Source organism: Panthera pardus, unplaced genomic scaffold, assembly GCF_024362965.1.
Source record: "Panthera pardus isolate Hobbes unplaced genomic scaffold, ASM2436296v1 HiC_scaffold_22, whole genome shotgun sequence".
Taxonomy (NCBI): Eukaryota; Metazoa; Chordata; class Mammalia; order Carnivora; family Felidae; genus Panthera; species Panthera pardus.
Genome location: NW_026526788.1, coordinates 22,728,527 through 22,800,615, shown reverse-complemented (window position 1 = coordinate 22,800,615; position 72,089 = coordinate 22,728,527). Strand labels below are relative to the sequence as shown.

Genomic DNA, 72,089 nt, shown 5'->3' with positions numbered 1-72,089 from the left:
TCATATGATTGGATGTATAAATATTACTGCATAATACACATGTTCATTTGTTACTGTACGCTGATCTTAAATTTAAAATTCCCAACTTTAGGAAACAGATCTTATTATGAAAAACTCTTTTGGTTAAACCAGGGATCATATGCTGCTACCCTCCATGCCTACTCTTTGGCAAACATATCAAACCTACCAACAAGGCACTTTCCCACAGAGCTTGTGAAGAACTTTGGGATTCTTCTAATGTCTCCTACTCCTGGCAGACACTATCAGTGGACCTGAGTAGGCACACAAGTTGATACCTTGCTGTCATCTCTGAATTAGTTACAAATCCAGCAATTCTGCAGCCCAGCCTGCTCTGTCAAAGGAATGTGTAGATTACTGTTAATTTATGTAATGCAATATGGATCTGTGGATGAGATGGAGAATATATATCCAATCTCAGTGACTGCATTTAGCAATAAGAATCATAACTTCTTCATCTGCTTTGCAGCAAGCACAACCCCCACCATCTTTAACCTTTGTGGTCAGAAATGCAGACAGGTCAGCTGTCATCTGCAAATTTCATTGCAAATGGGAGTTGTCTTTGTAGAAGAGAGTTGTTTGAAAGGGAACAAGAAATCGGATTGTGTGCCAAGAGAAGAAAATAAGCTAAATTATCCACATTCCTCACCACCTTTTTCTCACCCTCCTCCCCCATTATAGGTACAACTAGTCCTTCTGGGGATGTTTTCTCAATTCTTCTTCAGATTTCATAGAAGAAACCTGAGGTCTGTGATTAAAGTAAGCAGAAGGTTTTATGTTTCTTTTGTCACTGAGTCGTAGAGAAGAAACAAAACAAAACATGTTCAGCTCAATCTCAACCGAACCAATCACATAGCTTTATTAAACATAGCATCAACAGAAAGAAAATATGAAGTCCTTGCCCAGGAAGGATGGATGCCAAGAACAGAGTAATTTTCTGGCTTTGTCCTTGATATCTATAAATTTTATTCTTTGTGCAAGTCACTACGTTCCTATATAGCTGTTGATATTAAACATTGGGGGAAACTTACAAATGGACAGTGAAATGCATTAGGGATTACCAGATGTTAGCTAGCCACACTCCATGAGAACCCTATTCACATCTGTTTTTGACCTCCAAAGTACATAAAGCACTTTCTTTTCTCTTCTATTATTCGATCTCCTTATTTTTGTGGCCAAATATATATTGGATGCAAAAACTTTTTCAGACCAAAACTTGGCATGTGAACTCTTGATTTGGCTGCAGTTGGGTTACCACCAATTTGCAAAATAAAGTATAAATAATAATCCAAGCTGTAAGAGTGCAAAGTAAAATAAATCTTTACTTTACCATCTTATCAGAGAATATAAATCAATCTGGCACATACGTCAACCTTAATTTCTGTGTAAAGGTTCCAGATGTAGTTATGATTCTATTTTATAAATATAACCAACATGTTATATATAATGAGAATTAAAGACCCCATGGATCTCATGAATGGCCCTTTCCTTATAAACACAATCTAAACCCAGAGCCATGGAATTCTATTGAGCTCACTTGACAGTGTTGCCTCCACACAGGTTTTCCTCATCTCTATTCCTGCCACTTCCTCAATTCAACTTCTTTCCCCTCTCCTTATTTCCTACTGTGTCTATGCCTCCTCCCTACCTGTGGACAAGAGATTAGCCCTTTGGAAAACAATCAGGGACACAAAGGGAATTGTTTTTAGAACACATATCTACAGAAATGATCTATGATGTTGGCCTCTCCCATGTTTTGTATCTCAAAACAGCCTTCAATATTAAACTCTTGCTTACTGGTTTGGAAACCAGAGCCCTTAGTTATACCAGAACCTGCCACTGCTACTCTCCCTGCCTGGCACCAGGGCAGCAGCATGGGGCTCTCTGCCCACTGGGGCTTTCTGCCCACTGTGTGCAGGCCTTGCATACACAGGCCAGGCCACCAGGACGCTCAGCCACACTCAAAGTTGAGAAAAAACCCACTGGCTCCCACCTAGTATGTATCTCCCACTTACTGTGGTACAAGCGCTTGGCCTTCTTTAGGGCCACAATAGCCTTTGAGAGCAAAGCTCTTATAAGTGAGGACAGGGAGGCTTAGAGAGTTAATGTACTTGCTTGTAGTTAACAGAGGTAGGTTGGCCTGATCCCAAAGCCCATGCCTTCAACATGAACTGATTCCCTCCTGGCCACATTAGAAGCAATCCCTTCTAGCCATTCTTCCCATTTCTGTAATCCTTGGTCACTAGGCAGAAGGCATCTCCACCTATCTCCTCTTCTTGCTACATTTCCATCCCTTACTGCCTTGCCATTCTGCACCCCCGACAGCACCAATACCCAGGATGCATTCTCCTGGCACCCCACTGAGTTCTTACCCTCAAGTATTATTGAAGTCAGTGTCACCTGGGTTGAACGGCCTCTGCCTCTCTCAACTCTCTGGGCATCTCATTTTATTTACTCAGAAGCTTCATACATTGATTGGTCTTATTTTCTACTAAATTTTCTTTTAAGAGATTTCTTTTTACTTGCCCTTATCCCTAGAGAGACATCAAATGTCTTGCTACCTCAATTTTCTTTTAGTCCATTGGCTTCTTCAATATCCCTTTTTGCCCTGCCGATTCTGGACTTTACAGCTGATGACTGAACAACTGATACCAGCCATTCTTGGCTCCTTTATATCCCTATAGTCTGCACATCCTGCCTGGGAGTACTGAACCCAAGATCCACTTCCTCTGTACCTTCTCTACACTTGGACAGCTGAACGCTGCCAAAGGAAATTGCTTATTCCCCTGTTTGTGTTCAGACCAGCTCAGAATTGTTCACTAGCCCTTTATTTACCTTTTCTTACATTTGACTTTTCCTTCAGCCACAGTCCAAATCTTTATCACTCTCCCCAAGTTGCCCACTCAATTCAGCACACGGTCTCAGATCCTACTTCACTGTGATGACTGGTGTCCTCAAGGCTGATCTCGGCTGACTTCCCATTGCCCTTCAACCCCTGCTTTATCTAAACTCACACGCTTCCTTCCTTCCTTGCAATCTCAGAGGACAAATTACTTCTGCCTGGTATCCCTACCTCCTTTCTCTCCATCTGGCTAACTCCTCAATTATCTTCTAAGGCATCTAGGGTGGTCATTCTTCCATGAAGGATTCCTTAAAATTGGTCCTGTAGTTGGGCTAGGTGCCTCTCCTTGGAGCTTTCTCGGCACCTATGTCTGCCCCTGTGCTTGTCAGGTTCTAGGGTAAAGCCACTTGGGTGTTTGCTTCCTAGACCAGGATATGAAGTCCTCAAGGTTAGAGACTGGGTCTGATCCCCTTTAAATCCTCAATGCTTCCTGCAGACCTGTCACATAAAAGGGGACACAGTTTTACTTACTTGTTTTTGTTCTCAAACTTCCTTCTTTAACTTAGCTGGATGTGTTTCCTTAAGAGTTTTAAGACTCTTAAGGAAACAACAACAACAACACCCCCACCAGATCAACAGACTCACTAAGGAGACTATCTTATGCTTTTACATTTTATTTCTATTAAAAAGAAAGATTATATACATAATTCACTATATGATATATATTATGTATGTACATATTTATACACAAACACATATATATATTCATATTTCTTAGTACTTTACATGCAATAAAAAAATATTTTCTTTCACATTCTTACCACCACGAAAAACTAAATGAGTTGTGATTTTGGACAAGTCACCTGCCCATTCTGGGCCTCAGTTTGCAAAGTGAGAAGAATGATAAGCTCTGTGGTCTCCTCAGCACTGAGATAATTTTGTCGATGACAATGATAATAAAGCAGAGATTCTAGTTATGGGAGATGACAAACAAATAATTGACTCTGCTATTCTGAAAGTATTCTCACATTATCACATAATTCCTTTATCTGATATTTTTAAAGTGAGAATTTGAATTTTTAAGCTACTTTGAAATAAAATGAAATAACCAAATAAAATATTATAAGCATTTTAAAATAAACTTTTTAATATTGTAATAGTTTTAGATTACATAAAATTTTCAGGGATAATTCAAAGACTTCCCATATACCCCTCATCCAGTTTCTTTCTTCCTAACAACTTATGTTACCATGTTACATTAGTCACAACTACAGAACCCACATTGATATATTACTAGCAATCAGACTGTAGACCTTATTTGGATTTCACTAGTTTTTCCAGCAATATGCTTTTTGTCCCCATCCAAGGAACTGCATTACATTTAGTTATCTTGTCTGCTTCCTCTGGTCTGTGAGAGTTTCTTAGTCTTTTGCTTATTCTTCATGACCTTGACAATTTTGAGAAATACTGGTAGGGTATCCAACAGAATGTCCCTCATTTTGAGTTTGTCTCATGGTTGGACTAGGAGTATGGGCTTTGGGGAGGAAGACCTCAGAGATAAGGTGCCATTCTCATCACATCACATCAAGGGCACATACTATCATCATGACTTGGCATTGTAATGCTAACCTTGACCCCAATGTATTTTCACAGAGCATCTTCATGTTCATTTCCTCATGTGATTCTTTTCAGGATCATGGAGTGTGCAAGGCTGGCCCTTTCAGCTTGATTTTACAAAGAAAGACCCCAAGGCAGGGCTAGAACTAAGGCATTAGGACTGCCACCTCATCAATCTCTTCACGGCACCCTACCCACCTTCTAAATCATATCTAGAAGAAGCATTTATAGGAAGTAACACATTACAATGCTTTTCAGTGTAAATTCATGTTAGTGTTCCTATGGTTAATAATTTCCATGATTAACGTGACCCAGTAATTCCACTTCTTGGTATTGACCAAAGAAAACAAAAACACTAAACCAAGAAGAGACGCGTCCCTCTGTGTTTATAGAGCAGCATTATTTACAGTAGCCAAAGTATGGAAGCATCCTAAGTGTCTATTGATAGATAAATGAATAAAGAAGATGTAGTATATATTCACAAATATTACTCAGCCATAAAAAATGAAATCTTGCCATTTATAACAACATGGATGGATCTGCAGGATATTATGCTAAGTGAAATAAGTCAGATGAAAAAAAAATTATCATACGATTTCACTTATATGTAGAACCTAAAAAACATACCAAGTGAACAAACACAAAAAAGTAGAAACAGACTCACAAATACAAAGAGCAAATTACTGGCTGCCAGAGGGAGGTGCATAGGGGTATGGGTGAAATAGATGAAGTGGAAAATAAGGAACAAAATTCCAGTTATAAAATAAATAAAATAAAAAGAGAGAGATGGAAACAAACCATAAGAGATTCTTAAATACAGAGAAGAAACTGAGGGTTGCTAGAGGGGTGTTGAGCAGGGGGATAGACTAAATGGGTGATGGGCATTTAAGGAGGGCATTTGTTGGGATTAGCACTGGGTGTTATACGTAAGTGATGAATCACTAAATTCTGTTCCTGAAATAATTATTACACTATGTTAACTAACTTATATTTAAATGAAATTAAAAATAAAATAAAATAAAATAAACAAGTCATTGGAATAGCAAATATAGCATAGGGAATGTAGACAATAATATTGTAATAACTTTGTATGATGACAGATGGTAACTACAATGACCAGGGTGAGCACCAAATAATGTATATAATTGTTGAATCACTGTGTTGTACACCTGAAACTAATATAATATTGTATGTCAACTACACATCAATAAAAAAAACTTAAAATAAGTTTTCATGATTAAATACTATAGAGTATATTCAAATCATAGCTGTAACCGTAGGCTTGTTTGAAAAAATTTAAAATGGGTCAAAATGCCCACTTAAATGAATCAAGTACATGAACTACATAAACTAAATATCATGATATAAATTCATGTTTTGAATAAACTTTCTTTTTCAAGCTGATTATATTGTGTTTGATAGTCATACTTTACTTTTGTAAATATTCAGGCTTTCTTACCAAACCCCAAAAATCATTCAAAAGAAGGTTGTTTTCTCATCCATAAAATAAGCTTGTGATTACAAAAGGATGTGACATTTTGTTTCAGAACAAAAGTGTGAATCACTTTTCAATCAGATGGGGAGGGAACCTGATAACTGTCTCTCTGAAGACACTAATAACAGCAATAATAAAGATCACTTTTTATAATTATAGCAATAATAATAATAATAATAATAGCTAACATATTTAGCTCTGCCTGTGAGGCAGGCTTTGTGCTAAATGTCAATCTCATTTCATCCTCAAAATCTATGGATTAAGTCCTACTAATATCCTCATTCTGCCAATGAGGAAACTGAGGCTCAGAGAGAGAAACCTACCCACCCACGTTTACAGATATCACATGCTTGAAGTGTTTAGTTTGCTCAGGCTACTGTAACAAAACAGCACAGATGGGGTGGTCTAAAGAGTAGACATTTACTTTCTCACAGTCTGGATCGCAAAAAGTCTGAGATTGGCAGGTTGGGTTTCTTCTGAAGCCTCTGTCCTTGGCTTGCAGATGACTGCCGTCTTGTTATGTCTTCACATGGTCTTTATTCTGTGCTTGTGCATCCCTGGTGTTTCCGTGTGCCCAAATTTCCTCCCTTTAGAAGGACACTAGTCAAATTGGATTAGGACCCACCTTAATGGCTGCGATTTTATTCGATCACCTCTAAAGATATTATCTTGAAATCTGGTTACATTTTGAGGCACTAGAGGTTAGGATTTAATATGCAGACTGGGGTGGGGGGCATAATTCAGTTCATAATAGGAGCTGTGATTCAAACCCAAGACCTATGACTCCAGAGTCAAAATCTTAATTACTCAGCAATCCTGGCAGATGAGTCTCACACTATTCCAGGCAGTAAAAAACACCAGCATTGTCAGACTTGCTGTTATCTTCACAACCAACCATGCAGTGACTCCACTTATCTGTCATCTCCTTCAGGAATGAGGCCTTGAACTCATACCAATGACATTTACCAGCTTTATTACTTACCGTATCATTTACAAGCAGCTAGCCCTAGAAGAAGACCCAGCTATGGTATCTACCAGCTGGGCAGTCACACAACTCTGTTTTAAGGTGTTGTTTATTCAACCCTCATGCATATCTTCATTTATTTATTCAACAATTATTTACTGAGTGCCTGCTATATTTCAGGCATTTTTATAGGCACTATTGAAATATCAACCAATTTAATCCTTACAATAAATACAAAGGTACTATCATTATTCTTATTTTATAGAGAAGAAACCAAGGCTCAAGGAGATTAAGTAATTTGCCTACAACTGCATCACTTAGGAGGTGAAGCCAGAGCCTGAAGAAAGCAGTTTGAAGAAGGCAACCTTCCTCCAAGTCCTTCACCTACACTTTAGATTTATCTTCCTTGCTAGCTTTTGAAGTGTTTGAAAAATGGGGGGCCTGGGTGGCTCAGTTGGTTGAGGGTCATGATCTCACTGTGATCTGTGAGTTCTGTGAGTTCTAGCCCTGTGTCGGGCTCTATGACGACAGCTCAGAGCCTGGAGCCTGTTTCGGATTCTGTGTCTCCCTCTCTCTGACCCTCCCCCGTTCATGCTCTGTCTCTCTCTGTCTCAAAAAAATAAATAAAGGTTAAAAAAAATTTGAAGTGTCTGAAAATTGATAATTACCACTGAAATTTACTTAATTTTTTAAAGAAGAGTAATCATTACTATTACTGCTAACTTAATAGAACTCTCCTTTTGCTCCACTATTATACATAATGTGAAACAGTTGCTGTTCTATTTAATCCACGTATTTCAGAACAGCCAAGAAATCTGAGTTTTTGGATTCAAATTTTGATCTAGAAACTAAGATTTCACCTTTGAAATGGTAGAATTAATTTTTAAAAACAAAGAGGACACAATAAAAACAGTACTGGAAAAGTGTGAGGGGGTGGACCAGGACTTTTGAGGACTTTCAGGAAGATAGAATTGGACAGGCAGGATTGGTGTCAGTGGAGAAACCAGAAGGGAAGAAAATAGCCTGAGCTAAGCAGAAGTGAGCACAGGCTTTCTGTGAGAGCCCCATAGAAGCTGAAGTCATACCAGCAAGAGCAAACAGAAGTTATTCTCAAGGGATTTACACATTAACTCTACTCAGGACAGTGGAAATGGTTGAGGATCTTCTCTGCTTCCTTACTCAGAGTCATTGATGATGTCAAGCTAAAATCTGAGAGCTGTACTTTTGAGAAAGATGGGAGTGGGGTGAGACTCCTAGTAAAAGTATAAAGAAAATCAGAGCATTCATGAGGAGTGGATATGGATATTCACAGTAGCCAGGGCTGGGGAATGACATAGAGAAGATAAATCAAGGATGCTCTATCAAGGACTGAATGAATACCCTAAGCACCAGCTCTCAGAGGAACTCTCCTTACCTTGACACCACAGTCTGCTTCTCCTCACTGAATCCCACAGGGAAGCTGATCTGACAAATGTATCCTGCCCTAGTCCTTAGGTCCATAACCGACTCTCTCATTCAGTAGACAGCAACTCAGAACACCTCTACCAAATTTGTCTCCTGGCCAGCCTAGTTCATTGTTTGCAAATATAAATGGACAACAAAGAATCATCCTATTTTTTGAAGATCACCAGATTATAAAACCCTGAAAGTGAAAGAAGGAATGAATAAAAACTGAGCAATCAATGAAGTGAAAGCAGAAATGATCATCAGGAAAGATAAAATTATGAGTAATAGTAAAGGAATTTTAAAAGCTATTGCATCCATCAAATGATAACAAGCTGCTATGAAAAAAATGGGATATCAATTAATTAATCAGTTAATAAGAAAGGCTTGTTACAAAATAAATTGGCCAAAAGAAACACTGATAGAGTTGAACAATAAGATAAAATCATCCGAAGATTAAGTCAGACATCGGGAAGAGAAAGTTAGGAAGCTCTATCAGAACATAGATCAAAAAGACAAAAATGGAACATATAAAGCATTCCAGAAGGAGAAAACAGAAACAATAGGGAAGAAATTATCAAAGAAATAACAGAAGATCGACTTTCCTAAATAAAGAAACAAGACTAATCTGTAGGGTAGTGTAAATGGAAAAAGTCCAATATCTATTTACACACATTCAAATGATAAACATTCCTGGGATTTGAAAAAATCCTAATAATTCCAGAGATTAAAAAATACTTATCTACAAAGAGAAGACAATGAGATGTACATGAAACTTCCTATCAGTAATACTGGATTCTGAAAAATAATAGATGTTCTCAAAGTTCTGAGGAAAACATACATTGCATATGAAAATTACATTGAATACTAACTACATATTTTAAATATTTTGTGTTGATTTTCAGTTTTTAAGACCAATGCAATATATTTAATTATATCTAGGGAGCAGTATGTTGTTTCCCTAGACAACATCATCTCTAACAAAACTTGGGAAGTAGAGGTGGATTGAAGAAGAAAGAAAATATTGTGGGAGTATCAGACTCCCCAGCTTTCAAATTTTGTGAGTTGGCAAATTAAGAAACAGAGAAATATAAGGTATACTTTAAAATATATAATTGTAACTGCCAAGAAAAATGCAAATGGAAGGTGTTAATTGTGAACAATTTCTCTGGGGAGTGGAAGTGTACTTTCCTACAGTGTATGATTTTTACCATGCAACATGTCATATACATACATACATACATACATACATATGTATGTATGTGTGTGTATGTATATGAGTGATGTCTAAATACCAAAATGGAGCCAAGGGAGGAATGAACATTAATTGGAAGCTGTGGCTTTTGAGACCCAACTGCAGCTTTGGTGGCTTCTGGAGGCAGATGTGATTTTGGATTGTATTGCTGTTTGGAGGCCATAATTGTGCCTACAATGTTTAAATAGTATCAGGGTCATCTCTAACACTGTAGAAATAGGATGTGTACATATCAGCCAAAGGACGGATGGTCCTAGATGCATCAGTCAATATGCCTGCTGTGGCCCTTCCTCCTCTGCTCAAACTGTCCTACCCAGAACCCCATGGTGAAGGATGATGAAAGCAGCATCAACACTGGGCTTTGCATTGGAATGGCCAATGATTGAATTACAGTCCATCAATAGCCTACTCACTGGTCCAATGTGTGGCCTGGTAACTAGAATTGAAAAAATTCAGTGAATTCCTTTTCTCAGGAGTTTGAACTCAGAATGTGGAGAGATTGCTTGTAAGTGGACAGTGGCAGAGAGTTGCTGTGAAAAGGTCTATAAACTGCAACTAGGAAATCCCAGAGCCCCTCCAGTCCACAGCTATCCTACAATTCCAGTTTGCTCAAGCCTCTATTGTACTTCTGTGCTTGATTTCCAAGGGGTTTCATCTCCTTGTTAGACCTTATTAGACCTTCCAGTAACTACTCCTTTTACTTGAGTTAGCATGAAAGAGACTCTTCCATACAAGCAAAATCACTCTAATTGACAGAGAAGCCTGACAATGGTTTCACTTTGCATTCAGAGGGCAAGAGAAGTGTGGCGACTGCTGTCCCCTGGGACAATAGGGTGAGCTGGTTCCACTACATGCAACCCAACCCTATATCACAAGAACTGGGTGTATGAGGCTAAGATTGCTTTTTCAAGAAGAGACATTTTGGGCGTGCTGGGTGGCTCAGTCGGTTAAGCGTCCAACTTCGGCTCAGGTCATGATCTCACAGTTTGTGGATTTCAGTCCCACGCTGGGCTCTGTGCTAATAGCTCAGAGCCTGGAGCCTGCTTCGGATTCTGTGTCTCCTTATCTCTCTGCCCCTCCCCTGCTGGCACTCTGTCTCTTTCTCAAAAAGAAATAAAAACCTTAAAACAATTTTTTTAAAAAAGCATCACTTTTGACTTCTGCTTAGGTCCTGATCTCATGTTTTGTGGGATCGAACCCCTCATCGGGCTCTGTGCTGACAGTGTTGAGCCTGCTTGGGATTTTCTCTCTCTTCTCTCTCTGCCTCTCCCCTACTCATGCTCTTTCTCTCTCAAATAAATAAGTACACTTTTTTTTTATAAAAAGAAAGAAGAGTAGGATTTTTTTTAATTGCTTGTTTTCTTTTTAAAAGATGTGTGATCTATTTGGATTGGAGATCTCAAGATAGTTCTCAAAGCCTCCAGTCTTCTAAAATGAGCCTAGGAACAATATTTTTTAAAATAATCTTAAAGTTATATTTAATGACAATTTTGTTTTTCAGACCCCCAGGTAATGGAACTTAGACTGAATCTAAACCTTCAAATCAAGAAGCAATATAGATGTTTGGAAGCTAGCAGAGCAACTCCCTTCCTTGGTAAACCCTTCTCCTGGAGCCCTTCCCAGGAGGCTTGAGAAAGAGGAGAGAGGCAGCCAGGCCCTTCCATCCTCCCGTGAAGACAAAAATTTCACAGAACATGAACATCAAGCAGGGCCACTCTGTGAGGCTGATGGAGTGAGACAGAAGTAGGATTACTGGGCAATTTTGTCTGAACTCAGACAAAATATGAACATTGCCCAAACCATGGAACTGACCTAACTGACCCCTAACTAAATAAGCTTTATTAAGACACCCCATCATAGAATTAACCCCACTTCCTGGGAGCATCCAATTAGAGTAGCACCCCACTTTCTTAGCTGTCCTCAAATCACTGAACAGAAGTTCAAGCGCTTCTTAGTGAGTCCTTTCTAATGCCTTCTTCCTGAGATGCCCTCAGTTCTCCCCAGACTGTGCTCTCTTTCCTTCAAAGAGCAGTAAACCTCACTTGTTCAGCAACAGATGTGTTCCTGGTGGCATTCTGCCAGGATTTGACAGGCCTTGCAAGGGTCACATTCATTGCTCCACTCTGAGTATTAATTGTCTCAGATCGTCAAAGACCAACTCCCAGAACTAACTTTCTTGGTCCAGGCAAGAATCATCAGTGATTACCAAGCACTTCTTAGCTGCCAGGTTCTTTATATGGATTGACTCATTTGATCCCCACAATGGCCCTATGAATTGATGAGTTTAGTACCCCATATACAGATGAGGAAACTGAGGTACAAAGTTTATAGCACTACGAAGTGACCGAGCCAGGAGTCTAAGACAGCCTGCTGGCCTGGCTGTAGGGCACCGGGGTCCACACCACCCTGCCCCCCACTGCCCTAGTGCACAGTGCTCTTGTGTGCCACTGAAGAGTGTGAGGTCACTGGTCACTGTGCTATCTGCCTACAATGAAAAGCACTATAATAAGCGATCCCAGAGATTTCACTGCTGGGTTCCCTGGAAGATATGGAAGAATGCACATCCACAGGGTGAAGAAAATCTTCCTAATAACAGTTATCAGAAATAACTGAGCTTCTAAGCAACTGGATTTTTTTTTTCACCTAATGAACACATGAATCATAGAATTCAGAATTTGCAAACAAATTTTAAGAAAGGTATGGGATGATTCTAAGCTGAATAAACCTAACCAAGAAAAATGTTCCTTTTGTGTTTTTCTCTCAATTTTACTAATGCAGTTGAGAGAACATTCCTGCTTGGTAGTAACATGACTACCATTTATTTTTCTCCCCAGAAAGAGGGGTGCTGAGGTACAAGAGCCTTAGAAGGCAGTACTTAATACTTAGTGAGATTCCAATAACTTAGTTTCATTTTATTTTAATTTTGTAATTACCTTCCATCTATGGCCTACTATACTGTTTTTTTTTCCATTTATGAGTGATATAAAGTTTCATTTAAAATTATTTCAGTATAAATTTGAGTTCATTTAAATAAAAATGTAAAATAAATAGTGATACAGGTGGTAGGAAACCAAACAGGAAAACAAAAATCATGGGGCACCTGGGTGGCTCAATCCCTTAAGCATCCGACTCTTGATTTCTGCTCAGGTCATGTTTCCTGGGATCCAGCCCTGTGTTGGGCTCTGCGCGGCAGTGTGGGGCCTGCGTGGGATTCTCTGTCTCTGTCTCTGTCTTTCCCTCTGCCCCTCCCCTGCTCACACTGTCTGTTTTTCTCAAAATAAGTAAATAAATAAATAAACTAACTAACAAACTTAAAAACCTTTTTTTTTTTTTTTTTTTTTAAATCATGAAGGTGTTTTGGGAAACCCTGACTTCAGTGTCCTCTTCGCCTTGGATGCTGGAACACCAGAGTTTAATTCATTGGTCATTGATCCCCAGGGCGCAGTTCCCAGCTGCATGAATTTCTCCCTCCAGTCCAACTCTTGTCTTTATCTTCTACCTCCTCCCTCACTTTCCCCTCTGTCTTCCTGTCTTACTACCCTCCCTCTTTCAGATGAAATTAGTGGAGGCGGGCGTGAGAGTAGGGACGACTTAATAAAGAACATCCCTTTGCTTTGGTAACACCGTGCCCAAAGACTGCAAGTGACCTGGACCACCTGCCCCCTAAATGCGGTGCGGGGAGCTCTCAGAAAGCCCCGGCGGATTCCCTCCCGTCCCGTGAAGTTTTCATTCTCCAAGCGGCGCAGGAACAGCGTTTCTAAAACTGCTTGGACAGCGGATTCTTTGGCCCTCCTGGGTTCCATCTCAGAGTCACTGTGAGAGCGTGTTCCTGTAAGAAGAGTGAGTGAATTAAACCACTTCGGCAGAAGAGCCAGGGAGCAGATGCCGCAGATGTGGCCCCCTTCCCTTTCCAGACTCCGTAGCACCTGGACCTTCACTCCCCTCCAGCCCTCGGAGAGTTTGGGGGAAGCCCCTGCGGGTGGGATGGGCTTGAGGGCCGGGATGGAGCCTGACTCCCGGGATTGGGAGGGCAGTGGGCAGCGCTGGGGAATAACGCCCCGGACCCGGAGCCCCGGCGGCACAGCCCCAGACTTCCCGGAAAGCCCAACAGTCTAGACGTGCTGGGTTTAGATTCTCCCCTCTCCGAGAGTTCTCAGGAAGTTTGGGGGAGGGGCGAGCCGCTGTCTCCCCTTCGGGCGCGGGAGGCTGAGCCGGGACTGCGGCAGCGGCGGGTCTCCAGCTGTCACGTCCCCGCCCACGGGCGGGCTCCGGGGCTCCCGAGGGGGGCGGCCGGGCGCGGGCGGGGGGCAGCGGCGGGCAGAGCGCGCGGGCCGGCATGGAGGGACTGGTCCTGCTCAACGCCTTGGCCACCCGGCTGCTGTTCCTGCTGCACTCGCTGGTTGGGGTCTGGCGAGTGACCGAGGTGAAGAAGGAGCCGCTGTACTGGCTGCTCGCGCTGCTCAACCTCTTGCTCTTTCTGGAGACTGGGCTCACCCTCAAGTTCAAGCGCGGCAGAGGCTACAAATGGTGAGCGCACCCCGGGAAAGGGCGGGCGCGCGAAGTCCCTGGGCGCTGTGCCCTACAGCTCGCGGGCAGCCCAAGAACCCATCTCCCCGCAGCCCGCCGATTCCTTACTCGGGTACGGACCCTCTTTGTCCTCGCCCGGAGCTTCCAAGGAGCGCGAGACCTTGCGCATCTCTGGGACCCGCCGGAGTACCTCGCGGTCCCAGGGCTACACAGGGAAGGCTCAGTTGCTGCCCGGTGTCACCCGGTCCCAGGTTTGGTAACTTGGGAGATATGAAAAAAGAAAGGAGGCGCTTGCCTGCTCTACAGAAGGTGCTCCAGAGAGGGGGAGTCGTGCGGCAAGGGGGTGTTCATATGCCCTGCTCCCTGGGGTGTGCGAGTGTGCATTCGCATGCAGGTGTGGGGATGGCTCCAGAGAGGGGGAGGTGTGGGGCAAGAGGGTGTCCATGGGCCCTGCTCCCTGGGCTGTGTGCGTGTTCATTGGGGAGTCGTGGGGCAAGGGGGTGTCCATGGGCCCTGCTCCCTGGGGTGTGTGCGTGTGCATTCGCATGCAGGTGTGGGGATACGTTTCGCTGGGCACCAGCGACTTTTGTGAGAGCTTGTGTGCATAGAACAATCTCCCAGGGTGAGAAGTCCCTCGAAGCACTTCTGTGCCTCTTCGCTTCCTTTAGCCGGGGGCCCTGGCATGGCACCCGCTTCAGGTGTCCTGGTTCCTTCGGAGCTTGGTTAATGGTAAGTTCATCTTGTCAAAGAAGGGTTGCCACGCAACCTCAACCTGCAAGAACTGCCTGACGTTTTATTTGCTCTCTGAAGATTTGAATGGCAATAGAAGAATTGAGAAAAAGATTATTTTGCCATTTACAAAGAGTTTCCACCTCCATCCCTCCACTCCCAGGAGGTTTTCATCCCAAAGTTCTCCAAGTTAGGCCTCTTCCTATATTAATTTTTAAAAACTAAAATTATGGTCACATAAAAATTCAGTAAAATGTATGCTATATACATTAGTAAAAACAAAACAAAAACAAAACAAAACAACAAAAACCACCAGTAAGTCTGTGTTTTCATATGTCGATACTTTTAAAAATACCTAATCTACAAGAAAATATTATTAGTCAATTCAAATGTTACATACACGATGGCATTATAGTTAGCCACCAAATTAAGGGGGAAGAAAACCCCTCTCTATAGTTTTATAGATTAAGCTGCAAAAGGCTGTGTATTTCGTGACAGTTCAAGGATGAGATCCTGTTGTCTCTTAAGATGATGTGAATCTTGCTTAAATTTTCCACTGTTGAAAAATTTCTGGAATTATCAATGAGAAAATTATTCAAGTAGAATCCTAATATAACAAAATAAGGATTGGAATGTTACTACCCCTCCCTCTCACTATGAACAGCTTGTTAAGCAGGAGAGATTTGAGGTACTTTCCAATGTACCTTTTAAGAACCTCAAAAAAAAATGGCATTAGCTTCCCCCAATAAGCCTTAGGGTTAAAGAAACAGAAGCGGAGAAAAGTGTTCACGCAGCAGGTCATGTGAGATTTATTTAGTTTTTTACTGATCAGTTTTAAGATGCTAGTGTAGAAAATACCTTCTGTAACAGGAGCATGAGGTCTGAGGCTGAAAGTGTTCCATGAAAGATAATCTTGTCACCAACTATCACAGCTTCTGGGAGAAATGTCAACCTTAGAGGAAGGACCAACTCAACCAGCCCTAAAATATCCTCCCTCAACATACTCCCTCCAAATATACTCCCTCCAAGAGTAAACCAGAGGCCTTAGCTCATGTTAAGTCAAAATTCCTCTTCAGTTGTATAGAAATACTGTAGCCAGTTGAAACTTTACCCCCATGTCTATACCATCATTGGCAGCTGATTCAGACTGGTATGTAACTTACCACTAAGAGAGGAAAGAGATTGGGGCAAAAATGGGTGATCAATGTGTAGAGTTAAATAGGGAACTGGGGACGTAGTCATGTATGGTCTCAAGATCAGAAGAAAAATGGAGTAATCTGGGCTTTCCCACTTACTTGCTTTGAGGTGTTGAGCAAGTTACTTAACTTCTCTCACCCTTAGTTTCCTCATCTATAAATACATATAGGTTGTTATAAATCAAATGAAATGATATATTTGATAGTCAATGAATAAAAAAGGAGTGTTTTTTTCTAGATCCTAGGGTTTTTCTTCTTTTTCTTCTTATTATTAAAAAACACTTTGTGTCAACTGGACACATTTTCTGTCTGTACAAGTCCAACAACTTTACTTGAGGGACTGGCCAATAAACCATTGATTCAGAATCAAAAAGTAAAAAAAAATACTCTCACCTTTATTTCAGAACAGTCCAATGATGTATACTGTGTATTATAGCACTAATTCAGAAAAATTGTGCTGGCTCCATATCTAGACTAACATTTTAAAATAAGCAAAGAAAACAGTAGATTTGGCTTATAAAATTTCAGGAACAAGTGAGTCCTTATAAATAATGTAAATAGAAATGTGATTGATAATGCTTTGTTCTACTGATCTTACCAAATGCTTTTTTCTATGAGTCTGCAAATGTGGTCATTTTTTGTGGTGGACAAAGTTCACACACTATTCTGTCAAAAGGAAAAAAGTCAGAAGATGGGATGCTTAAAAAATATAGAAAAATATAGAAAATTATCCCTGATATAATATGGTAACAATGAAAAAGGATTTGATTTGGGACATATTTCTTTTCTGGGCTGAAGTTTTCTGAGTAAGGCAAGGCATAGTTTTTGTTATATTTGATTGTTAAAAAACAGTTTCAATCAGAAAATCAAGACTGATGAAATAAAAAAAGAGATAAGTACATGTTATGACAGTGTCTATATCTGTATACAGGAAAATGCAGATCTATCCATCTATCCGTCTATCTACATGCAGATCTATATGTTATATGCTTTTTGATTCATTGGCCTTACATTTTAGAACCTACCCTATAGATCCAAAAGTACTCATATGTAAAGGCATATGTACAAAATATTAATTTCCATTTTGTACGTAGAAAATAAAGCTAAAAACAACCTGATTATCTATCATGACTGTTTGAAAAATTGTAATATACTCACACTATATATAGTTTACTGGTATTAAAAATAATGAGCTAGAGTTTAGCTATTGACCTAGATGGATGTCTATGGTATGTTGTCAGGAGAATAAAGTTACAGAATTATGTGTATTATAGGCTAAATTTTTAAAAAACTTGTTAAAGAATTATCCTTTGTATCAATTGAATAATTATCCATTTATAAGTCAAGAAGAAGAATAAGAAGATGAATCCTTCCCATACTTAAACTCAATCAACCAATAAAATAATGCCTGAATGGTAGATTAAGGTCTGTATACACAAGAGGTGAATGATTCTTTTCTGGAACATCGGATCCATGAACTCCATTAGACTACTCAGAGCTAGTTTGAACATTGTTCTTTTTACTAAAATCTGCACGTGGCCCCAAGTAAATCAAACTCACAGAAATCATGGAATGATACATTGAGCTATAGAGGAAAATGTGAACAAAGTTTCCTAAAACATAGCAAACATATTACACTTGTCCAAAGAATGTTTCTTTAGCTATCCTTTGGAAAGGAAACATGGAACTAGCACTGCTGAGCTCAGCTGTCGGGGGACAGCAACATTACATCAACACTAATAACTTACAGTTGGACAAGTTTAATGTGTTGGAATCCTATAGAATAGAGAGGGCAAGCCAACGGACACATCCCCTGTTAAGCTCAATAAATGTGTGCTAGTAGAATTCGCTCCTTTTCACCTGGTATTTATTGATTTCATGTGCATATTCACTTATATTTCTTTAAGATGGAGACTAGTATCACTTGCTGTATTGTTTCTTGATTTTATTCTCTATGGTCCAGTTAACAATTCAATAGATCCATGAATTACCATTTAGGTAAAGTCAAGCACAAGACGATGTTTCTGTTGATTTTTTGCCAATACCGATCAGGTATTTTTCAAGGGTTAGAGAAATGACCAAGACTGTGACAAGTTTGAAGCCTGTTCACATGAAAGCAGGAGGTATCTAAGAATAAATAGAAATCTAAGTTTAATTTATTGGTAAAAGTACAGAATTTTAAGCACCGAGCTTTCTTCCTCAGAATCCTAAGCATATAAGGTAAATATAATTGAGTTAATAAAATACTTCACTTATTTGGTCACCTTTCTTCATTATCTCTCTTTCCTTTTTCCTTTATTGAGTTTAATCAGATGTCTGTTTGTTGAATCACCTAATAAGTACATGCAATACTATGCTAGACACTGTGTGAATAGGCAAAAGAAACTGAAAACAAACACACTTGAGATTTTAAAATAAAGGGTAGTATTTTGATTAAGTGCTCAAATGTGTGGGAATAAGAATAATTATGAATATTTAGCATTTGTTGACGTGCAGGCTCTTTTAAGTGTCTTACACAGATTAGCCCACATGACCCTCATAGCAACTACAACGATTTTCTGTTTCTCTGTTTTCCCCATTTTTAGATGAGGAGACTGAGGCACAGAGCTGTGAAATCAACTGAAGGAGGAGAGGTATTAAGAGTCCAACAGTTTAGAGGAGAAAAGATGTGACGAAGTGTACTGGGGATGGGGTGGGTAGAGACAAGCGATGTCATGGCATTTGAGCTGGATCAGGAAAAATGGGTAAGAGACAGGAGTGCAAAGGCTGTGTAGGTAAAGGACATCCTGAGGGAGGTGAATGTAGGGAGACTTGAGCAGATTTCTCCGGAGGAAGCACACAGCCTTATCATTCTCGATTCAACAAAAATATCTGAAACAGCCAATATGTGTTAGACATTGAGTGTCAGGAATATGGAAGTGAATAAAACAGGTGAAATCCTGCCCGGAGGGAACTCACATTTGGTCAGGGGACTCAGAAAATAAGTAAATAATAAACAAGTGAGCTAGTAAGTAACAAATGAGTGATCAGAACTCTGGAGGCTTGAGTGGCAGGAGTTCCAGATGGATGAAGCAGCAGGGGAAGATTCCAGTGGGTGGTCAGAGTCTCACTGGGGAGTCAGCATCTGAGCTGAGTCTGTTAGGAGGAAAAGCCAGTGTGGGAAGAGCCAGGGAAACACAAAAGAGAGAGGGAAGAGTTAAGTGTGCCCTGGGACATTTCTGACACACCCCCAGAAGACAAATAAAACCTGCTTTCTTTTCTACTCTTCCTTATCTCTACTCTTCCCCATGTCCTTTGCCAACACAGAAAAATTCCCTCTGGATTTTATACTGTTACCATATCTTATCTGAAGCATCATGTGTTAGCAAATATCTGGGTACCTCCAAACTCAAAATAGGAAAGACGAATTAAGAATCAGAAGGGATTCTATCCTAAACTGATTTCAAATTCAAACCAATTTTGTAAAAAACAAAAACAAAAAACAAAAAAACAAAAGCTCAATGAAATCTGTTTTGAATACTCAATTGTATTTGGAAGGTTCAACAGCAGAGATGGAAACCTAGACTTGACAGATGCCATATGAAGCCTGATCTTGAAGGAGTCTTGGGTAGTGTAGGAGAAATTCTTTGTCTGATGTAATTCCGTAGTGTTCGACAAATTGTTCATCAAAATTGTTTACAAAAATGCCAGCGAGAAAGTTGAGAAATAAAAGCATTCTTCTCCTGCTCATCTTTTTGGCTATCAGAGAGGATGAAATAAAAGGGTTTAGAAGCAGACCCTGTGATTTCCATATGGCCAACTTGCACACTGGAAATTCTCCCTGCAGATAGACTATTTCTTTTATTGTTTGCACTTGCTGTCCCGATTTCCTGAAACCTCTCTTTAGCTTTTTAGTTATTCTAGTAACACTTCCGACAGTGCACTGGGTTTATCAGCCCTGTCCGCAGTGTGTGTACAGTTTTACAATACTTGTTGTCTTCACATGTGTTTGTGTGTGTGTGTGTGTGTTTTATATCCTGAACCTTGAGCCCAATGCATGAGGATGACTTAAATTTGCATGTTTTTGGAGGCACACATTGAATGTTAGCAGCAAATGACTTTGTTTTTAGTGATCTGAGTCATAGGTTAAGAAGAGTCTTACCCTCACTTGAATTAGCCGTGCTTCACTCCCAAGAAAAAGGCGTATTTTCTTCTTTTATTTCACAGTGGACTTGGGACGAAAGCAATAATTGTGTCTGCATAATTAATAATAATTCTAAAAGAATGGGACCCCCAGGAAACTGAACCATTAAGTAATGCCCATGCTTTTTCCATGAGTATGTTCAACTGAGACATTTAGAACTGAAAATTATGGTTATAATATTTTGTAACTTCTTGTACTTGACAGGAAGAGAAGCAAAGTGCAAATTGGTGTGGGCAGCTGTCGTGAGTCAGTATAAATATATCTTTACTTCTAAATTCCATGCACTTCCCTTTCTCATGGTAGTGCCATTATTTGCATTCAGCATCAGGACAAATCTGAATAGTTTAACTTCTTTTCCAACAGTGGAACATTCACTTTTCCATCAAGGTTTATCCGCCTCACGTGCACATCCCTCACTACTCCAGAAGGTCCTCTGAAGGACTGTTATCAGAAGAGTTAGATCTAGGGTGTCTACATTATTCTGTTAAAAAAAATCAGTGTTTTGTTTTGAAATAAAATAGGGTTTTTATATGCAAGTATCAAAAAGTGTTCTTTGAAAGTCACATGGAAATAATATTAAGGACATACAGATTGTTGGTATAAAATGCTAGTGTGGGGACTGATTTTATAAATTTTTTTAAATGTTTATTTATTTTTGAGAGACAGAGAATGAGCGGGAGAGGGGCAGAAAGAGAGAGGGGGACACAAAATCCCAAGCAGGCTCCCGGCTCTGAGCTGTCAGCACAGAGCCTCATACGAGGCTCGAACTCATGGACTGTGAGATAATGACCTGAGCTGAAATCTGATGCATAACGGACAAGAGCCACTCAGGCGCCGCCTGATTTTGTTTCTTTTCTCTGAGTATGAATCCACAGTAGTTGTTTAGGAAGGGGTATTATATTTTATCCTCTATTTGTCTGACCTCACAGAGCCAGCTGGCATACAGTTAACAATGTTGTGCACTTATCAGAATAACAATTAATATTCCTTAGGGGGGAAAAAGTCCTCTCTACCATCAGTGCAGCTGCCAGCCCTTGTTGGGTCCTTCAGTATTCCTTTGCTTTCTTATTTCCCTGAATTAGCCTCCTATCTCACACACCTGTTTTAATCCACCTCGAATAGCTTCCTGATAAATTGGCTGTGCCATTTTCTGACAGTGCGTTAACAGTAGTGATGAGTATGATGATGAAGGGGACGGTGATGGTGGTAATGGGGGTGGAAACAGTTATCAATTACTGAGTACTAACAATACTGCAAGCCTGCTTTACATCCATTATCTCCGGGAATCCTCGCAATAACCCTATGAGTTAGTTTTTATCTTTTTTTTAAAGTTTCTTAAGGTTTATTTATTTTTGAGAGGTAGAGAGCACAAGTGGGACAGAGGCAGAGGGAGGGGGGACAGAGGATCCAAACCGGGCTCTGTGCTGACAGCAGCGAGCCCGATCCGGGTCTTGAACTTATAAACTGTGACATCATGACCTGAGTTGAGGCCCCTCACCATCTGAGCCATCCAGGTGCCCCATGAGTTAGTTTTAATCTTCATTCCCATTTTATGATGAGGATATTGCTGCACAGCAAGACTCCATCACTTATCTAAGGTCGCAACTAGTTATAAAAAAATCAAAAAACAATTCTAGCATCCACTGAGTCCTCACATTTACTGAGCCAAGAATTCACATTGTCCACATTACCTGATTTGGTCCTCACCATAACCCCAGAGGTATTATTCTTGCTTCTCCTGGCAAAGGAGGAAGCAAAACCTCAGAGAAGGAGTCTCCATCCCAGCACTGAACTCCATCAGCCTATTTCTTGTGCTCTGCATTCAACATCAGATTGGGTTTTCTCTGTGGAAAATACAACTACATAGACTTTTAGGATCAAGGATTCCCGATAGCAAATAAAGGGTCAAAGTATTTTTCTATTTTTCAAACTTGGGTTGGTAAAATTCTGGGGGACCTGAAAATGAGCACTGGGATGATTTTGCCTAGTGCAGACTTTGGGAAAGTCCAGACTACACACGGACGTGGCTCAGAGACATACTTGCACAGCAGACATACTTGTAAAATCAAAATAGGATGTAAAACAAAACAGAAGAGGAGGAAAAATCTCAAGTGCCTTTATTTTGGGTCCCAAAGTAAAGAAACAATCTCTTCTACAGACCAGAAATAAATACCACTGTCTTTTATAGAATGAAATAAGCTAAAGCATTACATAAATACCATCCATCATGCATTTTATCCTCTCAGAGACCATTACAATTCCTGTAGTCATTAACATTTAAGTTCACTTAATCATTAAACAATCATTTATTGTACTAAGTGCTATAATGATGTTTTTGAAGGAATATAAAATAGAGGCAGTTATATGGGAACAGGAGAAAACAACACTCTGAGAACAAAATAATTTTCCACGAATTAAGCCCAAGACTGCAGAATGTCTGCAGAATAAAGATATGATCAGTACAGTAGGCTTGTTAGACAAGGAAAATTTCTCAGGTAAGTGATTTATGTACGAGCTTCTGTAGTAGCTGGGGGTTTTACAAGAGTGTAGAGAAGAGAGAAGGGCTTTTCAGGTGGAGGCAATATCATGATGGCAGGGTTTTAGTTGGAACCAATTCATTTAAGAAGATGCCATGATTTTCTTTGCCTCGGAAATTTTCCACGAGAAAAATAATACATAGATCCTAAAATTGATGCAGATTTTGTTTAGTCGTCCTAAAGCACACTGCTGAGTTTTGAACGTGAGCGACTTCAATTTTAATAAAGCTTGTTCTTGCTTTAGGTAACCTTTTGGAAAATTTTAAGTGAAGTATATAGTACTAATTTTGCTGCCAGCTTATATCATAATTTGGGAATATGACTTTATTTAAAAAAAACAACCAGCAGCAGCAATCAATGAAAATTACAATTAAGAGCCCTAATATTCACCTTTGGAAGTATTCTCTTTGCAAAGTCTAAAAGTGGGCATTTTTTAAAGGGCTTTTGAGGTATGAAGAATGGTTCCACTGCAGGGGGTATTTCCAGCCCTTATGAAATTCCTCCCAGGCTCTCTGTTCTTGTGCTTAGTCCGCTCTCTCATAAGATCAGACAGACAAACCCATCATCTGATTTTGGCACCTATTAAAACACGCACACTCCTTGTTAAATTTTTCCTTTTAGGGGCAGGTCTCATGAGTAAATGCCCAGTTAGTTTTGGCCTCCTCCCCTCCCTAGTGGGCGGGCACAGGCAAAGGGCTCTGGGAAGGAGGTGATTGTGAGGTTATGGTAAGCTAGTTAAGAAGGCCACCAAAAGGGTGGGGGCTGGAATTGAACTAGTGACTTCCCAAGTGTTCAGAGGTTCAGTGGTCTGCAAGAGCATTGGGCACATTTGGAGGTTTATGCTGAGGCTGTCATATTGGCCACTCTTTCCTGCTCTGTATTGACACAAAGCCCTTGATGAGCAGCCCAGAGGGAAATCGTGGATGTTAAGGCCCACTTGGAGAAAGCAGTCTGCGTGAAAGAGGGCAGACAATCCTTAAACTGTGAGATACCCTTTGGGGGCTTGTGAAAGGGTATCTTGACCCAGTTTCTTGCTTTCCATGAAATTAGGCCTATTATTATAAAATGCCCTGGAAATTTTATTGAGGATACTCAAGGCAGTTGAACGTGAGATTGTGAAACTAGTATCCTTACAACTCCAATCCACCTTTCTAGAGTAGGGAATACTGAAGAATGAGATACAAGTAAAATCATGATCCACATTGAAGTAATCTTGGAGCATTATTTTGCTTCACTTAAATATTATCTATTTTCTGATTCATGCGTATGATTAGAAGACTAGAATCCTCATTGTTTGCAGAGAGGAAAGCTAAACAGGGTCGTGGGCAATAGGATAGTTAATTTTTCTATTTGCTTATTTATATTGTGATATGCTTCTGAGATGAATGAAACTTTCTCAATAAGGAAGCACTAACTCATTTTTAGAAAAAATAAAATGGAATCCTGATTTTAGACTAATGGTGAACTAAGGTAAATAAGATCCCTTTGTAGGGCCAAATTATTAAATGTCATGAAATAATCATTTTGTGAAAAATACTGTAATTTGTTGAAATGACAACTTTTTATGATAAATAATATTTTTGGATGAAACGAACTGAAAAAAAGCTTCCCTGACCTTTAACAGCTCAGGGAAGTGTCTAGCATGTAGGAAATAAACATCTCTACTTGGTAAACAAATGAGCACATAAACAAATAGAGGGAAAAAAAAAACCTTCAAGATAGGTGATACTCCTGCCATGTACTTTAATGAGAACTGATAGGGTGGATAAACCCTGAAGTTTCAAAACCAAAACTAAAATACCAAACTTCTGTGGAGAGAAATAATATATTTAGGAAGATATTAATTTAAAAAGTAGCTAATTCAAATAATTTGTCACTAAAGTATTAATGTTGCACACATTCGGTATTCTGACAGAGTAGTAGGAATTGGTATTATAGTAAAGCTGAGTCTCTAAGGGCAGATAGTGGATTAGTAATGGGGTAGTACACATTTTATAAAAATTTCCCGCTTGGACATATCTTCTGAATTTGATCATAAGTTTATCAGTTTTTGTTAGCTTGTGAATAAATAGTGTATCTTATATTTAAAAACAAGTATCCAGAAACCTGACTTAAGTTATTTCTGGGTTGGCTAGATCCTTCTATGGTATTAGACTTCGTACAAAATACTTGGCATTGACTTACTTCTGATGCCATTAAGACATAAAGACTGGAGTAAAATTATTTGGTAGCTCCTAAGAAAAGGCACACAATTTGATTAATTACATAGAAAAAGGTGGGGTCAGGTCTAGTTTTTAATTTTTAGAGTTCAGATTCTCCTTGGTTCCAAAAGTGAATTGCACTGACAATGCATGATCAAGAATATAGCAAACCTTCTAACTAATAAGTAGTGGCTAGAGTGTCACCTTGAAATATTAAATCTTTCATAGTAGCAAAACAATATTATATTCATATAAGAACAGAATAATTAGGGGCACCTGGGTGGCGCAGTCGGTTAAGCGTCCGACTTCAGCCAGGTCACGATCTCGCAGTCCGTGAGTTTGAGCCCCGCGTCAGGCTCTGGGCTGATGGCTCAGAGCCTGGAGGCTGTTTCCGATTATGTGTCTCCCTCTCTCTCTGCCCCTCCCCTGTTCATGCTCTGTCTCTCTCTGTCCCAAAAATAAATAAACGTTGAAAAAAAAAATTTAAAAAAAAAGAACAGAATAATTAATTTCTTCAGTAAAACTTCTGATAAGATTCCATTTATGATGATATTTTAAGATGAAATTTCTAGCTAAACCAGCAACAGATTGTCAAGAAAATAGAAAACAGAAAAATCAACCAAGGCCTTATCAAATCAATAAATATTTATGGGTAACCCACCTCGGGCCAGGTACTGTGGGAGGACCTGAGGGTATAATGATGCACTCACACTTTTTGTGCTTATACTACCTACAACTGCCAGGAGACAACTGATGGGAAACATGCACATATACATGCACACACATACAGTCATAAATTTTGAGGACTTATAAGGAAAAAGTGAAGAGTGCTATAGACAAGCATGACAAGGAAATCTAATTGAGACTGGAGGGACAAGGAAAGTTTTTCTGTAGAGTTCCATATACCTGACATGAGCTATGAAATGGAGATACACGGGTGAAAAGTGGGAGTAAAGAGATATTTCAAGGGAGAGAAATACATGTGTGAAGACCTGAGTTAGGAAGACACATAGGTTTTTTCCAGAAATGAATGAAAAGCAATGTTATAGGAGCACAGTGAGGAAAAATGGCAAACAACAAAGCCCAAGAGTTAGGCCAGGCCCCGACCGTGCAACATTCTGTAGGTCATCATGGGCAAATGGCCATGCTTGTATACCACAACTGTATAACAGTAATTGCCTTAACATCGAATGTGGAGTTTGTCCTCAGCAGCGCAAACAATTTCCTTTGATTCAAGATGTCTTAAATAGCTTTAGTTTGGGGAATTATAGTTTGAAAATAGGATTGATTGTGAGTTGGTTGAAGAAACAGTCTTCTGAACTGGTGCCCTCTGGGTAGGTACCAGTTATGTAGCTGTGAGTTTACTTGTAGAACGGAGGCTAGACAAGGGAGTAGCTCACATGTATTAAGCATGTACGCCATCAGGCCTGTGGCACACACTGCCTCATTTAATCCTCACACCCATCCTAGGAGGTGGGTGTTATGGTCTCCATTTTATAGATGAGGACACTGAGTCGCAGGGAAGGTAGTGAATTCCACTACCCTGGAAGAGACAAGATTCAAATTTGGGTCTCCTAGGTTTGTGAAATTTCTACTGCAGTGTAATAATTCCTCAAGGGACACACTCCGGGAGCATACTAGATCTCATGGAATGGGAATAAAAGTCAGGTAGATGCTAGTACCCTTCATTCCCTCCATTTGCTTAGTCCTCCCATTATTCATAAATTCACAGATTAAACATTTAAGGATGTGCTTAGTAAGCATTTATTAAAGACTTAGTAAGACACCTGATACCACTGAGAAGAGGAAAAGATGAATGAGAAGTAAGAGGGAAAGGACATAAATATATAGAAGACTCAAAATCTCCCTTCAAGGAGACTTTATTAGGAAAGCTAAGGCTTATATACACATAACCATGAAATAGGGGAGAATATGTTGGGTCACGGGAGAAATATAAGCTAAGATTAATTCCTGCTATGCTTCTGAAATACAGGTAAGATGTTGATGGGTAGAGATGTAAGAGGACAGCATTCCATAGCAGGCAGTCATAATTTGGGAGGACATTTGCTCTAAAACCATTTCAGAACCTCTCTTCTCAGATTAATCAAGCTAACGGAGCATGGAACACTTTGTTCTATATATGGCTAAAATGTAATCCTCATATCCAAAATACAATATATTTAGACACATTTTAACACTTCCCTAGATAATTGAGACTTCTATTTTCTCCATAAGTTTTGCTGTTGTTTTAATTTAATTTCAGTTGTACAATGACCACTGCCTGCTGCAGGGAATTAGAAGGAGAGGAAGGAGAGAAGGGACCTCCTGATGCTGCTTTGCTATTATTTACCTTGGGGTGCTGTGCATTTCATCAATAACTCTACCTGGAAGCTTCCTGAAATTCCAGCAAATCCTCTCAGGTGTAGGGTTAAGAGGATGGGACATGTGAGGAGAAAGGCTATGGACTGAGTTGAATAGGATAAATTCTTGGGCTTTCGGTGCGATTGCTTCTTTCTACCTCCTTTTCACTTATGTCAAAAAAGTCTGTGAAGATGAACTGAAGTGAGGGGAACTTTAGAGAAAACATTTTATTTTGTTTTGGGGCTATGACACAGGAAGAGAAAAGGGAAGTGGAAAGACTAGAATATCGAGGCTTTGAATATCAGATTACAGAATTTAGATTTTCTGTGGCAGGCAACATAGAAAATCTTGGATCTTGAAGTTTTTAGTTTTGGTGTTTTGATATAACCAGATTCCTAATTAGAGGAAGTATCTTGAAATGGGATAGTATTTTATTTTTCAATTATAGAAATAAGCCTCATGCATAGATGTTAAGAGTTGTTGTTATCTGTTTAACCTTGTTTAAGAGCTATCATATGTTCAGTCCAGAATTTCCTTAGATATTATTGTAATGGCATTGTTAGGGGAGTCAATCTCAAAATTAATCCCAAGAGAGTCAAGAAAACTGCAGTCCAGTGGACATTTGACATAGCAGAACAAACATTTACATATCCCAAATGTCCTTGCGACTGGAAATCATTTCCTTTCTTAGTCACACAAAGGAAATACTCTCTCCTGATGTTTCCCTTGATATGTAAGGTCAAGGAATTAATTCCCCCCCCCCTTTTTTAGGCGGATGTTCAACCATGGGGCTTTTGCTATCTCTCCATCGCCCAGCCATCTGCCAAGATTTCAATAATATCATGACCTATAGCCTTTGTTTCAAAATTGGTTCTTTGCAGGAAATCAAAGATGGAGGAATTTCTATATTAAATACTGATTTTTAAAGAATTCACTTTCTTTTGTCCTTTCTTTCTTCTCCCCAGAAGTTAAAAGGCAATATTAGTGAAAGGGTTAAGAGCCTTTCTTCAAAAAGTCCATTCTAGATGTTTTCTTCCACTTAGGTCTGGTCACTTTTCTCTCCTGGGTTACAATAATATGGTTTTAATACCAATTCATCTTGAATAATTATATTTATTGAGGAATTAGCATTTCTAATTTTTATGTCATTTTAAACCACCACATGCATATACTATAAGTATTTTAATAAAATTACATTAGCTTACAATTTTGACTTTGAGATGGTCTATAAAGCAATAGTCCAATCTAAAATGAAGTGCAATTTGAAGAAATAAATTTGGAAAGTATGCTATTTTTCTCTTATTTCAAAGTTCTAAGGACACATTTTCATTGTATAATGTCTTATAAAAATATTAATAGTAGTTACCTGTTATGGTGTGCCTACCTCTGCTAGGCATTCTTTACAGAAAGTATAATAAAGACCTCTATGGGATAAATGTGACCACTATGGACTGAATTCTGTTTCCCATAAATTCATGTATTGAAACCCTAACCCCCAATGTGACTCTATTTTGAGATAGAGGTTTTAGGAAATGAGGTCATAAGGGTAAGATCTTAAGCCAATAAGATTGATAGACTTTTAAGAGGAGAAGAGAGATCTCTCTTTCTCTCCTTGTGAAGTACATGTGCCCCGAGGAAAGGCCGTGTGAAGACACAGCAAGAAGGTGTCTTCTAAAAACCAGGAAGAAAGACATCACCAAACCCCAATCATCTTTGAACCCCAATCTTAGACTACCAACCTCCAGAACTGTGAGAAAATAAGTTTCTGTTGTTTAAACTACCCAATCTGTGGTATGTTGGTATGGCAGTCCAAGATGACTAATACAGTGACTGTCCCCATTTTGTGAATTAGGAAGCAAACTGAGAGTCACTGGCAAAACTGATATTTGAAACTGATTATTTTTTATTATAAAGGCCCACTATTTGAACTGCCCTCGGAATTTTGAGCCAGAAATAATGAATGTAGATAGCTTTAAAAAAAATACCAAGCACTTCATGTGTTGTTGTTTGTTTGCATTTTTATTTTCACTAGGCCTAGCAGATACAGTCAGTAGATTTTGCTCATTCCTATTCATTATCATCTGATTTTTGTGTTCTAGCAGGATGTTACTATTTGAGCTTTCAGAATTCTAGGTTAATATTAAAAAATGCAGCCAATTTTCCTGAAATTGCAATGCTGAGAAATCCAATAAGATTTACTGTTGCTGTATTTGCTATCTGTAAAACATATTAAACACCAAATATCCAGTTTGTGCCTGCAACTAGTTGGCAGTGTCCCATTAAACCATATTAAAATTAACTTCTATTAATTGGATTAGAAATTCAGTGAGAATGACAGCTGCTAGTGCCTTTTGCAGTTACTTTGTTTCTCTATAATCCATATGGCAGAAATCACATAATGCTTTTTTCCCCATTGAAATGAACACTTGAGATAAGGAGGATTGACTGGATGTGATCAGGGTATGTGCATTTGTTTTGTTTTCTTTAAATTTTTTTTGTAAAAACTAAACATATTTTTCTCTTCTTCCACAGGTTTTCACCAGCCATATTTATCTATCTGATTAGCATTGTTCCATCATTATGGCTTCTTGAAATGCACCATGAGACCCAGGTATGGCCTTTTGGAAAGTAGGAAAGTGGAAAATTCATCAATAAACTACTTTCATACTATAATCCAATTTGTTTCAGAAATACATGACTCAGAGGAATTGGAGTTATCAAGAATTGAATAAGTAAGACGCCATTAGCAAAAGAAAGTGAATTCACAATCTGTCAAAACTAATAAAAATGTTACATTTGTTTAAGATTTAAAATTGCATAATTAATTAACAATTTATGTTAGAGATCTTGTTCCTAAGCACCCCCTAACCTCCGAATATGCTAGAGTTTATATGGGGGGGGCAGGCTGTGTGTAAAAATTTGGTTTTAAACTTTACAGATTTAATGAGTTTCTATATTGTACCAAGAATGGGCAGGGCTCAATAATCCAGCATCCTCTGAAATATTTTTAAAAATAGAAAAAACAAAATAGAAACCCATTGTCTATACCCTGCTATGTAAATACAGTCAAACTTGGAGGGTCTATTTGAAATAGTCTATCTTAAAATTTAGGCCTTACAGATTACAACAGATTCCCTTTTGAGAGTCCTAAAGTCCTATGATCTGTTTTAGTGAAATAGGAATTCTATTCTGGAGCCAGACACTCAGGGTAAAGGAGAGGAGTATGGCACCCACCATTGGGAAAGGTGGACTATATGTATGAGGACCACACTGATTTAAAAAATAAACAGTGGTTTCCAATAAGAGTCCCTAATCTATATATAAAGAAAGAGCTGCTAAGCGAGTTGCTTCTCACATGGGCAACCCTAAGTCTCAGGCTCTGGAATGGTCTCACAATCTGTTGTTATTAAGGCTCCATACTGTGGATGGCAGATCCCATCAGATTCCAGACCAGACTTCACATCTTCAGAGCGTGGATAAAGGAACTAGGTTACAGATGAACTTTAGCTATGGTATAATTTTAGTACCTTTACTGATAAAATGCTTTAGTCAAGATAAGACTTTGCCCCTATACAGATTTCTTTCCTACAGTCAATCATTTTATAGTAAAGTTAAGCCTCTTGTGTATGTTTTGGATATTCAAACTGCATCTGGAAAATGTTCCAAATTTTAGGTACACACAGGGGAATTTAACTCTATGGACTATTTTTGAAGAATTCCACAAGCACATACCAATAAAACAGGCATAAAGAAAACATTTATCTGCCTTAAATCTCCTATTTAAAAGGTATTAAAGTCATAGGCTATCTCTATGTCTGTGGCAAAAATATTTTTGTAACAATAGATAGACTGGTTCAAGTTATCATGGTTTTTAAAACTGTACCATGAGGAGTTAGGGGACTGTTTCAATTTCCTTACTACTTACAACTTTCAGGGTTATGGAAATAAGCTCTGGTGATTTGAATCATTTTTTTCCTTCACATCCAATTCTATAACATGACTATCATCCACAATAACAATTCATTTCCCCAAACGCTTTTATAATATAAATGCATTGCACAGTTAATTGATATACAGGTCAAATCCCATTACAACAAATAGCATGCAACCAAAAGCTCTCTTTTTAATAAAAAAAAGATTTTTGAGCCCCAGGCAGTACCTCTCTAATTTTCATACTACAAAAGAAATTGGACCTTTAGTAGTAATGGATTTGACTCATTTTGACACTAAAAATTAAAATGAATGCCCAAAGATTGATTTGGGCAGGGTGGGCAGAGATGGAAGTAGAAAAAAGTAAGAGAAAGAGAGACAAAACAGTAGTGGAATTGCATCTAAGGAAAAGAAATGGCAGAAAAAAGGGAGGCACAGCAATTGTCTTAGTCCATTCATTTAAAAATGTTTGGTTGTGATAATAACCACTTTTCTTTATATCATCCTTTTTTTTCCCAAAGTATTTTCAAATACATTTTCTCCTTTATGAACTCAGGAACTCCATAAGTTAAGGATGGTATGTATATATATATATATATATATATATATATATATATATATATTTTTTTTTTTTTTTTTTTTTTTTTTTTTTTTTTTACTTTATAAAAGAGGACGGCTAAGACTCAGAAAGATTAAATAATTTTTTCAAGGCCTGCTCAGCTAATCAGTAAGAATTCTGGGGCTTAGCACCTGGGCCTTGATCCCTGCTCTGTTAACCCACACTGCCTTTCTCAGTTACACGTTCTATGTTTTACAGGAGTTTTGAATCAAAATCATCTGACTTTTTTTTCATGACAGGAAAGAATAATTAGTTTCTTTTCACATTTTCCATGTATTCTACATCCTAAAAGTTCTAACCTGTGTTTTGGCGTTCGTAAAACATCTTGACCTATTTCATGAAGAGATTCCAAATCTTAAATGATCAATTCTGTGCCTTCGTTTCTGAATCTGGCTAGGTTTACATAGCTGAAAACAACTATGACCGTAACTCTTAAGTCTATTTATGAAGTGGCAAAATTAAAGCAATGAAAAGTTTCTAGTCTTGAAGGTGTTTTAGTCTGGTTTGACCCAAAGGAATATTTTTGAAACTAGTAAGAGTTTTTAAGACATAGCCCATGAAAAAGTGGTTTGTTGGTACCCAGAACATCTACATGACTCACCTATACAACGCGAAATGTAAATAATATTACCATAAAAACAATACAAGTTGCGTTAGGTTGTAGGCATCAAACCAGTTGGTTTTTGCTGTCCAAATGCAGTTGCCACTTAAAGGAAAATTTCATCATTTTGTAATAAGTAGAATTACAAGGATGGAATGGGACTCAGATAGGTTGTAATATCTTAATATGGACTACAAAGCTATTTGCTACTGCAGTGCAGATGACTTTATTTAAATAATATGTCTATGGATTTTTGGTGATAAGGATGTAAAAAAACATATGAAGGTCACCATTTTTAATATACACTGTGCTGTCATGCCTGCAAATAAAGTGGTCAAAATTTGTTTCCTATTGCCTATTTGATTCTCACAAAGCTACTATGCAATGAGGATTTGTTACTTGGTTCAAAGATTGAATTTTTTATCTTCATTATCTTTTCTTGGAGCCTTAGTTGTACAGAAAAAAATAGTGTGCAAACAGCTGGATTTTTGCTTTTAGAGATATGGCACATGGCCATTTTTCCTAATTATTCTTGTCATTTCACTCATAACACTAGTTGTTTTGGGAGAGACTAGAAAAAAATAGCTTCTTGACATTTCTTTTTACTTTTTCAAGTGGTTTATTTAATGATCGATGCAGTATCCAAAATAATTAAGAAAAATATACTTCTCACAGCGTTAGCATTTAAAAAAAAATAGTTTCTCTAAACCCAAATACGTGAGTGTGGGTATGTGGTGCTGGTTGGTGGTGGTGATGGCAGTGCTGTGTGCATCTGTTTGTGTATGTTTCAAAAGTATGTTAGCCCTGCAGGTGTTTAAAACAAAATCTTCAATCTTTTTTTTTTAAACAGTGTGTGAAGTAATCAGTGGCTACCACTACATTTTCAAGTGCCACCCCTTTTCTCTCTTATAAATCTTTTCTCTACCTCAGATTCCCAGCATCTGGATAAAAATCATGCACAGTCCACCTGCAGAAATTTACACACAAAATGAAAGAGTGAGAGGGGGAAAACATTTAGTTTAGGTCTTTGTCAAATTTTTCGTAAACCTAAGTTGACTTTCAAACTGCCACTAAAATGTATATTTTGATGGGTGAACATGATAATTCTTTTGATTGTTACCGTGCTTAACAAGCAAGATTGAATGTAATTGGATTACTGACCTAAGCAAATGGTATTTTAGATAAAGAGCCTTCTGGACAAGAAATAAACTCTTAGAATCAACACTTTGGCCAAGATCATACATGTTTTAATGCTGTCGTTGGTTGTTGATTTGTTTTGCAATTGTTCCAGGATTCAAGAAAGGAAACCCAACTATGACTCCATAAATTGTACAGCTCTCAAATACCAACAGCAGTTTTCACAGAACTAGAACAAACAATCCTAAAATTTGTCTGTATCCACCTAAGACCTCAAATAGCCAAAGCAATCTTAAAAAAAGAAAAGCAAAGCTGGAGGCATCACAATTCCAGAGTTCAAGTTGCATTACAAAGTTGTAGTGATCAAGACAGTATGGTACTGGCACAAAAACAGACACATAGATCAGTAGAACAGAATAGAAAGCCCAGAAAAGAACCCACAACTATATGATCAACTAATCTTTGGCAAAGCAAGAAAGAATATTCAATGGGAAAAAGACTGTCTCTTCAACAAATGGTGTTGGGAAAACTGGACAGCAACATGCAGAAAAATGAACTTGGACCACTTTCTTACACCACACACAAAAATAAATTCAAAATGGATTAAAGACCTAAATGTGACACCTGAAACCATAAAAATCCTGGAAGAGGACACAGGCACTAACATCTTTGACATTGGCTGTAGCAATTTTTTTCTGGGATTTGTCTCCTGAGGCAAGGGAAACAAAAGCAAAAATAAACTACTGGGACTACATCAAAATAAAAAGCTCAGCACAGTGAAGGAAACAACAAAACTAAAAGGCAACCTATTGAATGGGAGAAGATGTTTGGAAATGACATATCTGAGAAGGGGTTAGTATCCAAAATATATATATATATATATATATATATATATATATATATATATATATATATTAGTATCCAAAATATATATATATATATATATATAATATATATATAAACAAATATATATATATATATATTATATATATATATAAACTTCTAAAACTCAACACCCAAAAACCAAATAATCCAATTAAAAATGGGCAGAAGTCATGAACAGATATTTCTCCAAAGAAGACATACAGATGGCCAAAAGACACATGAAAAGATGCACATCACCACTTATCATCAGGGAAAAGCAAATCAGAGCTATAATGAGATATCACCTCACACGTGTCAGAATGGCTAAAATCAACAACACAAGAAAGAACAGTGCTGGCAAGGATGTGGAGAAAAACGAACCCTTGTGCACTGTTGGTGGGGCTGCAAACTGGTGCAGCCAATGTGGAAAACAGTATGAAGGTTCCTCAGAAAGTTAAAGCTAGAACTACCTTAGGATCCAGCAATTGTACTATGAGGTATTTACCCTATTAATACAAAAACACTAATTCAAAGGGATATATTCACCCCTATTTTTATGGCAGCATATTTATAATAGCCCAATTATGGAAGCAGCCCAAGTGTTCATCGATAAATGAATGGATAAAGAAGAGGTGGTATATATATTCAACGGAATATTATTCAGCCATATAAAAGACTGAAATCTTGCCATTTGCAATGACATGGATAAAGCTAGAGAGTATAATGCTAAGTGAAATAAGCCAGTCAGCGAAAGACAAATACCATATAATTTCACTCATATGTGGAATATAAGAAAAAAACAAATGATCAAAGGGGGGGGGAAAGAGAGACAAAACAAACAAACAAAAAAACTGGACAATTATAGAGAACAAACTGATGGTTACCAGAGAGGAGCTGGGGTGGGGGTGGGGGTGAGTTAAATAGGTGATCAGGATTAAGGAGTGCACTTGAGATGAGCACTGGGTGATGTATGAAATTGTTAAATCACTATATTGTACACCTGAAACTAATATAACACTGTATATGTATTAATTGGAATTAAAATTAAAACTTAAAACATTCTACAGCTCTGCACAATGAACTTGGAGCTTCTACATCCTCATAGACTTGTGGGAAAATAAAACATGTATAGTTGAGTCTGTTCTCATATTAATTGAAAAGTGGTTTTCTATCTCAAGACTATAATCTGATTTTTGGAAATGTTTATGCATGCTGTGTAAACTCCACATATCTACTCATAATTGCTTAGATAATTGAAGCCACTTGGAACTCTACCTATTGTGGTTTTTTTTTTTTTTACATATTGCCTTTTTACAAAATTCTTAGCATTGCAGTAGCCAATCTGAAGGGATGTCACAAAATACCAGCAGCAAAGAAAACTTCAATCAAACTTTGATGTCAAGTGAACAAGCCAATGTAGCAGATGATCTCATTAAGACGGTGAGAGCTTTTTCCACTGTATTTTAAAGGATCTGGCAAATCACCTTTTCATTTGGTGAGAATAACATGCTCTACACCTTGCAGCTCATTCTTTCCTAAGGAAATTTGCCAATCATTTAATCGTTTGCTCAGGATTTTGCAAAACAATTGTATTTTTATATTTATTAAACACATTTAACATGCATAATAGTCATATATATCTAATATACCTGTATATTAATAGGTATATTTAACTTGCAGCATTAAGTAACCTATAACACTTAGGTCAGACAATGTATGCACAAAGGGAGATACATATTTTTGGTAAAGGAATGATATAGTTAAAAGATTGGGATCTGTCCTGTATATATTTTAGGAGTTTACATTAATAAAATAGGGAAGATTTTCAGCCAAAATAGAATTACTTCTTTGTTCTTCACATGCCTGATATTTGTCAAACTAACCATGGCCTATTAGGAAATGATATATGGGAGAGACTCGAGGCCCAGGCCAGTACCAATGAGCCATGGTTTCAATAATAAGATAGATTATTGATTCTAAGAGATTTAATTCAGTCTAATTCATGGATTCTAAATCAAGCTCCCGTCACAGCTGACTGGCATCACTTTGAAAAAATCACTTAATCTCTCTGTATCTCAGTTTTTCATCTGACAGTTGAAAGTATTAATAACTACCCCACTAGTATGCTTCCTATAAGAATTAAGTAGGATGTATGGGGCACTTGGGTGGCTCAGTCGGTTAAGTGTCTGACTTTGGCTCAGGTCATGATCTCGCGGTTCATGAGTTCAAGCCCTGTGTCAGGCTCTGTGCTGCCAGCTCAGAGCCTGGAGCGTGCTTCAGATTCTGTGTCTCCCTCTCTCTCTGCCCCTCTCCCACTCACACTCTGTCTCTGTCTGTCTCTCTCTCAAAAATAAATAAACATAAAAAAAAAAGAATTGAGTAAGATGTATATGAAGTCTCATAGAAGAAATATGAAATAGTGTGTAAAGGCAAGATCACTGATCTTCATGTGTGGCTTCAATCAGGTTAGCATCCTGCCTTGTCTTATCCTGCCTTTACCTGTACATCAGTAAGTAATTGAGAGGAGTAAATAGATTTGCACAAACATAGTCAAGTTACTTGTATAAATCAGAATCAACTATCCAATCCACTGGAGACCAACATTCCTGTAGTCTTTAAAAGATTATAGCCTCTGAGGGCCAGTAATATATTTTAAAACTGATTTAGAAGTTAAACGGGCAAGAGATATCATTCAGAAAACAAGAAAGGGGTGTAAATTTTTCTGAGAGTCCAAGATTAAAGGCAGAATAAAATTTGGTTGCTAGTTTATAGATTTTTCAATTATGTTAAATGTTCAAAATAAAAATAGTAACTATAGTTAGTCTCTTTCTTTACATTTACGTAATTAATAAACATTATTATACATTCTCTCATTTGATGTAGCAGTGTTTTAGAGCAATAAAAAACAAGGGATTTGTACCATGTTAAAATATTCCCAGATTACTAAATTCAGACTTGAAATCTCTGAAAGAAAAATACAAGGATTTTTTTGTGATTTTAATTTGGTATTTAAAAAGTTTTGCTATGTGTTGTGTCATACTTTGTTACAGAGAAAGTAAAATGAGAAGTGATCTTTAAAACGTCATCAGATTGGCTCTTTAAATACCAAATGCTACAATCCTACTAGCAAGTGTGAGGTTTAAATTACTTCTTATAAGGCTGCCCCATTTTAAGAACCATCTTAGCTTTTTTTCTCCAGAGTCTTCAGTTGAAAGGAGCTTTATTTTCTTTAGTAGGTGAAGAATCATTTTTATGAAAATGACCTTCCACAAAAACTGTGGATTGAAAGCCATGGTGAAGATGGCATCACTTTCCGAGGTGGCAGCTCATGGTCCTTCTCTCTGTATGACATTTCTGTTACACAGGCCAAAGTTTTTGTGAATAACTTATCTACAGTATGTGAAAAAGTTTGGACTTTGGGACTCCATCAGACATTCTTGCTAATGCTCATAATTGGAAGATGGCTTCTACCCATTGGAGGCGGGATCACTAGGGACCAACTCTCTCAACTTCTCCTTATGTTTGTGGGAACAGCTGCTGACATACTGGAATTCACAAGTGAGACCCTGGAGGAACAAAATGTGAGGTAAGTAAGCCTGCAAGGTCAGGCCCTCATACGTGTCTATTCTTTTATTTACAGAAGAAATATAAGGATTTCCAGTCTATCATATGACCGGTGATACAATCATAGAATTTCCTGATGTTCAGGTTTAGGTATGAGCCCAGTTTATATATACGTGAACTTCCTGCTAAGGAAAATGGGCAAATAATATTTCCTTTGGGTGAGAACAGAAAGGCTCTACATGGCTGCATGACCATAGCTAACCTATGGGGCTGTGGTGATCAGAAAACCTAGAGGTAGAGTCACCATCCATAGCTCCTCTCTCATATTCTCAAATGTCCAGGAATGCCCCCAATCATAAAATTCTCTTCTAGAGCAGAGCATAGCTACCGTTCCAGGAAATCACCTAGAAAAGACATAAGGAAATCTCTCCTCTACCCAGGTGAGAATTTATATTCCCTCGTGTGAGTGGAGAATGGGGCAAATTAGGTTGGGTTTTTTTTTTGTTTTTTTTTTTTGTTTTTTTTTTTTTTTTTACTAAATTTTATTTTTAGTCAGTTTTGTTCAAAGTGCCCAAAGGCTTTCTGGTGGAGATGCCTATAAATTAAAACTTATTGAGTTGGTACTTTTATTTTTGCCACAAGCAAATAAACTCAGAATCCATGATCACATCTGTTTATGGAACTACTTTCTTACCTTTAGGGATTTAAGTCTGAGTGCCTGTATGTACTTTCAGCTTGGGTTGTTTTGCACTGTGCTATAAAAATAAATTGCAATGAAGCTGGCTTTTAATGCTACACTTTACTTTATGCTGTGTTTCTCAAATAACGAAACATAAAGCTGAGCAAAATGCACTAACTTACTGAGTAAACTTAATATCCCAATTATAGCACAAAGTATATCTGTAACCATAGGTTACCTGTATATAATCATTTCCTATTCCATTTGTACTGATTTTTCTTATACTTTATTAAGTACACATAGAATTTTAACAAGAATTCAATTTAAATTGATCCATTGTCCTCAAAATGTTGATTTCAGTTTTGTATCTTTAATACCTTACATTTAGCCAGTGCTTTACATTGTATAACAAATTTTCAGATACTTTAGGACACCTATGACACAATGGGATTACAAGAAAAACATGAAAAAATCATGACCAAGCACATAAAAACAATAAGTAACTATATAGGCACAGTGACAGGGCCATAAAAATAAAAATATGACTAGCCAAACTGTATAGAAATAAACACATACATGCTAAATATCTAGGGAGATGGGAGGGATATAGGGTAGGAAATGGAGTATTCAGGAGGAATATGTTTTGTAGGGCTGATAATAAAAATGCGAGAAATGGGCACCTGGGTGGCTCAGTCAGTTAAGTGTCTGAATCTTATTTTGGCTCAAGTCATGATCTCATGGGTTTGTGAGACCAAGCCCTGCATCTGGCTCCACGCTATCAGTCTGGAGCCTGCTTGGGGTTCTCTCTCTCCCCCTCTCTCTGTCCCTCTTCTGCTTGCATGTGTGCTCTCTCTCTCAAAATAAAGAAATAAATATTTTTTAAATAAAATAAAAACATAAGAAATGACTAACTCGGCTATCTTAATGGTCTGTTTATTAGGTCCATCCAGAAATGACACCAAGGTGCATTTAACAGATCAGTGTTTGCCAATAGATGTTAAATATTCAATAGGTTAGTCATTAAAATCTTAATTCCCCCCAAAAACTTTGAAAATCATGAGGTACTCATTCATTCATCAACTGTAGATTGATTATCTAGTGTGTACCAGGCAATGTGCTAGGTGGATACTGAAGAGCAAATGGTGAGTAAGTAGTGAGAGAAATCCTGGACACACAGTCGTATCCCAATCCAGGTAATTTCAATTCAGCAAATTCTCCTGCCACCTACAAATTAATGTGAACATTTCAAAAACCTTTTTTTTTCTTATTTTAAACTTGTATTATGTCATGAGAAGGGATCAAATAAAGTATGCCCTGGTTATTGTTTTAAATTTTTAATTTTTTTAATGTTTATTTATTTTTGACAGAGAGACAGAGCATGAGCAGGGGAGGGGCAGAGAGAGAGAGGGAGACACAGAATCCGAAGCAGGCTCCAGGCTCTGAGCTGTCAGCACAGAGCCCGACATGGGGCTTCAACTCACAGATCACAGGATCATGACCTGAGCCGAAGTCAGACACAACGGACTGAGCCACCCAGGCACCCCTGTTTTAAAATTTCTTTTAGGTTTCATGGTTTCAGACTGAAGTTTTTATTTATTTACTTTTTAAAATGTTTATTTATTTTGAAAGAGAGAGAGAGAGAGTACATGAACAAGAGAAGGGCAGAGAGAGAGGGAGGGAGAGAATTCTAAGCAGGCTCTGCACTGGGCTCCATCCCATAAACTGTGAGATCATGACCTGAGCTGCAATCAAGAGTTGGATGCTTAACCGACTGAACCATCCAAGCTCTTCTCGTTTTATTTTTGATATAACTACATGGTGTCAGTGACCTTCTGTAGTCTCCTCCCACACGACTCCATCACTACTCAGACTCAGAAAGAATTTAGAATTTTTTCTCCCTCTTAAAACCCACCTTCTGAGTTTTGATTTTGTCACCAGTATCTTCTGTACTGCAAGGGTAGACACTGCAAATGTCTATCTCTTCAGAGGAGAGACTTAAACCCCTCCCACTGGGGTATAGCCTTCCCCTTTGACCTTAAAAAAGACAATCATGAAAAATAAATTTAATGTGTTTGTGAAAGATGTTCACGTGCAATGGTAAAGGAGGCTACTTCATTATAACCCACTTAGCATTACCTATTTTTATAACATTTTATTTTCTATTTTTATTTAATTCCATAATTTGGACTGACAGATTTAGGAGAAAACCTTCAATAATGTGTACACCACGATGATATCTAGCTCTTTTTCCTGCATCCTGGCTAAATATCTCAAATTCAATTTTTTAAACTTAAATCAATTTCTTTCTGTATGCTCACTTTAAGTTAATTTGCCTAATAGTTATGAATTTACATGGACTTGTGAGATGCTGCAAATTTTTCTTAAGAGCTTAACTTTACACACCATAAAATTCAACTATTCTAATTCTGTGGTTCGATATTTAGTAAATTTATTAATGTGTAACCATAATCAGAATCTAGATTCCTTATAGCTGTTTGGAGTCAATTCTCACTCATTCCTACAGCGAACCCTAGGCAACCTCTGATATGCTTTCTTTCTGCACAGTGTCCTTTTCTAGAAATTTCATGTAAAAGATATCATAAAATATGTAGTGTTTTGTGTGTAGCTTTTTCACCTAGAATGTTTCTAGGGTTCATTCACACTGTTTCATGTATTGGTAGTTACCCGCTTTTTAATTGCTAAATAGTATTCCATGCATATACCACATTTTATTTATTCATTTAATAGTTGATATATGTGTGTACTGCTATTATCTTGCTATTAAGAATGAGATGGCTATGAACATACACTAAAGTCCTTTGTATAGATCTTTTTTTATTTCTCTTGGGTATATACCTAGGAGTAGAATGACTGGGTTTATGTTAAGTACATGTTTAATTGTTTAAGAAACTACCAAACTGTTTTCTAAAGTGGCTGTATATTTTTATATTCCATTTCTTCTAATTTTCACCATTTTTTCAGTATTTTGATTATAAACATTCTGTTATGTTCTTGTGGTATCATATTACAGGGTTTTATTTATTTACTTTTTAGTTTCATTTTTAAATATAATTTATTGTCAAGTTAGCTAACATGCAGTGTATACAGTGTGCTCTTGGCTTTGGGAGTAGATTTCCATGATTCATCACTTACATGAAGCACCCAGTGCTCATCCCAACAAGTGCCTTCCTCAATGCCAATCACCCATTTTCTTCACCCCTTCCATCCTCAGTTTGTTGTCTGTATTTAAAGGTCTCTTATGGTTTGCCTCCCTCTCTGTTTGTAACTATTTTTTTTCCTTCCCCCACAGTGCTCTGCTAAGTTTCTCAACTTCCACATATGAGTGAAAACATATGATATCTGTCTTTCCCTAACTGACTTATTTCACTTAGGATAATACCCTCCAGTTCCATCCATGTCATTGCAAATGGCAAGATTTCATTCTTTTTCATTGCCAAGTAGTATTGCATTTTATAAATATCCCACTTATTATTTATCCGTTCACCAGTTGATGGACATTTGGGCTCTTCCCATAATTTTGCTATTGTTGATAGTGCTGCTATAAATATTCAGGTACATGTTCTCCCATGAATCAGCACTCCTATATTCTTTGGATAAATTCCTAGTAGTGCTATTGCTGGGTTGAAGGGCAGTTGTATCTTTAATTTTTTGAGGAACTTCCATACTGTTTTCCAGAGTGGCTGCACCAGTTTGCATTCCCACCAACAGTGCAAAAGAGTTCCCCTTTCTCCATCCCCACCAACATCTGTTCTTTCCTGAATTGGTAATTTTAGCCACTCTGGCCAGTGTGAGGTGGTATCTCAATGTAGTTTTGATTTGTATTTCCCCGATGATGAGCCAATGTTGAGCATCTGGATGTCTTCTTTGGAAAGTGTCTATTCATGCCTTTTGCTCATTTCTTCATTGGATTATTGATTTTTTGGGTGTTGAGTTTCGTAAGTGCTTTATAGATTTTGGATACTAACCCTCTACCCAATATGTTATTTGCAAATATCTTCTTCCATTCCGTTGGTTGTCTTTTAGTTTTGTTGATTGTTTCTTTTGCTGTGCAGAAGCTTCTTACTTGATGAGGTCCCAATAGTTAATTTTTAATTTTGTTTCTCTTGCCTTCAGAGACGTGTCAAGTAAGAATTTGCTATGCCTGAGGTAAAAGACGTTGTTACCTGTTTTCTCTTCTAGGATTTTGATGCTTTCCTGTCTCACATTTAGGCCTTTCATCCATTTTGAATTTATTTTTGTGTATGGTCTAATAAAGTGGTCCAGTTTCATTCTTCTGCATGTTGCTGTCCAGTTCTCCTGGCACCATTTGCTAGAGACTGTGTTTTTTTTTTTCCATTGTATACTCTTTCCTGCTTTGTTGAAGATTAGTTGGTCATACCTTTGTGGGTCCATTTCTTGTTCTCTATTCTACTCCACTATTCTATGTGTCTGTTTTTGTGCCAATACCATACTGTCTTTATGATTACAGTCTGTACTGGAGTACAGGCTAAAGTCCAGGATTGTGATGCCTCCAGCTTTGATTTTCTTTTTCAACATTACTTTGGCTATTTAGGGTCTTTTGTGGTTCCATACAACATGTTGTAGGTTTCTAAAATTTATTTATTTATTTATTTATTTATTTATTTATTTAGAGAGCAGGGGCAGGGCAGAGAGAAAGGGAGAGAGAGAACCCCAAGCAGGCTCCACACTGACAGCATGGAGGGCGCCATCTCACATACCATGAGATTGTGACCTGAGCTGAAATCAAGATTCAGAGGGTTAACAGACTGACCCACCCAGATGCCCCCATATTATAGTTTTAATTTCTGTTTCCCTAATGACTAAACATGTTGAGCATCTGTCTATGTGCTAATTAGCTAATCCTATATTTTCCTTCAGTGAAGTGTCTGTTCAAATTTTCATCCATTTTTTGTTCAATTGATTTTTTATTGTTGATTTGTAAGAGTTCTTTATATTATTTATATTTGGACACAAGTTCTTCTTTAGGTACATAAATGTAATTTCCCCCCCTCCCCGCAAGTATACAGCTTTCTTTCATTTTTTGTCATTCAAAGACTATTTTTAAAAATTTTGATAATGTATCATATCAATTTTTTTATTTTAAGTAGTGCTTTGGGTGCCATATCTAGGAAATATTTTCCTCATCAAAACTGGAACTATTTCCATGTATAATAATCTGACTTAACTTTTTTGTGGTGTAATATAAGGATCTAAGTTTGTGTTCTGTCTTTTTTTGTTGTTGTTTTTTGGCATTGTACCAGAACATTATTTTGTCCTAGCTGAGACCAATTATGTCAGCACCATTTGTGGAAAAGTCTTTCCCTACTAAATTGCCTTGATATCTTTGTCAAAAATCAACTGACCACATCTGTAAGAGTTTTCTTATATTTTCTATTGTGTTCTATTGCTCTATATTATCTATCCTTATGCCAATAACATACTATTGTGATACTGGAATTTTATGATAAGTTTGAAACTTGATGCTATAAGTCTTCTAACATTGTCCTTTTATAAAAAGTTTTTGGGTATTCTAGGTCCTCTGTATTTCCATTTAAGTTTGATGATCAGTTTGTCAAATTTTATAAAGTAATCCTGCTGCAGTCTTGGTAAGGATTGTATTAAATCTAAGCATCAATTTGTGAAGAAAGGACATCTTAATATTAAGTCTTTTAATATGTAAACATGAATCATCTCATCATTTACTTAGATGTTCCTTAACTTTTCTTATCAATGTTTTGAAGTTTTCGATATATGGGTCTGATTATGCTTTTCCTTAAGCTTATTCTTAAGTATTTTATTCTTTTTGACAAAATTATTAATTTCTTAATTTTTTTTAAATTTCTTAATTTCTTAATATGTAATATTGCTACTACATAAAAATACAATTGACTTTTTTTATTATGATCTTGTACCCAGCAACCATGCTGAACTTGTTTATTAGTTTTGTAAATTCCTTAGGATTTTCTACATGTAAGTTAATGCCATTTGTAATTAAGATAGTTTTCATTCTTTCTAATCTGCATGACATTAATTTCTTTTTCTTGCTTTATTGCAGTGTCTAGAATTTCTAGTTCAATGTTGAATAGAAGTATAAGAGTAGGCATTTCAATCACAAAGGATAAGCATTCTGTCTTTCACTATTAAGGATGTTGTTAGGTATAGGTTTTTCACAGATACACTTTATAGATGCCCTTGATCAGTTGGAGGGAATTCCTATTTATATCTAGGGTATTGAGAGTTTCTTGCTTGCTTGCTTGCTTTTTTTTTTCTTTCTTTCTTATGGACATTGAGTTTTGTTTATTGATTTTTCTATTTTTATTAAGAATATTATGTAATGGTGTTTTGCATTCTATAAATGTGGTATATTACATTAACTAGTTTTCAGAAGATAAAACAACCTTGATGTCCTGAGTCAAGATAAGTCTCACTTGATTATAGTATATAATGGTTTGTAAGTATTGCTGTTATTTGTTTGCTAACATTTTGTTAATAATTTTTACAACTATGCCCATGAGCATATTGATCTATAGTAATATTTTCTAATGATATATTTTTCTTGCTTTAGTATTAGGATAATACTGCACTCAGTGAATACCTCAGGAAGCATCCCTTCTTTCTTTATTTTCTGAAAGATTTTATAAAGTATTGGTATTAATTTTTCTTTAAATATTTTAAAGAGTTTATCTATGAAGCCATCTGGGCCTAGGTTTTTCTATTGGGAAGATATTTTATTGCTAATTCAACGTAATTATTTATAAGCCTCTTCAGTTATTCTATTTATTTCTGAGTTAGTTTTGATTGCATTTTTTTCTTTCTAGGAATTTTCCCATTTAAATAAATTATGTAGTCTTTTATATAAAGTTGTCCATAAAATGATTTTCTTATACTTGTGTCCATTTCTATAGGGTCACTTATTATGCCCCCTTTTACATTATGAATTGGTCATTTGTGTCTTCTGTGTTTTTACTTAGTCATATTTATCAATTTTGTTCATGTTCTAAAATAACCAACTTTTGGCTTCATTGATTTTTCTCTATTGTTATTTTGTTCTCCATTTCATTGATTTGTGCTGTGATGTTTAATTTTCCCTTCCTTCTGCTTGCTTTGGATTTAATTTGCTTTTTTTTTCTAGTTTCTTAAGATGGAAGCTTATATTATTGATTTGAGATCTTTTTGCTTTTCTAACATGACATTCAAAGCTACAGAATTCCCTCTAACCACTGCTTTATGTGTATCCCATAAACTTTGATATCTTATCTTTTTATTTAATATGGTTCAAAATATTTTCCAATATCTCCTGAAATTTATCATTTGACCTATGGATTATTTAGAATGTAAGCTATTTAATTTCCATATGGAGATTGCCCAAATTTCCTTCTGTTGTTTTCTATTAATTCTGTTGTAGTCTTTAAATTATTTTGATCCTTTAAATTGATTGAGGCTTATTTTATGACCTAGCATATAGCTTATCCTGGAGAATGTGCTATATGTATTTGAAACGAATGTATACTTACAGGTTGTTTGCTTGAGTTTTCTGTAAATGTCAGTTGTGTCAAGTTGGTTATTAGGTTATTTAATTCTTCTATATCCTTACTGATTTTCTGTCTAGTTCTTCTATAAATTACTGAGAATGGGACATTGAAATCCTCAGCTCTAATTACTGAATTGTCTATTTCCTTTTTCAATACTTTTTCATATCATCTCTTACGATATGGGATGTCTTTTCCCATCCTTGTACTTTCAAACTCTTTTTATCTTTATATCTACACGGTGTCCCTTATAGACTAAATATAATTGGATTTGCATCTTTTGTCCCAGTCAATCTTTGTCTTTTTTTTAAAGTTTATTTATTTTTGAGAGTGAGAGAGAGAGCACAAGCTGGGGAGGGATAGAGAGAGAGGGAGACACAGAATCAGAAGCAGACTCCAAAGCTGTCAGCACAGAGCCCCACATAGGGCTCAACCAATGAACGACGAGATCATGATCTGAGCGAAATCAGACACCTAACCGACTGAGCCACCTAGGCGTCCCATTCTTTGTCTTTTAATTGGAGTGTATATTAGTTTCCCAGGGCTACCATAACAAAATACCACTAACTGAAAGTCTTAAAACAACAGAATTTATTTTCTTACAGTCCTCAAGGCTGAAAGTCCAAATCAAACTGTTGGCAAGGTTGGTTTCTACTGGAGGCTCTGAGGGAGGATCTGTTTGGTGCCTCTTTCCTGGATTCTGGTGGTTGCTGGCAATTCTTGGTGTCCCTTGGCTTGTAGACATAATCACTCCAATCTCTGCCTCTGTCTTCACATGGCATTCTCCCCAGTGTTTCTTTCAGTGTTTCCACATATTCCCCTCCTTACATGGACACCAGTCATTGGGTTAAGACTCACATTAATTTAATATGACCTCATCTTGACTTGATTACATCTGCAAAGACTATTTCCAAATAAGATTACATTCTGAAGTTTGTATACATGAAATTTGGGTAGACATCATTCAACTTATTACAGTGTGTTTATTCCATTCATATGCAATGTAATGATTGATTTGGTTGATTTTTGTCTGCCATTTTGCTATTTGTTTTTTCTTTCCTAGGTCTTTTTCATTCCTGTGTTTATTCCTATGTTACTCACTTACTAGCTAAAAATTTTTAATAAACAATTTTAATTGATTTTTTGTATTCTTACTGGTTACTTTAGAGATTACAATATACGTTTTAAATCTTCACATTCTACTATAAGTCAACAGCTCCATTTATTCCCCCTATTTTTTACTATTATTGTATTATATATTACATCTTTGTATGTTATAAACCAAATAATACTGTTTTATAATTATTATTTTATAGACTTTAATTTTTTTAAAGAAATTAGAAGAAAAGATAACCACACATTTATGTGTTCTCTTGTATTTGCCTACAATTTGAAGATGCTCTTTATTCCTTCTTGTGGATGTGAGTTACTGTCTGGTATCATTTCCTTTCAACCTGAAAGACTTCCTTTATTGTTTCTTCTAAGGCAAATCTGCTACCAACAAATTCTCCCAATCTTTGTCCAGAAATGTGTTTATTTTGTCTTCATGTTTCAAAAATAGTTTTGTTGTATAGAGAATTCATGGTTGTCAATTTTTACTTCAGCATTTTATTTATTTATGTATTTATTTAAAATTTTTAATGTTTATTTTTGAGAGTGAGAGAGAGAATGAGTGGGGAGGGGAAGAGAGAGAGGAAGACAGAGGTTCTGAAGCAGGCTCTGCACTAACGGCAGAGGGCCCAATGCACGACTCAAACTCACAAACTGCAAGATCATGACCTGAGCTGAAGTTGGACACTTAACCCAAAGAGTCACCCAGGTGCCCGTCAGCATTTTAAATATATCATTCCACTGTTTCTTCATTATTTCTGATGAGATGTTAACCATTGCTTTGTTGTTACCCAGTACAACTTGCTGTTTTCAAGATTTTCTCTTTCTCTTTGACTTTCATTCATTTTACTGTGATGTATGTAGGTATGGTTCTGTTTGTCTTTATTACTACAACATTTTTTATTTTGGATCTGTAAATTAATTTTTTTTCTTCAAATTTAAGAACTTTCAGCCATCATCTTTTCAAACATGTTTTCTGTTTCATTCTCTCTTCCTCCTTCTGAGACTCCTATCACAAATAAGTATGTTTAAGTGTGGTCCATAGGTTTCTGAGACTGTTATTTTTTCCCATCTGTTTTACTCTTTTTTTTTCAAATTGGATAATTTTCATTGATTTATCTTCCACATCACTGGTTCTTTCTTTCATCATCTTAAATCTATATGTACAGTCAAATTATATAGTTCACCTAGTGAATTTTTCATTTTGGGCCCCCTAGTTTGAACTGTAGAATTTCTATTTAATTCTTTTTACAGCTTATACTCCTTTATTTATCTGTTGAATCACTGTCATCACACTTTCTTTAATTCATGGAACATAGTTTTATTTTATTCTTTGAACATATTTATAATAGTTACTTTGGTGCCTTTGTCTGCTAATTCCAACACCTAGACCCCAATTTCTTTTTTTTTTTTTTTTGATGTTCATTTACTTATTTTCAGGGTGAAAGAGTGGGGGTGGGGAGAGAGGGAGAGAGAATCCTAAGCAGGCTCTGTGTTGTTAGCACAGAGCCTGACACGGGGCTCAATCCCATAAACAGTGAGATCATGACCTGAGACAAATCAAGAGCTGCATGCTTAACAGACTGAGCCACCCAAGCACCCTTCTAGACCCCAATTTCTACTGATTTTTTTTTCCTGAGTATAGGTTACACATTACTGTTTCTTTGCATGTTTTACATTTTTGGTGGTGACTGGACATTTTAAATTATATTTTGTACCAAATCTTATCCCGACTCTTCCCTTTTAACTCAGGCTTCTTCTTATTTTTTTGTTGTCTGAATAAATTGCCTGAACTTAATCTAAGGAATCTCTCTTCCATTGGATTGTAGCCACTGATGTCTCTGCTCCTTTTTCTTTTTTAACTCCTTCTTCTATTTATCTGTCTTTAGCATGGCTTATTAGGGTTATACCTACTCTAATCAGCCAATGATTTGGACAGGATTTGTGATCAAACACTTTCAAGCCATTATGACCTCCACCCTCTGCCAATGGATATGTATGTGTGTTGGATAGCACATTTAAATTCAGAAAGTTTTCATATATATTCAGCTTTTAATTCCCCTGGGTTTTCTTGGATCTTCCTGGCACATGTCTGGCATACACAGAGACCTTATCTAGCCCTTCTAAGGCTCTTATTTTCAAAATTTCTCCATTAAAATTCAAGTTAGTCTGCCAGTCACCCCAACTGAGATTGCAACCTCAGAGTAGCAAGGCTGTAGGTTTTCTCATTCATTTCCAACTAAGTTCATTACTGTTACTGACCACACCTCTAAGCATAAGATTTCACAAATCACTCCAAGCCAAGTCAGCACAATGTGACCATGAGGGACCTCTGGTTTTCATTGTCAAGACCTCTCTGGTAAAACTACTATTCTGACTGACCAAGACACCATTGACATTCCCCTCCTTTTGACTAAACTTTAAAAAGGTCTGTTGTTGAGTATATACTTCTGGCCTTCCTTTCCTTATAGCATTTACTTTAGAAAACTTGCAATTATCAATTCTTTTTCTGCTCCTTTGAGATTAAGTCTTCTCCTAGCCTCTTTCATGTTTTACTATCCAGGAATATCTTTGTAATGGATGTAGAAGATGTCCCTTTGAAATGTGATCATCAAAAAAGATAGCACCCCTATCTCTTGGTCTCTTTGGGGTGTTAGAAGCCTAACTTGGTTAGAAGTTAGAAATCAGTTTTGTTAGTAGCCAATTAGCAAACACAAATAGTCTAATCATGTTGACCAATCTCCCCTTCTAATGTCCTCTAGTACTTTTGCACTAACTCGCGTCAGTGCTTAAAATCTCTCTTGCCTTTTGTTTCAGTAGGGGTGAACTCAATATTTCTCTCATTTCAACAGAGTTGAATAAAGTCTTCCTCGCCTGTTTAACTCTGTCTAGTGCAATTTTTCATTGATATATCCAGGCTGGAGGGGTGTGAAAATCCATGGACAAGAATACCTCAGACTCTCACTATTCTTAACCGAAGCTCCACCAGTTTTTCATAAATAAATGTTACTCAATTTGTTGTTTGCCTTTGGTTGATTTCCAGAGATCTGAAGTGGTTGTTTTTGACAATTTGTCTAGTATGTATGTTTGTTGTAGAGAGGTTTTGCTGACCTTTTCACTCTGCTATAGCCATCCTCCAACATTTTTAACAATTCTGAATTTCAATATCATTGCCAGGAAGAGTTAACTGGTTATTCACACATTTAGAAATAATCTTTAATGTACAGTCTTTTTTTGAACACAGATCATTTTTAAAGAGAAAAACTCTATTCTCATAACATTACAGTTATTTCACTATATTTGACCACACAAAGGAGAATTTTCCTATTTTTACACTGTGTTTTCTGCCCATTTAGCTCTTTTTGCTTGGTAAAATATTTTTTCTGGGCTAGGCTAATACTTAATTTTCTCACCTTATTTTTCTCTCTCTCCTTTATTTTTGTTTTCCTTTTCTGAAGAGGTTTGTTGGATGCTTTTCTAAAAACTAGGTGAATTCTATCCATTGATCTCTTATCTACAGGAACATTTACACTTCCAAAAAGAAATCGTTAAACAAATTAGCAATGTATGACTCTGTTTTTACTTTTCATCCAGTAGATTTGGTGCACTGATCTACCAAAGTCCAGTCTTTTATCCCCCTAACTTTCCAGGTGGAGAAGTGATACTCACATCTATAATTATATTTGTCAAGATCTTTTGTCTCTTCATGAATAGAGTTCAGTGTCTGCTTACAAGCTTCTCAGTTGACATTTATGAAGACATTACACATGAGAAAATGAGGTGAGACAATTAGGGGAGACAGTTAGACAATGGAGATGATGTTGGATAAATTCACTCCAAAATTCCTTTACAAATTTTGAGTGATTGCCATTTAAGCTCAATGATTTATTTACTTTCCTTTTAACCTTTCTGAGTAACTTTTACTATCTGACTTAATACAAATTTATCTGCTTCAAAATTTTTCTGGCCATTTTTTCCAAAGTTATTTTTGATAAATTTACTAATATGTTTCTCAACACTCACATTTCCCCATATTTTGTGTATACTCAGATACTTGTATATGCAAGATATATGTTTATTATTGTAAGGTTAGAATTTGGCTTACATAGGGCGAGGATTTATTTATTATTTATCCCTAGTTTGTGAAATGATAGAATTAAAACACAGAGTTTAAGAAATATGTTCAACATAATAAAAATACTACTGCTACCATTGCTGTTACTGCTGTTGATACTACTGCTACTACTACTGCTAGTACTACTACTGCTGCTACTGCTACTACTACTGCTAGTACTACTACTACTACTACAGCTACTATTACTGCTAGTATTACTGCTACTACTGCTGCTACTGCTACTACTGCTGCTACTGCTACTACTACTGCTAGTATTACTACTACTACTACTACTGCTACTACTACTGCTAGTATTACTACTACTACTACTACTGCTACTACTACTAGATAATGTTTATTTATCTCTTGCTGTGACCCAAGTACTGTTTTAAGGGTTTTAATTGTGATAAGTTAGTCTTTATAATAGACTATGAGGGGGATACTATCATTATCACCATTTATAAGCTGAACTGTGGCAGGCGAGAGAAGTTGAGAAAGTCTCAAGGTTATAAGATAATAAAAAAAAAATAATGCCTGCATAATTAGTCTGTTTCAAGTGCTGTTCTAAGAGCTTTACATGTTTAACATATTTTAACAACATACTTAATGAAATTATGCTGTAAAATCCAGTAGTTATTATTATTGTTATCTTCATATTGAAGACAGGTAAACTAAAGCATATAGATGTGAAATTACTTGTTCATGTTCATGTAGTCAGTAAATATTCTGGGATTGGAGGCCCACATCCTATCTCTCTAGTGAGGGCTGGAGCTGGTGTTTGAACTCCAGCAACCCAACACCAGACCTCATGCTTCACCATTGCTTTCTGCTGTCTGGCAGACAAATTGCACATGAGTTTTTGGTAGAATTATTGAAGTTTGGGATTAGAAGAAACTTCAAAAGTTGTCGTCTATTGAACAATCTATTTTACATCTGTTGCAAAATCCTCTCCAGAATTTTTTCTCAACAAGTTTTTGTCCAGACTTTCTTTGAAAATCCTCACTAATAGAGAATATACTAACCCCAGGCCATCTCATTCCATTTTGACTTGATATTATTAGAAAGTACTTTTCTCTATTGTGATAAAATTTGGATTCTTATAGGTGCCACTAAAATCCTTTGAATCTGAATTGGCCCTCTGAAGTCACAAGAAATGTTTAATTCCTTTTCCACATGATAGCCTTTAAGTATGTGAAATAAAGTTTTTAGGGACTCTTGTCTTGTTTTTAGTTTCTTGAACTATCCCACATAGAACATGGCTCTAAGATCTCTCACCATCCTAGTCTCTCTCCTTTGGACCAAAAACTTTATAAACTTTCCTCCTAAACCATGAAGCACAATACCTAATATTTCAGATATATTCTGAACATTATAGAATATAGCAGGCTAAAACTTTCTGTTTCCTTTATGTAAATAAGTTTAGCACAATGGTTAAAAGGGCGGATGCTGAAACCAGCTGTCTAGTTTTGATTTCTGCTTCCAACACTTATAACCACATTACTTTGGACAAATTTCTACAATTCTGTGCCTCAGTTTCCTCACTGGTCTAATAGGGATAAGTGTAACTATTTTGTAGAATTGATATGAGTGTGACCCTTAGAAACCCTTAGAAAACTTCCTGAAATAGTATGAGCTTCAGAAACTGTGGCAAAATTGTTTAAAACTTCAGGAACTTATTGGAGGTCTCTTATATATAGACATTGACATTGCAAAGATGGAAAAGTTATAGACTCCATTCCCTAGGTATCTCCACTTAAAATTCTAGACTTTATACTTCTTATGAAGAGACCTATGATTGCATTTGATCTTGGAAAATCACCGATAATCTCACACTGTGGACTTATAATTAGATAATAGTAAGGGAAAATCCTTGAGCTTTCTTTATGGTGGCTGCTGTGAAATGGTATCTCTTCTATCCTATTCTAGGTCATCCAGTTACAACTTGACAAGATCTTTTAGGATCCTGATTGTGTCTTCTGGGGAAATGGTTTCCCATCCAACCTCCATGTCTTATGTGTATATGAGAAGCCTTCCATCAATGTGCAACCAAGTCATTGGTGAAATGTGAAGTAGAACAGAATCAAAGACAGAGCCTGCAGCAACCCTCAGAGAGCTCCCTTTGGGGAGTCATTTACAGATTTAGAAATCCACCTAATTGTGCTCACACCCAGAACATTTCTTAATCTTGTTAATAAGAACACTGTGGGAGGCTTTTTTTACAAGCCTTATTTAAACCCAAATGTCTGATATTGATTTATTTATCATTATTTCTTTGGTAATCCTAACTCTATTGAAGAGAGAAAGAGAGAGAATGATCTTAGTATTTACTGAGTGCAATTGTTCTCAAGGAAGCTGTGCTAATTCCTAGTAATTACTGTCTTCCATAAGGGCTTTCAGAAATCTTCTAAATAATCACTTATATAACCTAACTAGGGATTAATAGTAAGTGTGCCTTTTGTATTTTAAGATACACTTCTGCTTCATTTTGAAAATTAAGACTTTATTATTTTTTTTGTCTCCACCCTTGTCTCTGCCATTAACTGCCAAGATAATGATGGCTCATAGTTTTTGAGACCTAATTTTTCAGGGCCTCAATACTTGAAGCATTTAAAGATATCTTTTACAATCACCTCATTTCTTTTGGTTTCAACTACTCTTCCCTAATGCCTTTCTATTCCTCTCCAACATTAAAATCCCTCCTGACAGAGAAGTTGGCAATCAAATCTGCTATAATACCACTAATCTCAAATTGATAACTTCCTTTGTATTTTCACTAAAAAAAATCGACTTTGACATTTCTATAGTATCCTTTGTATTTTTATAACATCTATTCTTTCTGACTTCAGTATTCAAGACCATTCTTTTAGGTCGATGACATTTGTATATTTGCCAAGTATGGATCCTTCTTCTGTACATTCAACAATTCCTTCCACAAATATTTGTTGAGAGTCTATTATTTTCCAGCCACTGTTTTAGGCCCTGGGGATACAATAGTGAAAGAAACTCTCATATTCCTTGACTTACATATTCTAGTGTAAATTTTTGATTATTGGATTTATCTTTCCACTTTTTTCTGACCTGAAGATAGTTTTCTTTTATATGCTGAGCTTTTCATTGTTGATCATCATCCAGTCCTTGTGAGATATATTTTTAAGTTAGAGTCTCATGATCTTACCAAAAAATTTCTCACTTTTTCTTGAGAATTCTTGAAATCAGCCCTCTGAATTTGTGAGTCGATGTCTAACATTATTCTTAGCATTTATCTCCAATAATGTTTCCATGATTTTGTAAAACTAAAGACAACAATATGGGACAAAGAGGCTTTGCCATAATTTACACAGATGTTGGCACATGTGGGAGTTGGATTTTAAGTGTCAGTTTTGCTTTGTGTGTTTTGTTTTTTTTTACTTCCTCATTATTCCATCATAATCATGCATGGAGTTTCATGGGTTTCTTATATCACCAAGATGTTTTGACAAGTCTCAAGAGGTTTATTAGTGCATACTCAAATATGGAAAAAAAGATAAATTATTTCTTAAAAATGATCATATTTTTATTACTAATTTAAAATTATGTCTGCATTTTAGGAATAGCCCTGCCCTAGTCTATGCCATCCTTGTTATATGGACCTGGAGCATGCTGCAGTTTCCACTTGACCTGGCAGGTGAATGTCTTGATGTTTGCTCAAAGAAACAGAAAACGATTAACTCTCGATTAAAAACTGTAAAAAAGCTAAGGAGGCATCTGAGAGGATTATCATTTTAATCATTTTGATATCCCAATGTTAATTCCAGTTCAGTTTAGAAGAAAAGTCAACTGAAACTCAGGAAATACACTAGTGGATCCACCCTGTTACATGGTGAGCGGGAGATAACTGAACGTTACCAGAGCACAGGTTTACATTCTCTTCAAAAGTGGTTCTATCATGTATGAGTTGGAAAATCTCCCTCAAGTTAGTTAAGACATCTGTGCCTCAGTTTCTCACCGATGAAATGGGGCTGATAATCATAGTAGCTAGGATTGAAGGTTCTTGTGATGACTAAATAAGGTATGGTTTGTAAAATGCTTAGCGCATTTGCTGGAATATAAATATTCCTTCTTGATATTTTAGGAGCTCATTTTTGTCCCTTTGTCAGAACATCACAAGGGAGTAAGAGCAGTTCTGGGGTCTCATGGAAAATTAAAATTCTTCTTAGAAGTAGTCCTTGGAATTCCATTGGCCTTATTTTAATAAATACATAAACTCCTGAGACTTTGCAAGAAGAAACTGTTTTCTAAGCATATCATACTAACCTAGAGTTGCATTGTCCAATATGGTACCTGCTAGCTACATGTGGCTATTGAAATTTAAATGAAAATTAATTAAAATTAAACAAAATCCAAAGTTCGGTTCCTCAGTCACACTAGCCTCATTTCAAGTGCTCCACTGCCACATGTGGCTGCTGTGGTTGGTAGGCAGTGGATTAAGCAGAACATTTTTACCATCACAGAAGTTTCAATTGGACAGCATTGATCTGGAGTCATCCCTTAACTTCTAGGAAGGATCCCTGGAATTCTGACTTGAGAATTCTCCAGGATGCCACTTTACTCTGAAGAAATTCTAGGATTTAGTAATTACATTTTCCTTAAACCTAACTTCTTTTTTATGGCACCCTACCCACTGGCATCAGGATTAGAATTAATCTAAAATAGGGATTTTTAATTTTCTCTGCATCTTTTTTTGGCTTATGTTAATAGGCCCAGAACTTTCAGAGGTAATTTTAGAATTTAGCAACCACTTTATGAAACAAAATTGTCACCAGAGTAGATGGAAAGAATGACTGTGGCTTTTTAAAAATACCCCAAATCTCATTACTAATTAATAATTACAAACAAATTTTTTGCCAGTAACACACATCTCTCTCTCACACACACACACACACACATTTTGTCATAATGTGCCCAGTCTATACTTATTGATCAAGTGGTGTCTCCCAACAGAATATAAGGTACCATCACTTTAGATGTTGAATAACAGTCTTAGGAGGTCCCTTCAGAACCATTTCCTGACCTTAACATCTTAGGAGAGGCCACTATTGATCTTATGTTGGTTTTTCTTTTGTCATTCACTCTGCTGATCCTCACCCTTCCCTATCTTGTGGTTTATAGACTTGCTAAGAAAATTTTTATTTGGGAAAGAAATTCTGTAAACTTTCGGGGGTGATAATGTTATGCAGCTGTTTGAAAAACAAAGACCAAATGTTACTTCTGACTAAATCACTATTGTATTTTCCAACAAACAGTACATTATGTTCACCCATATCAAAGCAGCTTCATAATATTTGCAGGCTCCAGTAGACGAAGGCATTCTTTGTTTGAAAATTCCAAATGGAAGGCTTCATTATTATAAAGGATTATATTATGCCCTTGACCTTGAATTAAATTAGCATTTTAGAAATTAAAACAAAAAGGTTCATCTGTTGATTGGGCCTCCTTTTGTTCAACTGGAAAATCAGTAATTATATCCAGTGTTTCTTGTAAACTGTGAAACAAAACCATAAGGCATTAGACAAAATGAAATAAGAATGGCATTTATTTTGGGCTTTTGTCCCCCCACCATTAGAAAAATATGCTCAACATGAATTGAGTTTCAATTTGAATTATAAACACTCGAATTTCCACAACATAGTTTATACATATGGCTAAGTCAACCAGGAAACAGGTAGATCCCAAAGGGAGGATACAGAAGGATCTGGGCCTTGTATCTATACTCTGTTCTGTCTCCCAAACTCAGCAGTCAGATAAGTCATTCATTATCCAAAGGGAAAGAGAGAAGTGAGAAATCAGAGAGGAGCTAGTGGAAACAAAAAGAACTGGTGAATAGGGGCCCCTCTCCTCACAGACCTCATTGTTACCTCAGTTTTCACAGGAAGAAGTGGGCCCAGGAAGGTTAAGTAACTTGGCCAGAATCTTGCTAAAAAAAAACGAGGCAGCCAGTCTATCTGGCTTGAGGCCTAGAGTGCCCGGCTGTGCTGTCTCCTTATGCAGTAGATCCCAAGGACCAGACCCAGCAGTTTGTCTTGTTCTATATTCTTGCTAGCCTAATTGTGCTTTCCCCAGGATTCAGACTAAAAGGTGATCTAAAATTTGTTACATGGATAGAAACATGATGACTGGCTTTCTTTGGTGTTTTATTGAAATTATAACAGATTCTTGATTTTAAATATAAAATTACTAAGGATATTAAATAGTTAAGGGGTGACTAAGGGTGGTGTTAAATGTAAAGGTGGTGTCACCTTTCCCCCCCAGAATTAAATTATAGAATCACTCCCAATTGTTAACTAGCACAGCACCCATTGTTAATGACTCTTCCCCATTTCATTCTGCCTTATACATTTCAGGGATGTGCTAATTGGTCTATCTTGTGTTCTCAGTACAGCATGTCGTCTGCCCCTTGTCTGTGGCAATGAGGGGGTTCCCCAGTCTGTTTTTTTGCCAGTACAGTGCCGATCTGTGGAACATTGGAATCAGCATCTTCATACAAGATGGTCCCTTCCTTGTCGTGCGTCTCATATTGATGACCTATTTCAAAGTGATAAACCAGATGCTGGTGTTCTTTGCCGCAAAGAATTTCCTTGTGGTGGTGTTACAACTCTATCGCTTGGTGGTGCTGGGGCTGGATGTCCGTGCTTCCTTGCGAAATCGGCCAGGAAGACTGAAAGCAGAGCACAGCTGCCCGTGTGAGCCAGCTGTGAGTGGGATCTCACCTGGAGATTGGGCGAGTGGCTCTAATGGGGGCTTGGGTACCCCCTTGCAGGCCTTGCCTGTCACCCCTCAGCACTCTCACCCCACACCGTAGTTCCTTACTGACAGCAGCATGCAGCTAGAACGTTCGACTTTCTGGTTCCTCTTACAGACAGAATCTACCCCCCCCCTTCTTTTTTAACTTTGGCATGTAATAATTTTCAAAGGAACAACATAAAAAGCGATCTTAAGCCAAAGCCGAGGAATTTTCTTTTTTCGACTGAATGGAAAGAACTTTGATTAGTGGCTATCGCTACAACTTCTGTGTGATGGTATCAGATGTTATAGTTGTTCAACGACTAAGTGATTTGTTTGTCTTGAACTGTTTGAAAAGCTATGGACAGGGTTACAGTGACATGCCCTCAAAAAGATTTAGTGCAGACAAACTGTCACGGCTGTTACCTGAAAATAGAGAAGCTTTGAACTTTGGCTCCATTGTCAGACTATCTCATCTGATCTTTTCTGCAATGTCCCTGACATCAAAAAATGTACATTCAGTGAATGCAGAACAAATGAAGGGAAAGTGCTTTTAAAATTACCTCACTGTGAGCTGGAAGCAGTGAAAATCTCTGCCCAGCTTCCATGGCATTGAGAGCTCTCTTCATCGCTGCACAGACCTTCCCAGGAAAATCATTTTTCTGGGCTGATGTGGTATTCTGTCATGGCGCATATGCTCTTACAGAAATTTTATTGCTTTTGGCTTGGGCACTGCGAAATTCACAGCAAGCCATTTCGGTTGTGAGGCAGGAAATACTGGTAATGCTAGCAAAGTCACAATTTCCACCCTGAAACATGATTTGCGGTATTCGTCAGTATTTTTCTTAACTCTACTTTACCGTTTTCTCCATTGCCAAGTCGAATTATGTGGGTTGAAGCAAGGAAGCACTGAAGCAGTGAATAAAGGTGTTTCAGTCCCTTTAAGTGTTACCATAGTTTCTGGAGTCCGCCAGTGGTAGGCAGAACTCCTCTGAGCTGCCACTATGGAGCCCAGCCTGCCTTTGGTCTCAGGGAAGGTACTGGGGCTGGAGGCTGGCATCAGCCCTACACACAGCCAACAGCCCTTGATTAGTGACAGGGCTCAGAAGATACCACAGCATTGTGGATGTCAGAAAATTCGTTTTTCTTGCCTGCATTAACGACTTCACTTCCCCAGTGTTGAAATAGCCATACGTTACCCTTTATACACATCTGTACTTTCTAGATGGAGGTCATTCAGAACCTTTTGAAATGATTTTTGCTTTTAAGATGCAGTGTGGAAAGTTACCTGACTATATAGCAGTAATTACATGTGAGGCAAGCAGTTCCAAAAACTCTTCTTTTAGGGTTCAAGGCACAATTCCTGCTTGTTAGTATGCTGAGGAATTCAAAGGGACATGAAAGTTAAGACACAGTATGACCTTAAGTTGGGTGTGGCTGTGTGACAACCAATCAGAACAATTTTATCTATAAATCTGTGTGAATGATATCTGCTCAAAGCACTGGGTAAAAAGTTTCCTAGGCAAATTCTGTTTTTATACAGAGAAATTGGTATTTTCCACTTCATGGCTTTGGTGCCTCATAACGTGTTTCTGTTTCTTCCTTTTCTTCCTTGTGTTTCTAATTTTAACAAGGTGATGATTATAGAACTTACATGTGAAACTAACGAAGTACATTTGTAATTTTCATAATAATTTTGTGAACCTTAAGATCAGGAAATTATATTTATATAAAGAACTTGACAACTTTTAAGGGCGTGTTATTTAAAATGCTTAGCAATTGGAAGCAAAATAATAACTGGTACTATTTATAAGAGTGCCTCGCGGAATCTGTTTTTATGTTGACTGTTTTATGTTGAATGTTTTCCTCCACAACATGTATGTGCTGCTTATTACTGCAGAGTTGCTCATGGCATACTTTTCATGTTTTAATTTTTTTTCTCCCAGCAAAACAAACATTGAACATCTAAAAATAGATAAACTATAAAGTAGTACGAGCTGTTGCAAGGATATTTTTAAATGCTTTCAAAAATGAGACTTGGCTGGGCTTCGTGAATGAATTCCTAGTGTTTAAGTAAAGTATTTTGTAATTAGCACTCCTCCAAAGGCCTGGGAAATGGGAAGTCCAGAGTCTTGCTTTCCTTAGAGTGCCAGGATGGCAGAGAGCACAGAGGACCCACTCGGCAATGAATACTGGCAAAAATAGACACACGCTGTACAAGGTTTTCCAGGAAAATCTGCTAAGGGCAGCATTTGTTAACCTAACTGCCAGTACGCTCACTCTTTTCGACTGTTTTTATAGCAGAAAAAAACCTATATTCATTTCGTTTATTTAAAAACAAAACCTAAATCCAGGTTGTATCCCTAGGACCCCTGATGGCAAGAGTTAGAATTGTATTCATTTAATTGTATACTTTTATTGCAGATTGCTAAACGTTGGAGTGTTTGAAAACATCCCAGCCTTTGCTATGTAAAGTGGCTAGGTCAGTAGTTACCGCCCATATATTGATTGACAGCCTGGGACTTGCTTCCATTTTATTTTTAATCAGATAACGATTTGGACCTACTGTACAATGTGTTGTAAGCCATCCCTCTCTACAGCCTTGCACAAGACACGTGACACACTAATCCCCGGCCACCTAAGAGAGTGGCTTGTTTGTGGTGCTGTGGTTATTGTTGTGGTAGTTGTTCCTGAATGGCTTGATTGAAGACCGATCAAACGTCCTCCATAAAAACATATTCTCCTTGTGAGAAAACAGTGTACGTGTTTCAACAACGCTGCGTGCAAACAAACCTTATAATCATCTCGTGGGTTTACTTTTCACCTTAGTAAGATAGGTCTCAAAGGACGTGACTTCATAGTGCAAGATGTCTAGCTGTCTTTGTCTTTCATCATTCTGTTAATTTTTATTTACAGATAACATAAACTGGAACTAACATAAAAAAATAAAAATTCGTATCGGCCAATAACATCCTCTCTAATCTTCCAAAACGAAAAATCTTGCAGATCTAGCAGTTGGCTCTGCAGTGCTTCCATTCACATGCGGCAACATTTCAGGCCTTGTAAGATCAGAAAGAGCCAAGAAGTACCAGGATTCACTATTGTAATACTAATTGTGAATTTTTTATTTATTGGAAAGTTTCCAAAGCCCCGGAAAGGCATGCATTGTCTGTTCACATGGTTTAGGGTTTCCTCCCAAGTTTCAGAGTTCAACGTTGACATTTTTCTATTCTCTTTGGCATTTAATTTCAATGATTCGGGATCCATTCTCCTGTTAAAAGAGAGATAGAGTGGCAAAAGGCCAAGCCTCTGTCCACCTTCACTCTACTTCAGCTCTAGGAAAGTGGAATGTTGAAATATACTGCAGGGCCTTAAAGATGCACATAAAAAAAAAATCTTGAATTATAAGAAGAGACTGTTCCTTTTGTTGTTCTTGTTTTTTCTAACTTCTTTTTACTTACTGGACATTCTTATCCACTCTTGCTAATATCTGATACAAGGCAGCTGGAGAACATTTATAGCCTTGAGGCTTCAAATAACTTTCCCTATGATGGGAGGAACTTTAAACAATGTTCGAATAATCAACTGTTGCAGCCTTATATTTTACACATGCCCCTCCTCTAAATCCTTCTTTCTAGAATATTTTGTGAGAATATTTTCTCTGAATTATTTATATTTATACTATTTTGCTATGAATGACCTTTGTATTTTATTATACACATTAAATAGTTTGTGTAAAACCTTATCTTGATGTCTGTTATCTGTCTGCATTTCTTGTCTTTGTTGTCTACTGTCATTAGTTTCATTTAATTTTTAAACTTGGATTTAAAAAAAACACATCTATTTAGAATGTGACTAAAGTGGCATTTCAAACTAGTGAGGAAAGACTGACCAATTTTATAAATGATGTTGGGAAATTTTGTGAACCATCTGGAAAAAATAAAGTGAGATTTTTATCTCACGCAATATATAGAAATAAATTCCAGATGGATTAAAGAACTAAATGTAAAAGTGAAAACTATAAAATATTAGAAGAAAATATGGAATGTGTCTTTAGCATTGGGGAATGGGAAAGTCTTTCAAAGCAAGACATGAAACCCAGAAGCTATGAGAGAAAAGATTGACAGATCAGTAAAGGTTTAAAATTTCTGAATGGCCAAAGGTGTCAGAAATACATCACTATCATTTTCTGGGGAATGATGTCAGTGCAGTTATACAAGAGAAATGAGAGATATACAAATTAGAAAGAAGTCAAGTTTACTATTTAATTCTAGAAGATTGAGTCTTGAACATCCAAGAAAAACATGCAAAACATGCAAAACATGCAAAAACATGCAAAAATACGGTAGTATTAAAAATAATAATCTAACATCATGCAAAAACCAATGCTTTTCTCTATATAAACATACATCACATAAAATATGTATTTGAATGAGAGATTTCCATTACAATATAAACTAGAACCATAAAGTACATAGGAATAAACTCAGTAAACTTGGTACAAGATTTATGTAAAGAAAACTTCAAAAATGATTTTGAAGATCTCAGTGGATAATTTAACATCATAAGTTACATTTCTATTGGAGAACAGTTAGCTGCCTTGATATTTTAAAGAATTTCTCCTAAATTGACCTATAAATTTAACACAACCACCATAATGACAGCAATAAGATTTTACTTTTTAATGATTACCCAAGCTAATCCTAAAGACTTTTTGATAAAGTAAGGATGAAAGAAAGCCTGGAAAATACTGAAAGTAAGAAAAAAAAATGAGAAAGAGCTTTCAGTATATTTAAATATATTATACTGCTACAATAACCAAGAGAATTGAGTTCTGTCAGGCAGAAAAAAAGGAACAGAATAAGGTCAAGAAATAGGTTGAAATACATAAGGGTTTTGATATATGATAAATCATGAGTAGAGGGGTGACAAAGTATTGTATGTGGTTTAAGGTTTTTAAAATATCAAATTGAATACCTATCTCAACCCTTATGTCCAAAATATTTCCAGATGGATCAAAGAGTTAAACATTACAAATTTTAAAAATATATTATAATTGCAATTGTGAGAATGTTTTCTAAGTTAGATATAAAACTAGAAACCATAGGCAAATAATAAATTTCCACTTGTAAAATTAAAAATTTTAGCATCATAGGGGCACCTGGGTGGTTCAGTCACTTACGCCTCTGACTTCAGCTCAGATCATGATCTCACAGTTCATGGGCTCGAGCCCTGCGTTGGATCTGTGCTGACAGCTTGGAGCCTGGAGCCTGCTTCAGATTCTGTTTCCCTCTCTCTCTGACCCAACCCCACTCATATTCTCTCTCTCTCTCTCTCTCTCTCTCTCTCTCTCTCTCAAAAAAAAAAATTAAAAAAATTTAGCATCATGAAAAAACCGTAAGTGATTTCAAAAATTGAATAATGAACTAGGTAAATACTCTTGCAACAAATGTAACAAATTGTTATTTTTCTCATAATGAGCAAACAGCTCTTACAAATAAGAGAAACAAATCCTTTGGAAAAATAAGCAAAAGATATATGATTCAATGCAAAAGGAATAGTTAAGGAAATGCAAATCAAACCACAATGAAATACCATTTTTCAAATGCAGACGAAACCACAAGATACCATTTTTCAATTATCAGGTTGGCCAAGATTCAAAAATGTTTTAGGATGTTGTATTAGAAGGACTCAAGGGAAATGGGCGTTCTTACTCATTGCAAGTGAGGATATAAATTGGTATAACTTCTTTGGAAGATGATTTGGCAATATTAGTCAGAGTTAAAAATACATTTGTTATCTGACCCAGCAACTCAGCTTTCCAAGGAAGTATCCTACAGATAATGTGCACAAAAATGTAGGTATAAAGCCATTCAAAGCAGTATTTTCTATAGCAGTAGCATAGTGTCCATCCATAGGATCATTATTAAATTATGAAATAGCTATACTACATAATACTGTGAAGCTTTTTAAAGGAATAAAGCAGATGCATAAGTGCTGCTAAGGAACAATCACTTCAATATTTTGCTAGGTCAAACTACGGGAACAAACCATGAGGTTAGTATGTCACTCTTTTTATAAATGTTATTCATCTTTACAAGTGACTGGTAAACCTACAAAATGATCCCCAAGTTTCTGATGATCATAGATGTTCCCACCTTTTCTATTCTTTTTTTTTTTTTGGCTGCTTTACTTTTTACAATTTGAAAGTCTTAAGTATTCATTATTTTAGTGATTTTATTTTTTTAACAACACTTGCACATCCGTGAGCTTTTTTTTAAATATTTATTTATTTTTGAAGGAGAGAGAGAGACAGAGTGTGAACATAGGAGGGGCAGAGAGAGAGGGAGACATGGAATCCGAAGCAGGCTCCAGGCTCCAAGCTGTCAGCACAGAGCCCGATATGGGGCTCGAACCCAAGAGCTGTGAGATCATGACCTGAGCCGAAGTCAGACGCTTAACTGACTGAGCCAATCAGGCACCCCTATTTTAGTGATTTTAAAAACAATTATTAATAAAAAACAAACCTCACCAGCTTACAGAGCCTTCTGCCACGTATAGACACTCTAATATCATTCTGCAAATAAAGCAAAAGCACATCAATCATTTTCACTCAAGAAAATATAGACTTTGCCATTATAACTAAGAATGATCTTTAGACGCTTTAGATGAATCAAAGGTTTAAACCATGTGAAATTCTGCTTGCCTTATGAAGCTTGAAACCTTGGGAAATTAAATAATGAATAGATCTATAAGACCACAGAAAAATCAAACCAACCAAAACAATTCAATGGCTCTTGATGCATACCATGGAGAAACTTTGAAATGGCCAGTCTGACACTTTCACACCTCCTGACATTTATGAAGCCACCAAAACAAACCACAGAGTTATTTCACATTGAATTACAGAGTCAAACTGATTTCCCCAGGAGAGATAGAGAACTGAAGAGCCCTGAAAGAAAACTCGGAAAGAATCTTTGCATATGTTTACAAGTCCATATTCATAGTCCATCTAACTTGTGTATGTAAAGCTGTTTAGGGTTTTGTCAAATATTTACTCAGCTTAAAATTGATTGTGCTGAGTGATCAAATGGATCATATACAAGTCTGATCATATTATTGAGGAAAACGAAAATTCCTAAACCAACCATATGTCAGATATCATATAGTCTTTGTATCCAAACTAAGAATTTCGGGCAAGGAAACTTGAATCTACAAGACAAAATATGTTTTCTCTGTGGATGCTGATTTTCAGCGTCTGCCAAGTGCATAGCTGGAGAATTCAGATGGTTGTGGTTCTGGGATCTTGGGGATTGTTTCTACCTTCTGGCAAAGAATGTTCTTCCCTATTATTCAAACGTTCCCAAATGACCTGAGTGACAGCTAACAGCTGGGTCAAAAGCTGTAATTATTTCATCAGGTCTCTTGGTTTCAACTAACTTCTATAACTTGTGGGGATTTGGGGTATCTAATTTCAATCTCTTTCCTAGATTCCATGCCTGGATTTGCACCTCCCCTGGCCACTCTGCAAGCCTCTCACACTCAGTATATATAGAACGCTTATCTGACCATACCCCAGTCTCAATAGACTCCCCTCCATGTGTTCCATATAATGGCTAGCAGTCTTTGCCGGCCACACAGGCACCCACATGAAAACTGGAGATATCCTTGACCCATGGCTCTACTTTCTGATCCTTCCTACTCAAGTAATACTCACATTCTTTCAGTTATGCTGTTCATAATTTTCTTTAAATCTTTAACCTACCCTTTCTGTTTCAACTGCTAATGCCCTCATTTAATGTCTCATCATTTCTTGCATCAGGGACTCTTGTCATTTTTCAACTGGCCCTCCACCCTCCTGGTTTAATCCCCCCTAAATATTCCAAACTTCATTCAGAGCCGTTCTAAAATGCACAGTGGATCATGTCTCTCTTGTATTCAAAATGATGATGCCTCATTGCCAACAAGATCAAGCATAAAGTCCCAGGAAAGTCATTGAAGGTATTTTACAAGCTGACCCTAATTTGACTTTTCAGCTTTGTTTCCCATCACTTTGCATATGTGGGTGCACATACACACACACAGACACACACACACACACACACATACATACACACATCCCTTCCACCATAACATAGTACTCATGCCTCATGCTCCCCTAAACATGTCATTATCCTTTACACAGCAATGTAAAGTTTGCGTACTTTGCTATTTCTTTTTTTAACAATGCCTTTAAAGGTAGTCCTTTAGCAATGCTACCACTCTATTACTGATTCTTTGTCTACTGACCCCTTATCTCTTCTGGGTGGCCCATTTTCCCATCCAGAGTTGATGGCTAAAGGAAGGAAGAATGGTCCCATTGGCCAAGATCTTCTGTAGCCTTTAGGAACTCCAGCAGAGTGAGTGCAGGTATTGTCTGAAAGTAGAAAATGCTCCAGTCTCAGGTCTCTGATTTCTAGGGTTTCCTTCAAAGAAACAATGCTAGGTAGAGCTAGGGGATTTATCACTTATCATGGTCCCAGACTAGAGGCTACAGGAGAAGCAACAGGTCAGTGATTCTCGGAAGTTTTCCTCTCTTCTTCTCAGGTCTTCTCAGCTGACAGTTGTAGTTTTTCCTGTATTTATTTATTTATTTATTTATTTATTTATACTTCTGTTTATATTGCCTAAGTGATGCCTTCCCCTGCTCCTTACAAAGATTCCCCCTTCTAGCAATACTTCCCATCAGTGGTCACCAATCTTAGCAAAAAAATAAAACAAAAACAAACAAAAACAAAACAAAAACAACAAACAAACAAAAACCCCCAGAAGCTTCCAAAGGCTTAGCTCAAAGATCACATCTATCTGCTTATGGAACTAAATGACTCTCCTCCTTTACTGTGTGTTCACAGCACTTTGTTCTTGTCTCTGTCCTCATGTTTATCATAATGTATGTAATGATTTGTTTGTTTGTGTCTGTCTCTTCCACACCTGTGAGCTGTTTGAGGGTATGGACCATGTCTTATAATATAATATAATAACCACACAGCTCCAGACACACTGAAATTTTGTCTGCTCCCAGAAAACACCAAGTTTTTTTTTCTGTTTTGGGGACTTTGTTCTTGCTGGTGCTTCCTGAAACCTTCACCCTGGATCCTTTTTATTTGGATTCCAACTTAAATGCCAGGTCCTCAGAGAGCCCATCACTTTTTAACTTCCTCAATAATCTCCATGATATCGATCTTTATTTCTTTTTCCTAGCATTTTTCACTAGTTGAAATCATCTTTACTGTCTATCCTACCTGTCGTGAAAATGTAAAGGTCAAGGGTATCTGTCTTGTTCATCTTTTTGTCCCCAGTGGCTAGCACATGGTAGCTGCTTAAAAACTACTGTTGAGTGCATTATTTTTTCTGTTTATTTATGCCGTTAATTCTTTTACAAAACTAAAATCATACTATCGATCTATTTATTCTACTTTGTTCATTTACTGTCATTTCTTGAGCTTTTCCTAAAGTTAACTATTCTTTGAGAACATGATGCTTACCTACTCCTATGCGTGAACATAGGGAAAACCTAATCACCAAACACAACAGACATTCCCACCCATCTTCCTCCTTAACACTCTGCCTTGGGTGCTGTGGAATGCCTCTTCCTTGTGGTCCCCTCTACTCCTGTGGTGCTGTGAGACCCTCACTTTCAGTTCTCATATTCCCTCATTGTTGGTTCCTTCTCCATCCATGGGTCTATTGACTCTTGCACTCTCTAAATGTATAAATTCTATCTTGTCCATCTGGGCTCATCTCTCCCTTTGCAATTTCACTCCTACCAATGATCTCTTCTGTCTGTACTGCCAGCTTTCCCCCAAGCTTCTCTTCCACGTCTCCATGCAGATGTCCTTCTGGCACTTCCAGGTCAACATGTCCACACTTGGATTCAGAGCATGCCCTCTCCTAAATCAGTTCCTTTTCTTGAACCGTCTATTTCTGTTAACACAACCACCATCATTCCAGCCATTTTGGCTCAAGCTAGGTTGTCATCTTTGATTGACTTTCCTCATTCATACATTTGCTGAATCCTCTTTCTTGTTTTGTGTAATGATGTAATTATATTGCTTTTCTGTGATATATAAGTCTTATATGTTCCATGTAATGATTTCAAACATACAGAAAACTAAAAGGAAGAGGGTAAAAATCACAGAGAACCCCAATCCCCTAACTACAATGTTCATAATTAATAATTTGGAAGCCATTCATTTGTGAATATTTTATTTTGGGTAGAAATATGATAGATGATATCTGGATAGATAAACATAAATAAGACATCATATTAATTAAATCTTTAAAGATTCAAAACATCAGAAGAGTTCCAAAATTGTGACTTAATTTATTTTTTTAATTTTTAATGCTAATTTATTTTTGAGAGAGAGAGAGAGAGTGAGCAAGGATGGGGCTGAGAGAGAGGGAGACACAGAATCCCAAGCAGGCTCCAGGCTCTGAGATGTCAGCACAGAGCCTGACGCTGGGCTCCACCCACAAACAGAGATCATGACCTGAGCCAAAGTTGATACTTAACTAGCTGAGCCACCCAGGCACCCCATATTGTGGCTTAATTTAAATTTGTATGATGAACAACTTCAGGTCTAAATCTTGTCAGTATTACCTCTATGAAGGCATATATAACCTCATGTGCAAAATTGAAAAATGTCTGTATTTTAGGCCTTTTGTGAATTTGAAGTCTGGACCAAATGGTGCCCCTGTGGCAGACTCTGGAATTGGGACCTTATTTTATTCATCTTTTTGTGCCCCATGGAGACTCTCATGGTACATGTGGACTAATTTTTTGCTCTGTGAATGATCAATGGCATCAACAAATATCTTTTAATATCTCCTATACACAAGCCACTGCTAACCATGTGAGATATACACAAATGAATAAGACATTCCCCTTGCTTTTGAGGAAATATATAGCCATAGTCTTTCCAAAAAAAATGCCCTATGGCCTCCTTAAACTTTGCTACCTCCCACCTATCTCCATGCCTGTGAAGAGTTCCTTTTGGTTCTCTATGGGTTTTGTGTAGAACCTGAAGTCCCCAGGCCTTGCTCCCAACACACACTTTGAAATATGAGAGGGGATGCAAAAAAGAAAAGAGATCTGAGAAAACTGATTTAAAAGGAATGAACGTTGTTTGTTTTTTGAAAACATGTTTTGTAGGTTGATGGCTCTTGATCACTGTAGGATGGCCACTGTGGGATCCCTCAAACATTGCAAGAGCTCATCTTGGTCATATAATGACTTTGGCTATAATCTGCTGCCTTCTTTCAAAGGATGCCGCTATTCTGCAGAGGCTTGTGTCTGAACTCAGCCATATTTCTAGGCTCAAAGTGGTGGGACACCATTCATGTGAAAGCACCATGGGAGACTTAAAAGCATCATGTGGACCTTCAGGATAATCTAAAGTATTCCGAGCAGATGTCCAAGGCAGAAGATGCTCATTTGGTACATGGGAGGGAGCAGCGAGATTTATTTTTAAACATTCATTGGCCTGAAAGGAAGAACACTTGGGGCCATCACATTCAGCAATCTCAATTACAGCAACACATCTTAGAAGGAAAACACGCCTGCTCTGTACTTGAAGATCAGATCACAATGTCTCCCTAACTCTGCAAATACTGTTCAAGAAGTTTAAAATTTCACGCAAGCGATATATGGCGTGAAAGCTTTAGAGAAAATGCTAGCTTGGAGAGCACGTCAGTCATTTTTAAGAGCAGATGTCCACCACTTCTCTCTTTGGAGGAAGCATCCCAGTAAGCCGCATGCTGCTGAATCAGATGTGACAAAAAAGTTCAGTCAGCCCAGTTTATTTTGGCTTGAGAGTCAGCAGCCATGAGTGGGCAATGGCTGGTATTTCTGGGTCTGCTGCTGCTTCTACTTCAGAGACTGTTGAGTCAGACCTGACTGAACTCACAGCCGTCTCTGGTTCTACGGCACACATGTGCCTCTTCACAGCCTGAGTGCTGGTGATCTATAGCATCCTGGTAATTTGTGTTTTAAAATGGCACACCTACCTGCACAGATGTAAAATCGGCACCAAGCAAAATAAGCTTACCCTAGAATGTTGGTCTTCTGTGTTCCTCCATAGAAGACCAAACACCCAGGTGCTGATCTGTTTGTTATGCGGTACATGTCGTCTCTGGGGGTGACAGCAACATTCATCAAAGCTCCAGTCTTTCGAAAGGGATAATGTTCAGGAAATATTTGAGCGGCTATCAGAGAATGCATCCTTGCCTTATGGCTTTTCTAAAATGGAATAAAAATCCTGTTTTCAATCAGAATCTTCCAAAGAATACAGACCTCATTTCTCCAACTTCTTGGAGAGAAGCCCAAGCAAACATCAACTATTAAAATTTCTACTTTTTAGCTTCAAGTGCCTCACTTAGTGTCATACTGTTGACTTCCTTTCAGATGTTGTCCACATGAGGATTTTACTCAAGGTAGATTAGATCTATAGATTCTGCTCTCTATTTGTACTTTGAGCTTGAAGGGATATTATATCACCTTACCTCTTTGAAAGTGAAGAAATAAAAGCAGGGTCATCTTAGACATACTCTATTGAACGGGAAGCTTGAGACAAAAATGACCTGCATAAAAAAGCAAAATGCAAGCAAAAACATGCAACAAAACCAAAAAATTAAACCTGTTTACTTCTCTGCCAATAACACATAATATCTCTAATACCCTTAAAATAATCTCACTTGCCCAACATTTTAGAGTTTACACAATGCTTTCACATCAGTTGTTTTAATCCCTCACAACTGCTCTAGAAACATTTTTTTTTGTATCTTGAGCAATGAGGAAATGAACAGAGTGGCCAAAACACTTGCAAAGGTCAGGTCTTTGGGTCTGAACAAGTTTTTGGGTCTGAACAGAGGTTTCCGATTCCTGGGCAGGAATGCTTTGTGAAATGATTCTATTCCACAAGTAAGCAGCACTGAGCACAAACCAACTTAAAAATCTAAATAGATTTGCTTTTCCCATTGGTTTGAAATTTTCCAAACTTAGCTTTGACCAGCAAAATTGTCCTGTTGTCCCTGGAAGTAGGTCCAAAGCCACATCCATAAAATGACAACATCTGTTAGCATAATCAGAAAGGGATTAAATTACCACTCTACTTCCTTGGGCCCTGAACTGGTTTGCTCCCAGCAGCTTCCAACCTCAGTAGTATTAAAGTAATTTGACTGCCTCTTCCCCATGAGAGATTGGTATTGTGCACACTTGTTCAAAGAAAACTGTTGCTGTTGTTTCTGTGGTACTGGGATTAATTATGTCAGAGTGATTTCTTTTGTCTCCTTTTCCATATTTAATGGAGCTGGGAAATCTAAAACTCATTTATCCTCTTTCCCACACTGAAACCTTTCCACGTTTTCTAAAACAATTAAGATAATAAAAGAAAAACAGAGTGACAGGGAAGATGTGGGGTTCTTTTACAGAAAGAAGACCTTTTGAGTTTCCATGACCCACTTCTCCCTCCCACCCCTCCTTCCCTTGCTCCCCTCCCCTCCCCTTCTTCCCCTACCCCTCACTTCCCTTCCAGGTTCTTCCTTTTCATAGAGGCACTTTAGGTCAGGAGAATGTGACTCTGCAGCAGGTAAAAGTGAAACTAAAACAGTAAGTCTTCCTTTCTCTTCCTCCTCTGACTTCTTCATCTGCATAAATTAAAACCCATTCTAAACTGTCTTCTTTCCTTTGGCATGAAAATAAGTTCTCCAAGCCTTCATTAAACGCCCAGTCACCTCATCCTGTTTTCAGCTTCCTTA

At 37.3% G+C, this 72,089-nt stretch overlaps 1 protein-coding gene and 1 long non-coding RNA gene across 3 annotated transcripts in view; both read left to right on the top strand.

Annotated features, from left to right (window-relative positions):
- LOC128779068 (uncharacterized) overlaps nt 1–7,385 on the top strand; it is a 9,460-nt gene extending 2,075 nt beyond the window's left edge. The window contains exons 2-3 of the long non-coding RNA XR_008424997.1: nt 700–777; nt 7,202–7,385. This is a non-coding gene — a long non-coding RNA (uncharacterized LOC128779068). The remainder of the gene's footprint in view (nt 1–699; nt 778–7,201) is intronic.
- Nucleotides 7,386–13,550: 6,165 nt separating this feature from the next.
- On the top strand, nt 13,551–62,040 carry TMEM26 (transmembrane protein 26). Of its 2 annotated transcripts, none has more exons than XM_019444281.2 (6): nt 13,551–14,161; nt 29,901–29,979; nt 35,846–35,959; nt 37,885–38,105; nt 55,124–55,200; nt 57,955–58,377. In XM_019444281.2, the coding sequence occupies exons 1-6, from the start codon at nt 13,971–13,973 to the stop codon at nt 58,257–58,259; spliced, it is 987 nt and encodes a 328-aa protein (XP_019299826.1). In that variant the 5' UTR covers nt 13,551–13,970; the 3' UTR covers nt 58,260–58,377. The 2 variants fall into 2 exon arrangements, with proteins under 2 accessions (XP_019299826.1, XP_019299825.1); XM_019444280.2 differs by having other exon boundaries at nt 13,555–14,161; nt 57,950–62,040.
- The last annotated feature ends 10,049 nt before the right edge of the window (nt 62,041–72,089 follow it).

Excerpts from the sequence above, each read along its gene's own strand:
- TMEM26 (XM_019444280.2), top strand. The coding sequence starts at position 13,971 with ATGGAGGGACTGGTCCTGCTCAACGCCTTGGCCACCCGGCTGCTGTTC. Across the intron at positions 35,960-37,884 it reads CAGATGATCTCATTAAGACG|GCCAAAGTTTTTGTGAATAA; the intron begins GTGAGAGCTTTT and ends TCTGTTACACAG. Across the intron at positions 38,106-55,123 it reads CTGGAGGAACAAAATGTGAG|GAATAGCCCTGCCCTAGTCT; the intron begins GTAAGTAAGCCT and ends TCTGCATTTTAG.